This window comes from Lactuca serriola, chromosome 4, assembly GCF_051521515.1.
Source record: "Lactuca serriola cultivar US96UC23 chromosome 4, Lser_US96UC23_V15, whole genome shotgun sequence".
In the NCBI taxonomy this organism is placed as follows: Eukaryota; Viridiplantae; Streptophyta; class Magnoliopsida; order Asterales; family Asteraceae; genus Lactuca; species Lactuca serriola.
Genome location: NC_136411.1, coordinates 10,868,193 through 10,940,281, shown reverse-complemented (window position 1 = coordinate 10,940,281; position 72,089 = coordinate 10,868,193). Strand labels below are relative to the sequence as shown.

The window sequence follows — 72,089 nt, the reverse complement described above, 5'->3', positions numbered from 1 at the left end:
ATTCTACGACTTTCGTTTAGATCACTAAGGCTAAATCTCGCTCTATCGTAAATTCACTATTTACGCTTCCCGGTATCGTATTGGTTCCGTTGCGAAACTTCAACGGGTCATAACTTCTTCGTTATAACTTGGATTTCGGCGTTCTTTATATCTCTGGAATCCTTTTTTCGACCACTACAACTTTATATAAAGATATTAGGCTTATATCACACTTTAATTTTGACGCTTATTTTTATTCTTTATTAGTTATACATTTATAATTAAATAATAAGCACATAAATACACATAATTTCACATAATACTCATATATTTCATCTTTATTACTTCAAAAAGAGTTACAATAGTTGACCTAGACTATTACATTGTCAAAAATACTTAGCCCTAAAACCCGGGCGTTACATAACTAGCACACTAGCTTGATTTAACAACGTAGGAAAAGGGTAACTTAATGTTTATCATAGTATCTTGGAGATGAAGTCACATAATGACAAGACGAGAGAGTTAGGTGTCAGAGTCGTGAGAAAGTTGGTTATTCAATCACTTCCTAAGTCTCATAGTGAGCGTCCTTTGAGACTACTATGTGAAAGACTATGACATGACCCTTAATGATCTTATCTATTTGCTTGGTTCTGCTGAATCAACAACGATTTGGAGCACTGGTAGAGCAAATTTGATTATAAAGATCAACTTCCCAGACTTCCATGGACATTGACAAGGGTAACATTGAATATCTAGAAAATATTTCTCTTCCTAATGGAAGGGGATCGGCCATAATCAACTTGGTTGACCAAATGGTAAAGAGAATGGCTAAGTCTGAAATAGTCTCATGCACCATTACAAAAGATTCTATATGTTTCTATTTCCAAAGGAAGGGGCATTGGTAGCGAAGCTGCCATAACTACCTGAAAGATCTGAGAGAAGGTCTAGTCAAAAAGCTTGACCCTGCTTCAGGTAAGTCCACTATCTAACTCAATTAATTTCCTATTTGGAAATTCTTAATACATTTTGATGTATGGCAGGATCAAGCAAAGGGAAGGAAACTTAAAGAAAGAGTATGCTGAATCTGATCGCGAAGATGGATTTCAATCGCATGGTTCGAAGATCGGATTCTTGAGCTACTACTTAGGAGCTATGATAGATTGCTAGAGAAATATGTAATAGCATAGTTTTCATTTAAAGTTGCATTGTAAGGACAAAGTTTTTCCGCAAGTTAAAAATAAATAAAATTTTGTTTTATTTTATTATATCTCTTTGCAATGGCACTTATGGAAAATTGATGTTGTATGTTTTTAGCAATAATGGAAATATGAATTTGATTCTCTCATTTGTGGTAATGTCTAAATTTACCAAATAAGGAAATTGTAACATTCCAACTGTCAGGTATCATTAGTATTCCTTGTAAATTTCAAGTTTTAAGGTATACTTGACGATTTGGCGCTATGACTCGTCGAGTAGAAGCGGATCAGGACACGTCATTTAAGGAGGGACTCGACAAGTCGGCAAGGGGGACTCGACGAGTAGGAACTGGCAGGGGAAACCCTAAATTTCAGGGTTTTTGCACCCTATATATTGGACCATTAGCACCTCCCACTGTCCTCTATCACCCCTTGAGAGCCAGAAACCCTAATTTCCGTGAGTGTGAGCTTGGAGAGTGTTTTGGAGCTTTGGGAAGTGATTTTTGTGAAGGAAACTTGTAGATCAAGAGGCTTGCATCAAGGATTTCGTGTGGATCCAGAGTCTACTTCAGCTTGGGCATGTTTTGGAGGTAAAAAGTTGTTACCTTGACCTCTTTTCTTCTATAACTTTTCATATGTGAAGATTAGGGCTTTCTTTAGCCATTCATGAAGGGATTATGGTATGGGAGCTAGATCTGAAGTTAAAACTTCAGATCTGAACCTCTTTTGAGTCCTACGTTCATAAAGTTCTTAATAGGGTCATGAAGGAACCCTTGTTTATGAGTAAAGACCCATTTCAAGCTTAGATGTGGATTTTGAGTCATGCAAATACGTAAAGGTAGCAACTTTACGTTGCTAAAGCACTCTACAGACCTAGATCTACTGATTGGAACAAAAGGGTTGTTCTGAATCGCTTGATCATGGGAGTATGCGTATGGACTGGTGAGTCTGGAAAATGACTCGGCGATTCAGGTGGGGTTTTGTCCAGTTTGGTCCCGCATGGACTCGGCGAGGTCTGGGAGATGACCCGGCGAGTCAATTTGGACTTCTAAGCACTGAGTCATGTATCGACTCGGCGAGTCTGCTAGAGACTCGGCGATTCGAGTCAAGAAATTCTGGAATCAGGAAGGACTCGAGGCAGAGAAAGTTATATTCAGCAAATAGGTCAACATGGACTGTTGACCATTTACCAGTGAATTGATTTGACTGTAGGATGTCTTGTACCTCCTAAGGGCATTTTGGTAATTTGAGTGATTATTGAGTGGGCCACTTATGGGTACAAGCGAGGTGGTTGGAGCTACATCTAGAGGTGTAGGATGTATCATTTCGAGCTACTAGCAAGGTGAGTTATCCTCACTATATCAATAGGGTATAAGGCACCAAGGCCAACCCTTTAGTTGTTATCTTGGTTATGGTATGCTATATGTGGTTATGATATGTTAGTTCGGTAGCAGGATAGATAGTATGTTATTATGCTCTTATGATCTGTAAGGATTGGTATGTTAGTGACCTGCTAGGTCGGTGCTCTGGTTATGAGGGATTGCCAGTATTAATGATCAGTGTGATAGTTATGTTTGATACTTGTATATGCCAGTATATGTTAGTTATGCGCACATGATTATTTGCTTGATGTTTTGGTTGAGGCGGTCCTGCTTTGTGTCGAAGGCCAACATACCCTACGAGCGGTCCGGAGAGACTGTAGGCTGAGGAGGGCGGTCCAGCCATGCCGAAGGCTCGGGATAGACTCAGATTGACTGCAGGCCCTGCAGGGCGGTCCAGTCAGGCCGAAGGCCCAGTATGGATGTTGTTGATTATCTGTTACTGATATGGTATTATCAGTGTGGTTTCGGTATTTTGGGGGTAGCTCATTAAGCCCTCGGGCTTACAGTTTTAGTTTATTGTTTCAGGTACTTAAGGAGATCGTGGCAAGGCGAAGGTGTGACCGTACCGCTCCACATCCTTATGATTTTGTTATTGGGACACTCTGATGAATAATATTTTGAAAACATTTTGTAAAGCACTATGTGGTTTTATGGTTGAAAATTTTTAAATTTGCCTTAAAATTTTTGGATGTGACAGAAAGATTCTCATCACCCAAGTTTTCAATTAGACCGAAACTTGGATCGTGCAAGTTGTATAGTATGATGAATGAGAATTTTCATATTTGGAAAATTAAGACTAATTCCTTGTTCACATGTATATGTGAGTCAAGTGAAGGACAAATGGATCGAGTATACAGTCTTGTGTGCACTGGTCAAGTCCACCATAAAAGATTGATAAGACTATTTGTCATGATTTACTAAAGTTTAGTAAATATGGTTATACTTACAAGTTGAAGTATAATTCTAAAACATTGGAAAAGTTTCGATGTATGGTAGAGCGAATGAGAAGAATCAAATTAGGCAGAAAGATAAAGGTTTCTCAAATCTGAAAAGATGGGAGAGTACTTTAGTATCATGTTTTGTGATCATCTTAATGATTTAGAAGACCATATCACAATTCATCCTCTAAGGACATCTTAGTGCATTCTTATGGCTAGGTAGAGGAGTCATGAATTGTTGAAATGGTTAAATCAAGAAGGTGAGTCATACTTCATTCCAAAACAAGTATTAGAGTTATACTCCAAGATTGTAATTTGAGTGACACATCTTGAAGAAGGTTTATTAACACTAGTCAAATGTAAGAGTAAAGTGTAACCTACTCTTATACATTTGAAATTGGTAAGTTGTGATGTTTTGGATAAAACAAAGACCAACTAAGGCCAATTGTGTGAAGTGTTTGTCTTGATAAAGAATCTGCACTATCTCTTAAATATTTGGCAAGTGAGTCCTATATGTCAAGAGGACAGTAGGAGTCTTAAAGATCTTGAAAAAGCTTTAAAATCTAATCAAGAATGAAACCTGTAGTTTCTCTCTAGCTCATGACTTGAGGTTTATAACCTATCGTGTTGACATATTCCTATTTATGTGCCCATTCTAGTTATATTTGGCTTTTCATATGAGTTCTGAGAGTTCTCAATTGGTTGCTTAACAACTTGGAAGCAATGACAGGCCCTTGTGCTGCCAAGTGGCAAGAAGTTAAGACTGCACAAGTTCAATCCATATGAGTTTAGAATTGTCACTAACCTTGTCTTGAGATTATGGTTTTGACAAATTCACATGGATAGGAACACATACACCATAAAATCTAAGTGTCATAAGGTTTCTCTCCGATTCATGAAAATGATGGTGAGGAAACGCTTTCACTAAGTAAATTTTAGGTCGATAACAAGTGTGATATTTGCATTCTCAAAGTCGTTAGTGGAGCATGTGTGGTTAACCAGCACACTAACATGGACTTGTAAGGAATGGCAAAGGTCTAAACAATTAAGACTACGATTACGGCATCCCTTTTCATAGTTCTGGAAATTGTTTAGACACACATGAGAGTTATCTAAGGAAAGTTGTATGATTTTGATAAATTTTTATCAAAGCATCTCGTATCAGAAGTCTGAAATTTGGTAAGAAAGTCAATAAAGTATTGAGTTCTAGAAGTCCAGCTGATTTCTGAGTACATGTCAAAGCTAGTGGGAGCATAAGTGTTATGCTAATAATTCTCATGTTAGTGGGAGCATGATAATTATGATAAGTGTTGCAAGTTAGAAATGTTAATTATAGAAAAACAAAAGCTCAATTGGGAAAATATGTTTTGCTATAATTAAGGGAGAGGAAATTATACTTCATTTCAATTCTAAAGCTTAGATTGAGGTCTTAATCATCTTTAGTCAATGATATATATATATATATATATATATATATATATATATATATATATATATATATATATATATATATATATATATGAATTTTATGTTAGAATGGCTCAGCATAAGGATATTCTATATATGGGTCCATTATTTGCGTTCTAAAATTTGATTATGATTACGGCATCCCTTTTCTTAATCTGAATTTTGAGAACATGGCAAATAGAAATAGAAATATTATAGCAAAAGACTGGTCTAGTCTTTATATGAGACATCATGAATCGTGTCCCATATGCTTCAGATATAGGATCGATTGCATGTGCTATAATATTCATTTGTTCTAAAATTTGCCAAATGCCTAGAGCATTAAGAGGGAAAAAGTACTAGAACTAGATATGACTAATTTAATTAAGCAATTATCGAGGACAATCTAAGGTTTACCAAAGATTGGTTGCTCATGGACAGTTTGAAGTATAGTGTAAATTTTTGTAGAGGACCATTTGACATATTCTAAAAAGAGGCAACTCTTGTTCAGGAGTGATAGTCAAAATGGGAATATGGAAATATTCTCATAGGTGGAAGTTATTCATTAAATCTGTGTAAGATTGGGAAACTTAATACAAGAAGGATGTTCAAATCAATGTACTTTGAATTTGAAACTTCGTTTCCATGGATTGATCTCCATTGGAATACTCTGCAATGTCTGTTGACAAGTCTTTGTGACTTTGTGCATAATCATTACAAGAGGATCAATGCATATAAGTTTAGAATCAAACAGATTTAGGTAAATGGCAAGAATTTGGAATTCTTGCATTTGTGGTAAGGATTTGGGATTGTGAAATGAGAATCATTGGAATTATGTTCAATCGATCTATTTCACAAAGTAAAGATCATAGAAAAACTTAGTGTGCATACTTGGTGTATAGCATAACTAATGTTTGGAAAAACATAGTATGCATACTTCATGTATGGCATGACTAGTGTTTAGAAAAACATAGTGTGCATACTTGGTGTATGGCATGACTAGTGTTTAGAAAAACATAGTGTACATGCTTGGAGCATGGGACAACTATCGTTTTTAATTCAAGTATAAAGTTGATAGTTTGAAACAGTATGCAATAAATAATGTGTAATCAATATGGTGATAAATAAAAGGTGTTCTATTTATATTCATAAGTTCTGAGACCATATTAGATTCGATTATTCTTGTGTTTCACTTTGCATGTTTTGACTTCCAGAATAACTAGGTCGTTCTTCCTGAATGACTAAGTTATTCAAACCATCCACAGTCAGTCATATGTTGGAAGTAGATATGAATCAAGACTGTCATGAAGCTGGTTTGTAGATGTCCAAGGTAGTAGACATAGCAAGAGTTGTTGCAACATTCATGAGTGTTCATAAGTTTTGAGTATTGTATTAAACCCACGCTCATTTAACTCACTTCATGTATTTTATCACGAGTGATCATGAGATGATAATATCTTATATTCTTCAAACCTAGAGATATGAGTTGTTGACTATGAGTTGGTCATATATTGATTTTACGAAAACGCATTGGTAACTCGATGTTATAAAATGTGCCTTTGTGTATGATTCAACAAGTAGTAGAACAAGCATATGATTCGAAGTTTATCCATTCCTTTTACCTTTGAAGGGATAAAAGTGATATCTATAGGCCCCTCGATGATTTAGTGATGACACCCCGAAGTGCTTGGCCAAGCCTGGACTAATCTGATTTGTTCAATTAGTCGGTCGTCATAAATCGGAAATCGGGAAACAACAAATGGACAGAGAGAATGATTATAATCCATGTCTCAGTCTATACGATATCTAGAATGGAGGAATATATGATCCATTATCTAATGTACGCGTCATTGATTTGGTAGTCTTTTGAAGTCATACGCAATAATAGTTTTAGACTTATCCAAGTGGGAGACTGTTGGATTAGTGTCTAAGTCCATAACTATAATTGGTATGTACTTGACCCGATTGGCATGGTCTATTTGGGTTGCTTGGCATCAGAACAATTTGGATAGACTTTTGTGACAAAAGGATAATTATGATTTGTTAATATATTATAAGTTCTAATATATTAATATGAAATCATATTATTTAATTAGTATTGATAACGAATTAATTTGGAATTAATATTGTGATCAAAAGGAGACTAATTAAATATATGGGGATTGATTGTGTAAATCATTCATTCTTATATATGTGGGCTTATGATCCATAGTTCTTCATGTCGGGCTAAACCCATGGATACTCCATGGAGGTTTTAACCCATGGAGCATGAAGAATATGGAAAGACATGAGTTACATGGTGTAACCCTAATAGTCACCATATATAAGGACCCCATGACTCAAGAAATTGGCACTAGTGTGTGTACACATGAGGACTAGCCGATTTGAAGATAGGAACCTTTTCTCTCAAGTTATTCCAAGTTGTTGGTGATGTTGTGTGAACCATTTGAGGTGTCACACTTGAGGCACTAGGCTCTTAAGCTCCATGGAATCAAGCTACATGAAAAGGTATGTCTTCTAACTTGTTTATATAACCCAAGTATCGATGATTGTATGCTAGTTAGGGTAATACCTTGGAAAGTTCAAGTTTGCATCTATAATAGAGAAAACAGAGATCCAAGGTATTTAGGGTTCCATGTACACCATAGGAGTGTTAAAATGCTCAAAACCCTTCAAATATTACCATTTTGTGGTTTGTGAAAAACTAACACTTGGTATCAGAGCGAAAGACCTAGTGTATGCCAAAGTATCAACCACGCAAAGAAATGACAGGAAACAATGGCAATGGCGAAAAAGATGGTATGGTCACTCTACATTACCCGATGCAGTCAAGAAGTAATTACTCTTCATGGGCCATAAAATGAGTGTCTTTATGCTAGCCCAGGGAGTGTGGGATGCAGTGGAACCCAGAACATCAAACACAGTTATAGAAGTCAAGAAGGATAAGATGGCCTTATCAGCCATCTATCAGGGCATACTTGAAGATCTATTACTTTCATTGGTTGAGAAGAAAATAGCCAAAGAAGCATAGGAGGCCTTGAAGACCATGTTCTTGGGAGCAGATAGAGTGAAGACATCAAGAACTTAGACTTTGAAAGATGAGTTTGAAGCCTTGACCATGAAGGAATCAAAGGTTGTAGATGAATTTGCAGTGAAGCTAAGCAACCTAGTGAGTACCATACGAACCTTGGGGGATGCAGTAGAAGAATCTTATGTAGTGAAGAAGCTACTAAGATTTGTACCATCTAAGTTCCTTCATATTACTTCCACTCTAGAGCAATTTGGGGACCTAGAAACAATGACAGTCGAGGAGGTGATTGGAAGACTGAAAGCCCACAAAGAAAGGATGAGAGGTCACAGAGAGAGTGATGAAAGAAAACTTCTCTTAACTCATAAGGAATGGTCAGAGAGGAATAAGAAGAAAACAGATGGAGAAACTAAGCAAAAGCCAAATAGGGGTAGTGTTGGAAACTCACGTGGTCGAGGTAGAGAGGTAGGTCTGGTGGCCATTGAGGTTGTGGTAGAGGGGGTTCATATCATCAAAATTAGGGTAATAACCAAGCATCTGGTATTCAAGACAAGAGTGAAATCCAATGTTATAATTGCCAGGAGTTCGGATACTATGCAGCTGAGTGTAAGAATCCTAGAAGAGAAAGAAATCAAGAAAACAATCTGATACAAGACCACCATGACAATGAACCCGCTTTTATTCTATCAACCTTCGAACATGGTGAAGTGTTTCTCAATGAAGAAAATGTTACCCCACAGTTAAGATCACAAGGTAACACCTTCAACCAGTCAAGTATGTGGTATCTAGACACAGGGGCTAGCAATCACATGACTGGAGACAAGTGCAAGTTTAGGAATCTGAATGAGTCAATTCAAGGATATGTGAAGTTTGGAAATGAAGCAAAAGTTCGTATAGAAGGAAAGGGCTCAATTGTAGTTCAATGCAAGGATGGGAGTCAACGCAAGCATGATGAGTTATATTACATCCCACACTTATGCAGTAATATAATAAGCATGTGACAGTTAGCAGAGGGTAACGATGAAATAAGACTTAAGGATCCATTTATGTGGCTCCATGATGTCACTGGGAGACTATTGATGAAGGTTACAAGGTCCTCAAATCGACTCTGTAAAATAGAGTTGGAAGAAGTCAAAGGATTATGTTTGGTAGCAAAACATAATGATTCATCATGGTTGTGGCACATGAGAATGGGTCATGTTAACTTCAACTCAATGAAGTATATGCAGGAGAAGAAGCTAATAGAAGGAATGCCAAAGATGACCATTCCATTACAGCCCTGTGAAGGGTGCCTAGTGGGAAAGCAAGTAAGAAACCGTTCCCTTCACACTCTAATTATCTAGCAAAGAAGAGACTAGTTCATGGTGATATTTGTGGCCCTGTTTCACCTCCTACACCCTCAAGGAACCACTACTTCATGCTACTTGTTGATGAATATAGCAGAGTGATGTGGGTTTATTTGTTGAAAACAAAAAATAAAGCACTTCAAGTTTTCAAGAAATTTTAGGAGTAAAGTAGAGACGGAAACAGGGGAGAAAGTAAAAGTATTTAGAACAGATCGTGGGGTGAGTTCCTGTCAAATGAATTCACCCAATACTGTAGTGAAACAGGATTGGAGATACATTACACAACACCATTCTCCCCATAGCAAAATGGTTGGTGGAGAGACGAAATCGAATAGTGCTGGAAATGGTTAGATGTAATTTGAAGATCATGAAGATGTCGGATGCTCTGTGGGGGAAGCCATAACTCATTTAGTGTATGTTCTAAATAGGGCACATACGAAAGCCTTGAAAGATACAACTCCCTACGAGATGTGGACCGGAAGAAAGCCGAATGTTGAACACCTTAGGGTGTTTGGTTGTGTCGCTAATATGAGAATTACAAGGAATCATATGAAGAAGCTAGATGAAAGAAGTATTCGACTGGTTCATCTAATACTTGAAAAGGGAACAAAGGCATATAGGTTGTTGGACCCAGATACCGGAAAGATACATGTGAGTCATGATGTAATCTTCGATGAACAGCAAGGTTGGATGTAGGTGAACAGCTTGAAGGTTAAATCAACACCAGGGATAAGGTTTATTGTTGAAGGTTTTGACCTTGATGAGGTTTATGTTGAAGAACACGAGTGGGAGCTGAATACCCCACAACAAGAAATTGGGTCGCCTCCAAGTAATGATGTGTGGGCTGAAGACTCTCAGCCCATTAATTCTAAAGTCAACTCACAGTCAAGCCCACTTAACTCGCCTATTGACACACTGGGTACGCCTGCTTCACCCGGTACTCCAAATGCCCCAATTTCGATCACATCTCCCAGCACCACCTCAGGCTCCACAGGCGGTGGTGCCCCGAAGCGCTACTGGCTGCTCACCGAGTTGTACGAGAACACAGAAGAAATTCAACTCCCTCCTGAAGAACTTATGTTGGTATGCAATAATGAAGAACCAACAACATACGTCGAGGCAAGTAAGAAAAAGGAATGGATAAAAGCAATGAGCGTAGAATTGACGTCGATTGTAAAGAACAAGACCTGGGTTTTTGTTGACCTTCCTAAAAATCGCAAGGCCATCGGGTTAAAGTGGGTGTAAAAGTTGAAGCAAGACCCAAATAGAAGGATCATAAAGCACAAAGCAAGAATTGTGGTAAAAGGGTACGTTCAAAATCACGAAATCGACTTTGATGAAGTTTTCGCTCCAGTGGCCAGAATTGAAACGGTACGCCTCATTCTAGCTTTAGCAGGAACTAATGGATGGTGGGTGAACCATCTTGATGTGAAATCGACGTTCCTTAACATCGAATTAGAGGAGGAGGTGTGCGTCTCACAACCAGAATGTTACTAGAAAGAAGGTGAAACAAACAAGGTGTAAAAATTGACTAAGGCTATGTATGGCTTAAAGCAGTCCCCGAGGGCTTGGAATGCGTGCCTGGATCGATACCTAAAAAAATGGGTTTTGCGCGTTGTGCTCATGAATATTTAGTATACACCAAGAAAAACAATGGTGACATACTGATCATTGGGGTGTATGTAGACGACTTGTAACTAGTAACTGCCACAAGCAGGTTCAAGATTTCAAAAGTGATATGAACACCAAGTTTGAGATGAGTGATCTTGGTCTCCTATCATATTACTTAGGCATTGAAGTAGGTCAACAGGAAGGTGTGATTACACTAAAACAAGAAGCCTATGCTAAGAACTTACTCATCAAGACTCGTATGTTAGACTGTAACCCCACCAAGAGCCCAATGGAACATAAGTTGAAACTTCGTAGAGATGAAGAAATAGAGTTGGTGAATCCCACAGAGTAAAAAAGTATTGTTAGAGGACTCAGGTATCTGACCCATACCCGTCCAAACATAACATTTGCAGTTGGAGTGGTAAGTCGCTACATGGAAAGGCCAACTACAAAACATCTTCAGACTGTTAAGGGAATACTCAGGTATGTGAAAGGCACCCTTGACTATGGTCTGAATTACTCAAAAGGAAGAAAAGAAGTCATGATTGTTGGATACACTGATAGTGATCGAGGGAATGATGTGAATGATAGAAAAAGCAATGGTGGAATAGCATTTTATGTGAATGGGAATTTGATTACACGAGCTTCACAAAAACAGAGATGTGTTGCCTTATCCTCCTGTGAAGCAGAGTTTATGGCAGCCACTCTAGCAGCTTGCCAAGGAATATCGCTTAGAAGGCTTCTCAGGGAAATAACAGGGAAAACTATGCCACCTGTAATTATGTTGGTTGATAATCATTCATCACTTGACCTCATGAAGAACCTAGTCTTTCATGGAAGGAGCAAGCACATAGATATAAGGTTCCATTTTATTCGTGAATGCATAGACAATGGGGAGATAATAGTGAGTCATGTAAGAAGTAAAGAGCAGAAAGCATACATACTCACCAAGACACTAGGAAGAGTCAAACATGAAGAGATACAGAGTCTTATTGGAGTCAAGAAGGTTTAAGTCTCTGAATTAAGGGGGAAAATATTGAGAAATAATTCAGAGGTTGTTGCACGTGTTTTATTTTAATGTGGAATAAATCAAAGTAGTGTTTGAAAGTCCTGGTCATTAGCTTAGTGGAGTTAGTTCCTATTTTTATGCAAGTTTTTTTTATTTAAATAGTCTAGCCATGTACGTGACTTTGGGTGTCACTTTCTCTATTCTCAAATTCAATAACAAAAGCCTCTAAAGTTTTGGCATACTCTGCTCCCTGTTCTTCTTCTTTGTGTAAATATTACCATTTTGTGGTTTGTGAAAAACTAACAATCTTGACGTCTAAGATCCCATTTTTATGAGTCCACTCAACTAGAGACACTTAAAGGGACATGTATTATGCTCTAGAGTTCAACAAACTCATAAAGCTTCAAGCTTTGGGACATAAACCCTAAAATGAACCACAATATGCACAAATCAAAACAATGAGAAATCTTTGAGCTTGATACCTCCAAATGATGAACCAACCACAGGGGAACTCAGATCCAAAGCTTGGACTCCAACTCTACTCTCTTCAAAGCTCCTTCCTCACCCAAAGAATCCACAAAGATCACTCAAAAGCTTCAAATGGCCACTCAAGCTAAGAAAACGAAAATTAGGGTTTTGAGGGGAGTTGATGTGACATCCCAAAAATCACGGCCAGAAAAGACCGGTTTCATTTATGTTTTTAAAATAATTTCAGAGTAAATCCTTTTGATTTAAAAGAGTTGCGGAATTTGTTCCCAAAAACAAAATATGATAAAATAAATTTACCAAAGCATTTCATAAAGAAATGTATTTCATTATATAATCAAAACTCGGGATGTCATGTTCCGATACAGACACAAAAGCATAAACAATATACTATAAGCCTTACAACAGTTATATACAACTACAGGCCTATAAACAAAACAACATGATGATTCATCCATCTTATGCCCTCGCGCCTCTACCTGTAATACAAATAAACTGAGTGGGTCAGGCTTGGGACCCTGGTGAGCATATAGGATTTTAAACCCACAATAAATAATTATATTTGATTTCACCAACCAACAATAACCCAATTACCCATTCCTGTTATCCTCACTTTACGTCCCTAAAACAACATCTATCTCAAGGCACCTAATCTAGGATTTTCATCGGACGGACATTACTGCGAAGGGGTTTCCTCAACAGTAGATGTCCTAAAGGAAACCATGAGGGGTAGAGTACACTGGTGAACACATCGTTCACAACACCTACAGGTTATGAGCCTGCTAGCGTTCCACATGACTGTCTAGAAAGAGTCTGTGGTCATTATCCATACTCCGCTGAATAACTAGATCAACAACAACAACATCGAGGCCTCTCATCTGTTTATCACACATCAACTATCTACCCATGTTCTACCCAGCATATTAGTAGATATATATATATATATATATATATATATATATATATATATATATATATACACACACACACACATAGTTTAAAACTTGTATAGCATTCTCATTCAATACATATTCCAAACGACAGATGAGACACATACACATAATACGTATTTCATAGAGAATAAATCATATCTACGATACAGAAGAATGTGAATATACATTCGCACATATAATAACAAAATATACACATAACACGTATTTCGTATAAAATACTTCATAATTATGCATTAGAAGAAAGTAACTACACACTCACCTGATCAGAAGATGATCGGACAGCACTACGACTTGTAAAAGTAGTATTCTTCGGTAGATCTGGAAGATCTTCACAAAAATTGGCTTCTCGCGGGCAGAGCTTCGGCTCGGGAATTGCACTTCTCGGGATCTTCGGGGCTTTGGGACTTGCTTCGGGGCTCGGGATTAATATCGGGGCTTTGGGATTTTTCTTGCACATAAGACGGGATAAAAACGAGTGAGAGAGAAGAGTTTGAACAAAAGAAATCAGCAGCCATCAACATCTATTTATAGGGTGCTGAAACCTCGATTACGTTGGGTGTAAATCTAGGTACGTTGGGCGTACTCGGTACGTTGGGCGTATTAAGCCTTACGTTGGGCGTACGCGACGTCACTGCATGCATATGGCACTCGAGTTCGGTCAAGTGACGTAGCTGAGGTGGTTTCGGGTACATTGGGCGTAGTTCGGATCAGATCGATGACACCCCCCCCCCTCCCTCGGATAATATCCGAATTAATATTAAAATTAATATATTTTAATTATTTATAAAACTTCCAAAATTCATATCTTCCTCATACGAACTCCGTTTTTGACGTTCTTTATATCCCCGCGTAGGTGAGACTACGCTCTACAACTTTCGTTTAGACTCCGTCGGCTAATTTTGACTTTATTTTTATTGTATTATTTTTAGTAGGCCATGACAGGAAAACTCCATTATAAATTCATAACTTCTTCATCTAACATCCATTTTCGTCTGTCTTTTCACCATTGCACTACTATCAACGAGATCTTCGATTCTCGTTTAGATTATTTCGACCAACAATCACTCGATCTCGAATTCGAGTTTTGGGCTGCATACGGCTAAGCTGAAACTTAGAAAAATCATAACTTCCTCATACGAAGTCAGATTTGGGCATTCTTTTTATGCACGCTCTCGGTTTAACGAACTCTACGACTTTTGTTTAGATCACTAAGGCTAAATATCGCTCTATCGTAAATTCACTTTTTATGTCATTCAGCGTCGTGTTGGTTCTGTCGCGAAACTTCGACAAATCATAACTTCTTCGTTATAACTCGGATTTCGGCGTTCTTTATATCTTTGGAATCCTTGTTTCAACCACTACAACATTAAACTTAGATATCGGTTTTATCTATCATTTCATTTTGACGCTAATTTTTATTCTTAATTCAATTAAGACACACAATTAAGCACAAAACACATAATACTCAAATAATACACTTCTATTATTTCGAAATGGGTTACAAAGGTTAGCCTAGACTATTACATCATCATTAATGACAAGCCCATAAACACAGGCGTTATAGTTGAAGACTAGAAATGGTGGATGGAAATGAGGCCATCATGTTCCTTAAATAGGGACACACCACACAATGATGGTTTTCACCCTGAGCCTAGTACGCCCAACGTACTAGGTGGGCTCCGCGTCCATAATACGCACATGAGTACGCTGAGCGTACACACGCGTACGCCCCACGTACTCATTTGCCACCTTTTGTCAATCAAGGGCTACTTTTTCAACACAATAAAAAGTAAGGGTTATCGATACATAACTTATTTCGGGGTGTTACATCTGGAATGCTAATGAGCCCTCGGTATGAGTTTAGCATGCCCTCACTAGCCCTCAGCTCATATGTGGAATGCTAATGAGTCCTCAGTATGAGTCTGACATGACCTCCATGGCCCTCAAATCATATCTAGTATATTCCAGGTTTTTTTTTGGATACAACACAAAGTAGTACAACCTCAACCCAACCCACACAATATGTCGACATATAACAGATAATATCATATGCATATAAATAGACAGTATCACAGGTAGTCCTACAGATCTACCAGACTAACATATTAAGACCAGCATAACTAGACTAGCATGCATATATATTCCATACTTGGCATACCAACAATATCAGGCTATCAACCAAAGGGCCGACCTTGGTGCCTTCGACCCGAAAGTACAGTGAGGAAAACTCACCTCGAATGTAAAAGCTCCCCGAAAAAAAGTCCTTAGTTGTTGCCCTACCGACTTCCGAGCTATCAAAACCAATAACATACCCAATTAGAAATTGGGTCCCACACTATAATCCATAATCCATACTTGGGGTAAAATGACCATTTTACCCTTGACCCAACATACACTAAAACTGAGGCCTAAAACCAAAAGATCCACAAAGGCTTACTAATGGCCCAATTTTCCAAATTAGGCCCAACCCCATATGGGCCTTATCCTAAGCCCATAATTTTCCTTATTACAGTTCAGATTACTTCAATCACCCCTTGGGACAAACTTTGTCAAAGACATAAATCGAAAGTCAAAGTCAACGGTCCAAGTTGACCCAACTCGTCGAGTTGTCCTTCAACTCGTCGAGTTTCTCCATCAATCTGCACAGATCGAGAAAAACCAAGTCAACTCGCCGAGTTGACCCACTAACTCATCGAGGTCCTTTATAAATCTGAAAATGTTGGGGAAAACTGAGCCAACTCGCCGAGTTATCCAACAACTCGCCAAGTTCGCTAGAAACTCGCCTATTAACACATTTTGCACTTAATTCATTGGGACATGACTCCAGAACATATATCTGACTTTGTTGAGCTGGAAAACCATGTAAAGTTGCCAACTTTTCATTCATGCATGTCTAATGAAGCTCTTAAGCTTGGAATGGACTTAATAGTTGACTTAATGCATTCATGACACCAAAATCCTCATATAGTTTGCACCATTAAGTTCAAGGGTACCAAAACCAACCCAAATATGGAAGAACCACCCCTAAAATGACTTTACTCCATCATCATCCCCAAAAAGAGGCCAAAACACCACAAAACCCAAAATAAGGAGATCTAATCAAATATTAAGCAAGGTTAGGACTTTATACCCAAAATGTGCTGGAAATAGAGCAAAGAACCCAGATCTAAAATCTCCTACTCAAACCACCACTTTACACCTAGCTTTTCTTCCTTTAATGATCTTCAAACACACCAAAACACGCCCACGATGAACTCACAACACTCAAAGAGGCTCTAGGGTTTCGAGATTAGGGTTAGGGGCTATGGAGGCTGGAAATGAGGCTAACACTTGGGACTTAAGGTGTTTAAATAGTGTGCAACACCCTAAAATTAGGGTTTCCTTCTGAGTGGCCAACTCGCCGAGTTGAGGCTCCTCAACTCGTCGAGTTACCTCATTAAACTTCGTGGTCAAGCCAGCTTCTACTCGCCGAGTTGAGGCTCCTCAAATCGTTGAGTAGACCCATTAAATCCCCACGATTCTTCATCTTCAACTCGCCGAGTTGGCTCCTCCAACGTGTCGAGTTCAACTTGAAATTGGCATAATTCCACAATTAACCTTCTAGATTTTGGGTGTTACAACTCTCCCCTACTTAAATTAGATTTCGTCCTCGAAATCACTCCTTATTAATACTCATATCAAAATGACCAACCTGATGATCTCAAACGAAAATTTTGCGCCTAAGACAGTCTTCCCATGGCAACCCGAACCCGAACCGAAACTTCCATTATGAAGACAACAATCAAAACTTCAGCCTATGCATACCACTTCTACCCTTCTAAAGCCTTAAACCTATAATGTTATGACTCCCCACAAGACCGCCCACACTGAAACAACTCCATGCCAAGCTCTCAATGAATAACAGACCAACCATAACACTTCCAACTCTTATCATACAACAGTTTATCCCGATTTACCGAAACCATCCCTAGAATAGTTCTTCAAGCCCGATGTAGAACGAATCCTCAATATTTTGGATAAAAACCAATCTTACCTCCCTTGAGATCTGAAACCTAAAGTCTCAATGGTTTGACTCCCTGTCAGACCTCCCCTACCTCACTGTCACCAAGCCAACCTCATAGAGTCTCATACCAAACAAAATGCTTCCAACCCCTAATCACATTATTGCTTCAAAGGGAAACAAATTCATTGACCATATATAGCGAAAGAACACTTATACTTGATAGAAGGCTCAGATAATCCTTCAAGTAAAAGATTCATCCCTGCATCAGTTAGACTCATACGAGAACTGCACAACAGGGTCAAACCAATTACTCTGAGATTATTTAATCCTGTTGCAAGTGATTTATCATTTCCAAAACTCCCAGATACTCCACACACACGTGGAATCCCACATCACTAAAACAGCCTGAAACACTGATACTGCCCGAAACACTAATGCTAAGAGCCTGAAACCTCCTCATTAGCCCAACCTCCACAATGGTAGAACAGTCCATTTGAATCTACCCCCAGTCCCTAACTGGGGCATTACCAGAACCTTGAAGAATAATCCTCAAAACACTTTGACCGCGAATCTCATCCCAAAACCAAACCATATGAAGAACCCAAAATCTTTACACCATTGACCCTATGTTATGCCATTATCGACCACTGCTTTGATGAGCAACTGCGATCCAACCATGAAATTTTGCGATACATCCAACCCTTACCGACTCTGGTGTAGTCCCACCAGGGAACACACTTGATACAATCATCAAGAATTTTATGACTTATGACTGCATAAGGAATTTCCAACCTGAGAATCACAACTCTAACAACCGCTTGCGAACAACTGGAATTATTGCATACAACCTACTGAGACTTTTTGATACTTTCATGATACTTCACCTAACCCTTACTGCTCCCTTTACTTAACCAACATATTTGTGGCTCGTCCGATTCCCATTAGCGTGTCAACTCCGAAAGCACTACAAGTAGAAGAAATGAATCATCATGATGACTAGGCCCACAACCTATTACTGGAATACCCCTAGAATATCCTTAGCATAGGTCTAGATTGCCCCTGAGCCTACAGCAGGAGTTTGGTATGCCCTCCCTAACCCTCAGGCCATGACTGGAATGCTCCTGATAACCTACCAACACTGTTGTCATCGCATCATTGGCCCAACACTCCGGGCCTGAAGATACCCACCTCATTCCATTACCTTGAAGGGACCTAAACAACTCCCTTACAATGCCAACTAAGCACCACAAAATGGCTACCAAACAAAACCTTACAAAAACAAAGTCGCACATAATCCGCGGATAGGATAAAGGTTGCACTCTTGATCCAAATAGAAAGCTAAAACCCAAAAGAACAATGCACAAAACTCGAACCAAGAGCCCCAAATCCATCTTGCCCGGCTCACATGGAACACCCCCATACACATACTTAACAGACCCAAAATCTCATCCGAAGAGAAAGAAACACCAGATATAATCGAAATGCCACTTTAATAAAAACAGAAAACCATCTTCATGATCAGTCAAAACAAGATCCCTTACTAAACTGAGACTGAACGGATTCCATCACTACACTATTAGCTCGAGAAAACCTCCAAGATGATCCTACAGGATACCAAAACTTGAGCCAAGCTCCCCCTCTACCATTGAGGGTAAGCACACCAGAAGACCGAAGGGACTTAGAATATACCGAACATGAGGGTAGCTGATGCATTCCTTGACCTTTAACTGGTAACACTTAAATCCTTCATAGAATTCCCGCTGAATAACGAACTCAACGACCAATGGTCTCGAATACCTTGACACCCAAACCAAAAAAACCATAACCCACCTAGAAATGGAGCAAAGAACCCAGATCTGAAAGCTCCTACTCGAACCACCACTTTGCACCAAGCTTTTCTTCCTTTAATGATCTTCAAACACACCAAAACACACCCACAATGAACTCACAACACGCAAAGAGGCTCTAGGGTTTCGAGATTAGGGTTAGGGGCTATAGAGGCTGGAAATGAGGCCAACACTTGGGACTTAAGGTGTTTAAATAGGATGCAACACCCTAAAATTAGGGTTTCCTTCTGAGTAGGCAACTCGTTGAGTTGAGGCTCCTCAACTCGTCGAGTTGCCTTATTAAACTTCGTGGTCAAGCCAGCTTCTACTCGCCGAGTTGAGGCTCCCCAACTCGTCGAGTAGACCCATTAAATCCCCATGATTCTTCATCTTCAACTTGCCAAGTTGGCTCCTCCAACTCGTCGAGTTCAACTTGAAATTGGCATAATTCCACAATTAACCTTCTAGATTTCGGATGTTACATTTTGAACATTGGCCACATGTATTTTGTGTGACAAAAAGGTCTTCTTGAAATGAAAGGAAAATTTTACACGGTGGTTGTTAGACTAGCCAATATGTATGTATTTGAACATTAATCGAGTAAAAATAGGATGAGATGAAGATGGAAATAGTATAAATGAGAATGTTATGATGGTCATGTGGTATTACATTAGTAGACAGGATCCCAGATATGAACTTAAGAAATATATTAGGAGAGGCGTTGATCATCGAAAAAATTAAGGAAAGAAAGGTTGATGTGGTTTTTGACATGTCATCAGGAGGTCACCAAAGATGACGCTTAAAAAGGTGGATTCGGCGACGGTTAAGGGTATGCGAATGAGAGTACATCCGATAGGGAAATGTAAAGATAGTGTAAGGTTTGACATGAAGGAGCTTGCATTGTCAAATGACATAACTCAAATAGGAGTGAATGCATGATAAATACCAAGGTAATAGAGCAACATATCTCCCATTCACTTGTCATATATGTTTGTGCCATGTGTATAATTTTTACCACATTACATGTATTGGTTTCTCGAGTGTTTTTGTTGGGATCGGCTTCCTTATGATGTACTCTTTTCTATGTTTTTTCAGTGTATGTTTTGTTTTTTACATATGATTACTTACCCCAATATACCTTATTTGTGTGTTCTTATTGTTGGATTAGTGTCTAAGCCCGTAACTATATTTGGTAAGTACTTGACCCGGTTGTGCATGGTCCTTTTCGGTTGCCTTCACCAAAGCAACATGATAGGATGATTTATTAAGAAAGAGGTTATTATGATTTATTAATATGTTATATGAATAATATATTAATGCAGAAATCATATAATTAAATTAATATTAGACAAGAATTAATTAAGAAATTAATTATGTGGCTAAAAGACATAAATTTAATAACAGAGACTTAAACTGTCAAATGTGTAATATTTGAGTATTGGGCTGAAGAGCCTCTTGGACTAGGCATGGACGAAATTAGGATGTATACATCCTTCATTTCGGCCATAAGGCTCTATTCTAGAAGCTTCCTTGGATAGCTTAAGACCTAAGTTGTCCATTAGGGTTTTGACTAAAACCCTAGCAGCTCCAGTATAAATAGGACCCTTAGGCTCTAGAAATCGGCTACCCTATTCCTAAGAGTGCAAGAGCCGAATTCAAGAGCCTCCAACCTCTCTCCAAGATCATTCTTTTTGCTGTTGGTGTTTGTAAGCCATTAGAGGAGCGACACTTGTGACTCTAAGCTTCAAAGACAAGAAGATTCAAGCAAACAGCAAGAGGTAATCATCTAGATCTGATTTGTCTCAGTAATTTCGAATTATTCTCATTAGATCTAGGGTTTGAAAGTCTTGGATGAATGCATGTACAATTAGAGAAACCTAGATCAAAGCATTAGGGTTTGCATGAGCACATAGGATGTTCTTTTGGCTTAAACCCATCAGTGGTATCAGAGCTTTGTTTGGTTTCTATTGTATTTGATGCCTTGAATGTTCATCATGCTTTAAAATTGTTTTTTGGGCTAACTGTCTAATGAACTCGACGAGTTCCATGAGGAACTCTACGAGTTGGATGAACTCGACGAGTTCCAATGTGAACTCGACGAGTTTAGCTGTCAGACAGAGAGATTTTCGGGATTTCTTGTTGTTTTGCTTAAGGATACTTACCTAAATCGTTTTGGACTAATAAAATTCGAATTTTGTTTTTTTTTGTGAATATCCTTAACAAAACAAGAGATAATTACCAATTGTTTAAATAATAAATTCCTTATTTGATAATATTTGATTATTTGAATTAATTGTTGAATTATCTTGTAAATAAATTGATTAGGTCAAATTTAGATTATCATTAAATTAATTGTTTAATTTAAAATTATTTGCTATTTGATCCTTTGTGTTTTGAAAAGTTCAAAACTTGTCCTCAAGCTTTGAAATATCTAGTGTTTTACATCGTGTTTCATTTACAAATCTTAAAGGTTCAATACATATCAATTGAAGGCAAACGGGCAACAAGCTACGCCGCTAGCCCTTTCTGGATGGCAAAACCAATTCTTTTGAAAACAACATTTGTGGATCTAGGAGATATGACATTAGAATGCATGACTCGTTGGACTTTATTAAGGAGATCCACCGCCTATGGTGCGAGAAAACCGAATATATCGAATGCAAAAGGTACAAACACATGTTGATTTTCTATACATGCATTCTCGTGCTTTACCACTTTGCACGCAGCGACTTTCAAAGCGGCATGCCCAGCTGTGAAACCCCCACTCCCCAAACCAATGAGAGGAGAGACCCCAGTAAGATCCATGCACGCATGCTTCCATCCTATCCATCCAAAGACCAAAATGTCAGTCGCTCTAAGTGTCGACCTTCCATCCTACGGATCCATCAAAAAGTTCACCGACTCTTCTTTCTTCACAGAAATACCAGCACGCCGACAAGAATCAAAGAGAACATCCCGAACCACATCATGTCTGTACTTGAAACCAGGGAGCTCTCTATAATGAACCGCATGTTCCCCAAAGGAATCCAAACATGCCTTACGGCAAACTGGGCATATCTCGTCAATTGGGAATATGGGAATCATGAGATGGTAACGAATGATAGTTCGGTACTCCACAGGAGACATATGTTGGCCAAGACCATCAATAGGGATAGTTAGCAGAAAATCTTGAGCATGAGGTGTCCGCAAACACTCAAAGACTGCTTTCTATCTGACAGTCATGCCGAAGTCGACTTCCATATCTTGGACGATTTTGCTAAAAAGGGCACACGCCAAAGCTTTTTGGGATTTAGGGGGGCGGTGTCCTTATTAGTGAAACCGCTACAGTCAAATCCCGGAATTGTATCGCGAAGACGAGTCATAGCACATAGGTAATCCGATTCCATACCACATACGCCACTATTACGTAAGATGTGGTTTTGTAATGCCCAAGATTGGGCCCTCAAGGCTAGGAATGCATAGGAGGAAACCTCGTAAGCCGAGTACAAACCCAAACCACCGAAACAAATAGGTAAGGAAGCCAGACGCCACTAAATTTCTCCAAAGAAGGGGCCTCCACATACACCATATGATGGGTTTTGGTCATAAGAACATCCTATGTGCTCATACAAACCCTAATGCTTGGATCTAGGTTTCTCTATTGTACATGCAAGTTATCCAAGACTATAAACCCTAGATCTAGCATATGATAATGAATATAACATATAATTAGGGTTTAGATCATACCTTGATTGTTATGTAGCAATAACAATCCCAATTCCTCCTTGTATTGACTTTAGAAAGCTTAGAGTCACAAATGTCACTCCTCTAATGGTTCACAAACACCAAGAGCAAGAGGATGAGGAGGAGAGAGGATGGAGGCTGCCCAAAACGTGTTCTAACCCTAGAAGGATGCTTAGCCACGTTTTTGGGTCATAAGGGATCTATATATATAGGAGGCTATTAGGGTTATCTAACAAGGAAACCCTAATTTGGATGCTTAAGCCCTAAGCAACCCATGGATCCCTTTCCTTAAGGCCTTGGACGATTTCCTCATGAGTTTCCCCATAGAATTTGTCCACTCCTTAATATAAGGCAATCCATGGCCCAAATTACAATTATCTTATAATTACAATTCCAGTCCCTTAAGTTTAATTAATCTCTTTTAGTCACAAAACTAATTACCAATTAATTATTGACTAATATTAATTAAACAATATGATTTCTCCTTTAATATATTATTCTCATAATATATTAATAAATCATATTTAATCCTTTCTCTCCATAATTCATCCTATCTAGTTGCTTTGGTGAAGGCAACCCAAAAGGACCATGCACCATCAGGTCAAGTACATACCAAAATAGTTATGGACTTAAACACTAATCCAACACCATATCCTCGAAAGACCTGCGCAATCATTTGTCAAAGAACAAAGCTGCCTCTTCTATGTATACCGGCTGGCATGTCCTTAAACCAAAGAAAAGTTTTGCAATGCCCATACATGATTGAAGCAAAAGGAGCTCACTATGCGGGTCACATAATTGTGGAAGAAGGCCCATCAAATCAACAACATTGACCGCTCTCTTCATGGCCAGCCCGCTAATAAACCCTGCGTCTCTGCTAACACCCCCCCCCCCCAAGGAGCTTCACCCCCAAAGAAGGTCTCCCTATATCCATTGGGAATAAATCGGCACAAAGCTTCCTACTATCATAGGAGGGCCAAAAAATCTCTGTTTTCTTGATGTTCAACTTAAGACCCAAACCTGAACCATGCAACCGAATAATGTTCAACACTCTAGGCACCTCCTCTGAAACCCCAATGACTGTCCCATCATCTAGATACCAAGCATGGAGAACGAGCTTACAATTGTCTCTAATCTTGTGCACAAACGGGTGCAAAACGAGGGCAAAAAGAAGAGGGCCCAAGGGGTCACCTTGTTGCACCCCCAGTGGCAGACCATATATGTTGGTCTCCGATATAAAGTCTCTCTGCTTGCCCGTACAATTCACCCACAAATAAATGGAAGGGCACATCTTCTTAACCTCATGGAGGAATGTTGATCGATCTACCAGGTTAAAGGCATTCGAGAAATCCACAGTCACCATTACAAGAGACCCATCAGTATGGTGTTCACTCAACACCTTATTGGCACTGTGTAACACAGCCTCGACACCGCCGGATACACCAACCGTGAACTGAAAATCATTAAGATACTTGGCCATTTCTTTATCCACACCTTTCATGGCAACATTGGAAACCAGACGTCTCCATATAGCGCCTACTACAATCGGATGGATCCCGTTGTCAAGTTTAAGTAGAGGCGTGAGAGGAGCGGACGCAACAAACTCTGCCAAAATGGTTGGACATCTTCCCGCTAACCATATATTAACCACTGAAGTGATAGCATGTATGAGATCGGTGGCAATAGCAGACCCTTCTCCACAAAGGGCATCTAGTAAGTGTTGAGCCCTCAATCCATCTCTCCTGCAAGAAGTTCCTTTAGGGAAGGATTTGATGCAACCAAATACACAGTCAAAGTCTACTACAAGGGGAGGTTCAGAAATTATGGGGCTCGGCATGGATGGGGGTGGCCTGAAAGGGTGTTTGTCCTCCAAAGCTTTAACAGTATCACCATTATATGGTGCAACACCCGATGAGCATAAAACTTTCACTGCTGCGGTAAAATGACCATCTACGACCTTACGGAGACATTGTCTGATGTTGGTGTTACTTGATGTAGACTCCTTCTGAAGGATTCCTCTACCCTGTCTCATAGATCCAACCTCGGGATTGTATAACATATTTTGAACTAACTTTGTGATACCACCCTCTTTCCCCCATGTATCCAAGGACTTCAGGATAGAGCTTTGTTGTAAGGATTTTCTATTCCCAGAATTACATTCTTGTCTATTTTTGGGTCTAAACACCTGCAGTGTGCAGTGAGGAAGAAGTAACAAACACCTACATGCCTCAACCGAGCCAGGTTGGGCAATCACCTTGTAAAGAGCAGTCTTCAAAGCCTGAGAGAAAGCAAGGCGACAACTATGGGGGATACTCTTAACAGTAGTGATAGGCTCTTTAAAAACACAATCAAGGAGCACAACATCAAAAACCAACCCTCCAAGAGCATTTTTCACCGACTCTTTAGTTGAAGGCTTTAAAATACCGACAATGTAACGACTCGAGCCGTCATCCCCTGTAACAAACCTCGCACGACCATCCGGGTGAGGACAGTAACGGCTAAGAGCCTGCAAAGTCATACACTTCCCACACATCCATTGACTAAAGGCCTTCAAAGTTTCTTCCACTGCCATAATAAACCTACATCACTAGAAAGAGTTTCACATAACACACATTTACGGTCTTCGGTAGGTAAATGATGCCTTTTGATGTGTGAAATCATACGGATAATGCCTTTGAAATTTAAATTTTATGATTACAATGTTTAATTTGAACTATTTAAATTTCAAACCCTAGAATTTTACAAGTTTAAAATTCAACCTTATACTTTATAATATTATAAGATTAATATATATATATATATATATATATATATATATATATATATATATATGTGTGTGTGTGTGTGTGTGTGTGTGTGTAACTTAAAATGCTAGTCTTACCGTCAGTAGGCCTCATTCACGAATCCAATCTCTAAGGGGGGTATAAGGTTATAACCTATAAAATGGCAATTTAATGGGTGTCCACTCTCACCCACCGCTTCCTTGATTGGTGGAGGGTCGTTAGCCAAACAGGTAGGATAGGGCAACACTTTCCTCATTAAAAGTATAATGAATCTATGTAAAGTAACTAAATGATTTTACAAAATTCCCAATCTTATTTATTTTAGGCAAAAGTGAATTGATGCAATTCCATGAAATTACACTTTGTACCCTTGCTAAGACATTAGTGGAGCGTGTGTGGTTAACCGGCACATTAATTGGGTTCTAAGCAAAGGTGGAAAAGGGTGACTCATTGTTTGTCATAGTTCGATGAAGTGTGTGTGGTTAACCGGCACATCGAATAGGTGACTGTAACAATGAGGACATCATGTATATTTGCATGGTTATTCACACCCGCTTTGTGATCCTCGGCATCCCAGTCATAAACTAGAGGGTCATATAGAGATTTAAACATGCTATTGAAAAGTTCAATGAAACTCAAAAGATCTAGAGGTTTTCAATACATTTAAAACTTAATCTCTTTTTAGTTTTCCATGGTGGAAAATTAGTGAATCGACATTCACTTACCTTCAAATTATTTGCATGTTAGATTAAGACATCCCTTTTCTAACATATAAATAATGTTGTTTGATCCTTGCCCTAATTTCTCATTTGGGTGTTTACTTGGGGATTCGTTTCTAATCAAACTTTGTTCTTTTTCCTTTTCAGATGTCAAACATGAACAACAACAACGCTTCCGGCTCGAATTCCTCCAACTTGTTCTCACTCATGAACTTGTGTGGGATGGTGATATTTAACGGAAACAATTTCAATGATTGGATCCGTAACATAAGAATGGTCACCCACTACGAGGACAAAGAGTATGTCCTTGATAAGGAGCTAAAGGAGATTGACATGAGCACTGCCACCCCCGAATAGATCGCTGCCTTTGAGGCCCACGAGCATGATGCCATGAAATTCCATTGCGTCATGCTAGCGACAATGACTTCCAAACTCCAAAAGTCCCATGAGGACATGTATCCCTATGATATGCATCAATACTTGTTGGACCGGTACCACCAAAGCGCGAGGCAAGAAAGGTATGAGATCATCACTTCGATGATCACTACTAGAATGGGTAATGGAGAGTCCCTTACTGCCCATCTTCAAAGGATGCAGAGATATGTTGATCGCCTGCTAAAGTTGAATGTTAAATTTGATGAAGAGCTGGCGATTGACATCATCCTTCACTCCTTGCCTCCCTTCTACAACCAGTTTCGCATGACCTACCACATGAACAAGGAAAAGGTCACTTTGAGCAAGCTTCAAGGCTTCCTAAGGACTGTTGGGAGCAATCTCAAGGATAAGTCTGTTGCATCAACTCCCACTCCAACTGTTGCCCCTGTTTTTGCTATTGGGCAAGGGAAGGGTAAGAAGAGGAAGGCTACCTCAAAGAGCCATCACAAGGGAAAGTCCCAAGATGGTACCTCTTCTAGTGGAACCAAAGTTGGTTCTGTTAAACCCAACTCAAACCCCAAGGAGGAAGAGTACCACCACTGCAACAAGATAGGGCATTGGAAGAGAAGTTGCCCAGAACATCTGCAAGCAATCAAGGATGGGAAGATCAAGCCATCCTACGTAGGTATTTACACTATTAAATCTTATGATTCATCACATTCCATTTCTTGGGTTCTTGATACAGGATGTGGTTTTCACATCTGTTCTGATTTCAGGGCCTAAGAAGAGATAGGAACGTGGAGCATGGGAAGATAAATTTGATCATGGGGAACAGAAGATTTTCGCCTGTTACCAAGTTCGGAGTTTACTCTTTAATGCTCAGTAGTGGATTAGGATTAGATTTAAACAATTGTTGCTATTCGCCAGATATGGCAAGAAACATCATTTCATTTCATGGTTTATATAGACAAGGTTTTATATACTCATTTGATAATGAAAAGGGTTCTATTAATTCTTATCTTAATAGTGTCTTTTATTTTGAAGCATTGTCTTGTAATGTAATATATGAAATTGTGATGGTTGTAGATAACTTAGGAAATGATGTGTTGTGTATTGATTCATCCAATGGTTTGGATAAAGCATGCTTGTGGCATTGTCGTCTTGGACATGTCAACAAGAAACGCATAGCCTAACTCCAAAAGGATGGAGTGTTGGAGTCATTCGACCTTAGGGACGATGACGTGTGCGAGTCTTGTTTACTTGGAAAGATGACCAAGTCACCCTTTACTGGCACTTGTGAAAGGGGTGAGGGTTTATTGGATCTCATACATACCGATGTATGTGGTCACTTTAGATCTACCATAAACGATGTGAGCCGCTTCTACGTGACTTTTACCAATGATTATAGAAGATATGGGTATATCTATTTAATCAAGCACAAGTCAGAAACCTTTGAAAAGTTCAAAGAGTTTAAACAAGAAGTGGAGAATCAGTTGGGCAGGAAAATCAAGATGCTTCGATCCGATCGAAGAGGAGAGTACCTAAGTCTTGAATTCCACGACTACCTCAAGGAATGCGAAATCATTTCGCAATTGACGCCACTTAGAACACCACATTTAAACGGTGTGGCTGAGAGGTGTAATCGAACCTTGCTAGACATGATTCGTTCCATGATGAGTTGTGCTTCACTACCTATCTCATTCTGTGGGTATGCCTTAGAGACTGGTGCCCATGTCCTTAACTTAGTACCTATAAAGAAGGTTGCCAAAACACCTCACAATATGTGAACAGGGAAAGCTCCCTCGTTAGCACATATCAAGGTTTGGGGTTGCGAGGCTTTCGTAAGACGAGAGACTCACGGCAAGCTCGAACCTCGTAGTGAGCGGTTTATTTTCATCAGCTACCCATAGAAGTCCTTTGGATATCTCTTCTATAGACCGAATAACAATGTTGTCTTCGTTACGAGGAGAGGGGTTTTCTGAGAGCGAGAACTCATAAGCCAAGGGGACAATGGGAGGCAAATCGATCTTGAAGAAATTCAAGAGTCGAGCGATGAAGGAACCTCTAACATTGGCGCTTAACCTAAGGAGGAAACTCCAGTTGAACCGATTGACGAGTCCTTACCTCTTAGACATTCCGATAGAGTTAGGGTTCAACCCCAGTTTTATGGTTTTCATATTACTACCGAAGGGGATACGTTCATTAGTGATAGTACACTAGTGAATTTGGACGAACCTAACAGCTATAAGGAAGCCATGGCAGACTCAGAGTCTGCGAAGTGGAAAGAGGCGATGGACAGCGAGATTCAGTCTATGTATGACAACCAAGTTTGGAATTTGGTTGACCATGTACCAGGTCGTAAGACAGTCGGGGGCAAGTAGATCTTCAAGAAAAAGACTGACATGGATGGGAATGTGCACACTTATAAGGCACGATTGGTCGCGAAGGGTTTCACTCAAACTCCCGGAGTTAACTATGATGAAACCTTCTCACCAGTTGCGAAGATAAAGTCTATTAGGGTGATGCTAGCCATTGCCGCATTTCATGACTATGAAATATGGCAGATGGATGTCAAAACCGCTTTCCTTAATGGGAAGTTGGCTGAGGATGTTTACATGGCTCAGCCAGAGGGTTTTGTTAATGCGAAGCATCCCAATAGAGTGTGCAAGCTTGAGAAGTCCATTTATGGACTTAAGCAAGCGTCTTGTAGATGGAATCTTTGTTTTGATGAGAAAGTCAAAAAGTTTGGTTTTCTACGAAGCGAGGATGAATCATGTATATATGTCAAAGTCGGTGAGAGTATAGTAAGCTTCCTAGTATTGTATGTCGATGGCATACTACTCATAGGAAACGACATCCTGACACTGCAGGAGGTTAAGTCCTGGCTCGAGAAGTGCTTCGCTATGAAGGACCTCGGAGAGACTTCCTATATTTTAGGAATAAGGATAGTGAGAGACAGGAGTAAGAGACTAATAGAACTTAGTCAGAATACTTACCTGGACAAGGTACTAAAACGTTTTAGTATGGAGAATTCAAAGAAGGGGGAGTTACCAATCCAAAGTAATGTCAAATTGAGTAAGACTCAAAGTCCGAGTACCGAAGTCGAGATAGCAGAAATGAGTCGAGTACCATACGCTTCCGCAGTTGGCTCGATTATGTACGCTATGACTTGTACTCACCCTGATGTGGCCTTCACTTTGAGCTTGGTCAGCAGATATCAAGGGAACCCTAGAAAAGCGCATTGGACCGCAGTCAAGAATATTCTTAAGTACCTTCGGAGGACCAAGGAATGGTTTCTAGTCCTCGGTGGGAGTGATGACTTAAAGGTGTGAGGGTACAGTGACGCCAGTTTTCAGACCGACAGGGACAACTACCGTTCGCAGTCGAGCTGGGTCTTTACCCTTAATGGAGGAGCAGTTGTCACACCCCAAAACCATGAACGACGGAAACTTTATGGGGCGGAGGACGTCATGTACAGTATCACAACAATGAATAGTAGTAAACAACCAACAACATCATCCATTGCATTAATAATATAATTTTAATACAAGTGTTCTGATATGTCTAATAGACACTAAAGTATAAATCAAAGTGAAAGATGAGTCTTGAACGAGCTCCATCTTCTCTAAACCTTGAATCGGTACCTGTCTACTGTTGACCTAAGGATACAAGTTATTTTGAAAGAGAGTATCAGCTTTAAAGCTGGTGAGATCATAAGTATTTTAGTGTCTTAATTTGTAAGAATGTATTTGTACGTATGAAATGTAAGTATTTGTACGTATATGAAATGTAAGTATGAAAACGTTTTGAACATCCTAGAAAGCCCTATGCTTCCTATTGAGAGTAGCCTTCTACCAAGGCATCTAGTATCTATGTGTGTCTCCTGTAAGAGTGTGTATTTTCCCAAATCTGACTATCATTAACCAAAAATATAGCTTCTACATTACTGTGCATCGTGTGAATGTTCACGAAGTGAATGTAATGGGAAAATGAAATAGTACTATGGTGCAGTATCAAATAACTACGACCATACTAACTACTTTAAATCTATTGTAATTTAAAGTAACATGTGATCGACCTGTATCCTGATACCGAATCTAGTAAAATGACGATGTAAGACGCCGTAAGAAATGACATTTGGCACCCGTAGACTTGCAAGTCCCACTGTAGTGAGTAGCAAGGTGTAGGATAGTCAATCCAGTATAGATCTATACGCAAACTCATACGCTCCCCAATTAAGGAGATTCGGGATACAAAAACGGTCATGGCAGGAAGTGCCATGACCCGTTTAATGGTTCACATAACTGCATGAATGTACATGTAATGAATGTGCTAACCGTAAAGTGTACTCTTTCTCTGTCTAGCCTGTATGTAATGTAATGTTCTGCGTGTGCTAGCTGTAATGTGTGTTCTCTCTCTATCTAGCATGTATAGTAATGTACTGTAATGTTCTGTGTGTGCTAGTTGTAATGTGTGTTCTCTCCCTATCTAGTATGTATAGACTCATGAATGAACTGACTCTTGGTATGATTCCGCATTCTAGTAATAGTATTAATATCTTCCTAAACTACCCATATGGTAGCTTACTAGTAATGTAACTGGTACGCATGCACATGGAAGTATACCCTTGCTACCCAAGGGTATTGAACTGACTGGAAGAACCTTTATGACTATCTATGTATACATGATATATAACTAATATTTAAACAACCTTCGGACGGATACCCGATACCTTACCAGACCACATCCCAACGGGGAAAAGGAAATAAAGCGAGCTAACCTTCCTAAGTCCTTCAAACATTACTTATGTAACTATACATATATAGGCATGAAATTGACAATATAAAAGCATAAAAGAAGTTTTGTAAAACCATTGAAAAGTTTAGTATCTAAGAAAGGATGAGTTGATGTCAAATTGTAAAACGATTTGAAAGCAGTTTGTTTGATAAGAACAGTGTAAAGTATAAGGAAAACATTTGTTTTGAATCACAACTGTAACAGGGTTTGAAAATATATACTCAGTATGCAAGACAATTTAACAAAGAGTTTTAACTGAGTAAAAATGTTTTGGAAAGCCATTTGAAGTAAACTGTTTGGTAAAACAGCTAAAAGAGTAGTAAATCCTTTTGTATGCTACTTATTAATCACATGTGATTAATATAATAACTAGCATGATTCAACTTGTATCCCCCCCATAAAAGCATTTAAAAATATTTAAATCATTGATTAAGGGGGTATGAACTCACCTGTAGCAAGTGGTTGGGATGAATGGACGGTATAGGATGCTAGGTTTCAAGTGAAGACTTGTACACACTCTATGATCCTAGATAACATATAATATCACATATATGTAACCAATTAGCCTTTAAAAAACTAATAAACAAAGCTAAGACACTCTAGGACATGCTAAACACCTTATATAAGTGTTATAGGTCCCAAGGAGTGCATCTAAGTGTTGTAGGACAAAGCTATTGAGCTTAGGGTTCAAGGGAACCCTCTTTGTGAGTTTACGGTTTTGGAGACCATAACTCATTGGGTTTACGGCCGTAAACTCTTGAGTTTACGGCCGTAAACTCATACTTCTTTGACCATTTTGTGATTTGAAGTCTTCTAAGTCATTCCAAGTATTCCTACATTGAAGTATAAGCCTATGGAAGTGGTTGTGGCATCAAAACACCCCTAAATGGAGTTTACGGCCCATGGACCATTTCTCCATGAGTTTGCTTCCATAAACTCCTATGGAACTAGGTTTTATGATGTTTTCAAGTCCTAAACACTTCAAGGTAAAGGTCTAGGCTTGATTCAAGGCATAAGGAAAGAATTTGGGCCATTTATAATCACTTTGGGGTGTTTACGGTTTTGGGAGATCCCCAAACCGTAAACACATATAAATGAAGGATTTTGGTACTTTTTATGTGCTAAACACATCAAGGAAGGATTCTAAGATAATACCCAAGGCCTAGGAAAGGATAAAGCACACTTTGGCACCTTTATTTGGGGTTCACGGTCCAAGAACTCCTTGGACCGTAAACACCATGATCTTGGTGTTCTTGGGACTATTTTTTGATGTGTAGAAGTGTAACAAAGCTTGTAAGACTCTAGGATAGAAGCACTTACAAGTTAGAAGCTCGAAAAGGTCCAAAAGGCCAAGAACACAAGTGTGTGTTCTTGGTGTAAATTGAAGATTGACCCTTTTGGAATGATTTCACGGTTAGAAGTGTGTTAAAACACTAGATTAAGTCATACAACAACTTAAGAAAGCTAGAAACACTTACTAGATCGAAGATCTCGAAAAACTTTTGGATGATACTTGAGAGAGAAAGGGGACTTGGATCTTGAGATTTGGAAAAAGTGTAAATAATGACCAATTCTCATATATATATATATATATATATATATATATATATATATATACCCCCAAATACAAGGTTTTTGGCCGAAAATATTATTCTGGCTATAAACTCAAATTTCTTGGAGTTTTGGAATAACAGTGTTGCACAATAATTATTAGGGCATCCTCTCTCTTGATATCACCCGAAGTGTAAATCCTACAATATTCAAACTCGTTCCAAAAAGTTTGAAACTTAACAGCAACTGTTCTGACTTGAATCGAAGGGTTTGTAAAGAATAGAAATTTCGGGTTGTCACAGCAGTGACATGGAAAAGTTCCAAGTTGGAGACCGTAGCTTATTCAACATGCGAATCAGAGTACATTGCAGCGAGCGAAGCGTCAAAGGAGGCAATATGGTTGAAGAACTTCATTGGATACCTTGGAGTTGTGCCAGCCATAAAGGAGCCCATGTAAATTTTTTATGATAATGAAGGAGCAGTTGCCTTGACCGAGGAACCGAGGGATCACGGCAAATCTCGACATATCAACAGAAAATATCACTTTATTCGACATCGGGTGGAAGAAAGACTCATCGTAGTAAAGAGGATATCATCAGAGGATAACCCAGCAGATCCGCTTACAAAGGGACTGAGCAGGGTTAAGCACTTGCAGCATGCTAGGAGCATCGGGCTGAAGGACTATATTAGTTTAGATTAGATAGATTAGAAACGTGTAATAGATAAATTGTAATTAACATTTGATGATTAAATAAAAGAGTATTATTTATTAGTAATGTTACCGTCTTATGTTAAATGTTTACCTATTGTTTCACTTTGCAAGTTTTGACTTCCTGAATAGTGAGATTATTCGAGCCGTCCACAGTGGTTCATATGTTGGAAGTAGGTATGAATGAAGACTGTCATGAATTGGTGTGTAGATTGTCTAAAGTGTATTAGACATAGAAAAAGTTTGCTACAACGTTCATGAGTGCTTATGAGTTTGATTTGAGCATTGGAATAAACCCTCGCTTGCTGGAATCACTTCATGGAATTTATCTCGAGTGATCGTAAGACGATAATATCATATGGTCTTAAAACCTAGATAGGTCTATTGTTTGCTAATTGGTTGTGCATTGATAATGCGTAAACACATCAGTAACTTGATGTTATAAAACGCATTGTTGTGTATGATTTGATTAGTTGATAGTAAATGCATATAAGTCGAAGTTTATCTATTCCTTTTATCCTAAGAGGGTAAAAGCGATATCAGGGCCCCTCTATTATTTGGTTTGACTTATGTGTCGGGCCCGGTCAGGACTGAATTGATGTGTTCAATTAAGTTCTATGTCAAATGAATCAGAGATCGAGAAACAAACTGCTGGACAATAAGTATAACTATGTTCCCTGTAATTGTCTGCACGATGTCTAGAATAGAGGACTATCCGATCCCTTATCTAAAGGACAGGTTACTGATAAGATCAGAGTTTGACAGCGTCTTTGAGAGCTACGATTGCTAATCGAATTATGCTTACATTTGTAGTTACTAGACTTATCCAAGTGGGAGACTGTTGGATTAGTGTTTAAGCATGTAACTATATTTGGTAAGTACTTGACCCGGTTGTGCATGGTCCTTTTGGGTTGCCTTCACCAAATCAATATGATAGGATGAATTATTAAGAAAGAGGTTATTATGATTTATTAATATGTTATATGAATAGTATATTAATGGAGAAATCATATAATTAAAATAATATTAGACAAGAATTAATTAAGAAATTAATTTTGTGGCTAAAAGACATTAATTTAATAACATGGACTTAAACTGTCAAATGTGCGATAGTTGAGTATTGGGCTGAGGAGCCTCTTGGACTAGGCCTGGACGAAATTAGGATGTGTCCATCCTTAATTTCGGCCATAAGGCCCTATTCTAGAAGCTTCCTTGGATAGCTTAAGGCCTATGTTGTCCATTAGGGTTCTGACTGAAACCCTAGCAGCTCCAGTATAAATAGGACCCTTAGGCTCCAAAAATCGGCTACCCTATTCCTAAGAGTGCAAGAGCCGAATTCAAGAGCCTCCAACCTCTCTCCAAGATCATTCTTTTTGTTGTTAGTGTTTGTAAGCCATTAGAGGAGTGACACTTGTGACTCTAAGCTTCAAAGACAAGAAGATTCAAGCAAACAACAAGTGGTAATCATCTAGATCTGATTTGTCTCATTAATTTCGAATTATTCTCATTAGATCTAGGGTTTGAAACTCTTGGATGAATGCATGTATAATTAGAGAAACCTAGATCCAAGCATTAGGGTTTGCATGAGCACATAAGATGTTCTTTTGGCTCAAACCCATCACTTATGTCATATATCAGAGGTCATTTATGTAAAGTGAACACTCTATCAATTGGTGAAGTCATGATTGTTGACATATACATCCCTTTACCTCATTCTAATGAGATTATGGGGTTTGTTGTTGTTGTTATTGTTATCTATACTCTATATTGTCGATAATTCCACTCTTAAAAAATTATAAGAAATTTCTACATTTTTATTAATAAGAGAATAAATTACAAAAATGGTCCTAATAATTGATATTGTTTTATTTAGTCATATATTTTGGGATAATTATCTTAATATTTAGAGATTAATTGATATTTTTAAAGATAAAAATATACTTAAAAATGATTTGAATTGGATAATTACAATAAATTTGTGGCTTGGAGCAAAAAGAAAGGATTTGGGCTTATCTGAAGTTGACAAGGACCGGAAACGAAGATCGACCAAAAGAAGAAAAAAAGTGCACCGTGCTCTCTGGGAACCAACTAAAAAACAGATAATGACGTCGAAAAGATTGAGACCGACTCAAACGTGGATTCCTCCTACTTTGCGACATGATTTCTCAACCCTACGTTTTTTAATATATAAATATACGATTTCTCAACCCTAATTCTATGCGCAACCCTTAGGAACCTTCCCAAGAGGTTAGAAGGTATTCTTAATGTCAAGAAACCCTTTTGGGTCGATTTTGAAATCGGAGAAGCAATTTGGAGCAAAGATTCGAAGAATAAAAGCTAAAAGCATTAGAATGACAAATCGGTTTGCTTAATGATCATGTTTAGTGAATTGTTCTTATGTTTTTTGTTTTTTTTATCGATTATGAGATAAAACTCTAATACTTTCACTAGTTTATATGTAGCTCAATTATTTGATGTGATTAAAATTTTCGAATATTTGGTTTGTTTAATATATTATGTTTGTTTGATCAAATACCTTATGTGTTAAATTTTTTATTTTTTATTATATATTGTTGAGTTATATATGATTTAGACAGCCAATCTATTTGTATTACTTTAAATCTGAATTAGTTTATGAACAATAAACTGTTGGGACTGGTGTTTTGACAAAAACCTAGCGCTAGTTGATAAAATCTTAAACTTAACTGTGTAAGGGAGCGATTGTGAACCACTTACTCTAATAATTGATTTTTATGACCATTGAAGTTAATTCATAAATTAAATCTCTGGTAATATGAATTAAATTATAATTGATTATATAGTTAATGACATGATTATTATGTTAATTATTTTTATAATTATACAATTTAGTTAATCAAACCAACATAACTAATACATTATGTGAAAACATTTTTATATTTTTTGTTTCTAAATTCATTCTCTAGTTTTGTTAGTTTTAATTGATTTTAAAAACATTTTTTTTTAATTTATTGCTTATAATTTAATTAGCACTTAAATTTATCTAAAATGAATTCTCATTCTCCGTGTGATCAACACCCGATCTTATCAAATTTATATCGGTGTACAAGTCTATTGAATGTAATGTGTACTAATTTAGGCGCAATAGATTATGATTTTATAAATTTAGTACTTGATAGTTTTCATATATAAAAATACACAACCAATAATAGTGGTTCGTGTCCTTTCGTCCTCAACACCACGAATAGACCTGACAATCCGTGTATTTGTGTCGTTTTCATGTGTCAGACACAAATTTAACAAACATGAATACACAAAGAGAAATAAGTCTTATATCCCTTTTCAAGATGTATTCATGTCGTGTCGTTTCACACACGAATTCGTGTCTCGAATTGTCAGTTCTAACCACGACAGACCATGGTCGTGGCACCAAGGGTGGTCTGCACGACCATGCTCTTTGCTCCATGCCATCCACGAGATCAACCATGGCAAGCATATTGATCAACCTTACAAATTCATCTTCACAAATAATTTTGATAGACCTTACACTCCACCAACTGTAAATTCAAGTCATATTTCCCAATATACCACGTGATATAGAGATGCCTACTCTCATCATCCAAGTCTTTAAAACCCCAAGAAACACACTCTACAACGATCTCGGGTTCAACTACTTTTACCAATTCCTTTAATACCATGAATATTCAAAGTTAAAACATTTATTGATAACATTTTTAACACGCACCCCAATAACAACCTTCTCCATTTAGCTTCATGAATTACTGAAGTCGAAACTAAAGATGGCAACGAGGGCAGGGAATATAGGGGACCTAAATCCCTATCCTCATCCCTGAATCCTCATCTTAATCCCTATCTCCATTAGAGAATATAAGTGAATCACCATCCCCACCCCCAACGGGGATTGGGGATCCCAGCAGGGAATCGGGAATTTCTTTTTATCCTTTAATATGAAAATTTTTACTTAATGAGAAACTTTAAATTTCAATTTTACCAACACAATTTTAAAGATTTTAAAAACATAAAAATATTCATATATTGCATAAAAACAATAAACAAATTTTCTATCAAATTTAAATACATACATGAAAAATCAAGTAGAAAAAAGTTACCAGAGCAATATTTGAGGTAAAATAGATAAACCAAGAAGAAAAATAAAATTATATACGATGTTAAATTAAATAAAAGAAGAAAGAAAAATAGAATTTCAACCAAGTAATGACTAATGAGTTTGATTACTTGAATAAACTTTTAGATATTGTAAATTATATACATATTATATGGAAAATAAATAATTAGGGCAACACATGTTGGAACCATTGAAAGCATGACAACACATCACTTTGGTGTAACTACATAAATAACTTCCATAGTACATTGCTTATGAATAAAGAAATGGACACGTGCCACTTGATCATTGGTTCCGGCATATGTTGCCCTAATTATTCATTTTCCACTGAACCTACTTCTATATATATATATATATATATATATATATATATATATATATATATATATATATATATATATATATATATATATATATATATATATATATATGGGATAGAGAATATACATTACATCCCCATCTAAACTTAGATACTAAACCTCTAAAATATTTTGTTTTAACTTAGTAATTAAACTCGGTTTGGTTGTCATTTGGTAAATATATTGTCCCCAATAACATTTATTCCCTCCATTGTCGTTTATCATCCTTGTTTTCATTCTTCCATTATCGTTTATTAGTTCACCCTAGTGAACATTATTGTTTTCCACAGTCACGGTCGAAGATAATCAATGTTCTTGCTTCATTATCAAAACTATTGTGTACATCATGAATCTACAACTTCAAGTGTTAATCGTGAATCCCCTAATCGCAATCTTTATATAATAAAACAACTTATTTTCATGAGGTTTAGTACATACACTTAGATAGAGCTGTAATCGCAATCTTTATATAATAAAACAACTTATTTCCACAGTCACGAGGGTCCAAGGTCTAGATCTAGGATATCCCCATCCTCATCCCCACTTTTTTATTCGGGGATTCTTCATCCCCGTCAACATCACCGGTCAACTTGGAGATTCTCCGGTCAAAATGGGTGCGGTTTTGGGTTCCCCATCCGATATGAGGTTTTTATGCCATCCCTAGTCGAAACCACAACTCTATCCCATACCCAAAGTAATTTGAATCTCATCCGCTATCATTTCCAAAATCGCATTATTCTTGGAAGAACTTTGAAAAAATTCAAATATCATGATACTACAATTCAAAATATTCAAATCCGAATTAGAAAAAGAACCCAATGATAAGAAAGCATGTCACCGTGCAATAATACACTCGTCCACCCCTTGGAGGTGGTGTTAAACCCAACAACGATTTACAATTCTTACTTTTCAACACCTCCATACTTGAAATAGGTACCTCCTTCTCCCTTTCATTTCATGAGAACTAATGTTTTGCAACCATTTTTTTTAGAACGGCAGCAATATATAAAACTAGCAAAAGCTAGAAAAAAAAATACATTAAGTGATTGTTTTGCAACCACTCTTCTTTGCCCAATTCATCTCTCACTTCTAGATTATCAATAATTTGAACACCCACCTCGTTAATACCTACAATACTCAAATTGACCAGACCACCACGTCCATATGGATGATTGGGCTAACACGAATAATTGTCTGGAATAGTCCCTGGGTCAACTCGTAATAATAAGGAGAACTAACTGGGCTGTTGGCCGATGCCACGGCCCACTTAACCATAGCAACTGAGCTTACTATAGTTAGCATTAAGAAACCCTTTGTTTTGGGCTAGAATCAACTTCACTGGTCCGATTTAGAAAAGTAGGAACATTAACATTGTCTTCACTCAAACACCCCAATTATAAGTTTTATGAAACAAAAGGTTTTTTTTTTGGTGTGTGTATTTCATGGACAATAGTTAATGGTCTAGTTGACTAGGAAAATAGAGGAGTATCAAAATATCAAACGTCAATTCCAAAAGGGTAATTAAGGAGGGGCGTCTCTATCTCTGACAAGGTATCAAACCAACCTCCTTTTTATGTTACTTAAATTTAAAGTAAATATTACCTCATTAAAGTAATTGTTGACGTGGATTTAATTATTTCATTCGGTGAAACATAGTATGAGTTAAATATTGAAATGAAAGTGGACAAAAATTTATTTTTTAAAGTAATTGTTGACGTGTATTTAATTATTTCATGGTTAGAATTATTCTCAATTTAATACTATATTAATATATGGGTCCGGTTGATTTAGCTAAACTATGTGAAGAAGATGATAGTGTCACAAGAAAAGGGACATTATTAGAGTCAACCCTTGGTTATTTATGGACGATGTGAATAGGCAGAAAAAATAGTGGGTGAGTGGGTTTTTTATTAATTTTTTATTATTAAATATTGTAAATGGGTAAAAGCAAAAGGAAAATAAATAAAAAAGAGTAAAATTGTTTTTTATCCGGATCAGAGACCACGGCTGAAGTTTTTCTAAACAAGAGGGGTGATTTCTATCAACACTATAAAGGTTGGACCAAAGGTAAGTTTATGATCAAATTATAGGGACCAAAACTGTAATTTACTCTTTTAAAAATTAAAACCAAATCTGAAAAGAAGTATATATAGCATATGCACCAAAAGTGTAACTTACTCTACTAATAATTAAGTGAGACATTGTTATTATGGCATATTTTTCATAATGGGACACTCGATTGAATAATGATATGATATCATGACCTACCCCATATTTCTATAATGCCAATAATTATGTTTTATTGTTTATTTTATTTATTTATAATTTGCTTTGTCATTTTAACCCCTAATGTATTTAGAGAATTCTATTTTATTTATTTATAATTTGCTTTGTCATATTAACCATAAATTTGGATCGCAGAAATTATAAACTTATTTCTATCTTAACTTTTAATTTAATAAGTACAAAAAAAAGTTCATAGGTATATGATAGGGTATTTGTAACTTTGATGAGTATATTCTTATTTTTCAAAAAGGTGAAGTGTATAAAATTGATATTTTTTTGTATTTTAAATAATTTTATTTATTTGCAAATAATAACAATATACTCCCAATTTATTTCATTTAAGGACTTTACAGTAGTAGAATTATTATTTTATAATAAATAACAATAATATATCATTGAGATGAAAAAATAATAAAAAGATTGTTTTCTTTCTTTATGGAAGGTATATTGCTTTAAAAAATGGACAAAAATAAATTAGTAAATTCGATCTTCTCAATATACAAGTTTATGTATGCATGAAATCCATATATATTTAATTTTCTAACGATTTTAACAAGTACAAAAATAGTTCATAAGTATATGATACGTTATTTGTAACTTGTTGTTGATGAGTGTATTTTTATTTTTCAAAAATGTAAAGTGTATAAAATTGATATTTTTATGTATTTTAAATAATTTTATTTTATTTGCAAATAATAACAATATACTTCCTACTTATTTCATTTTAGTAGACATGTTATTACTTTTGTCAGTAGTGAAATATATAGTACATTATTATTTTGTAAAAAATAATAATAATATATTATTGAGATGAAAGAATAATAAAAATATTGTTTTCTTTCTATATGAAAGATATATTGCTTTAAAAAAACGGACAAAATAAATTGGTATATTCCATCTTTTCAATATACAAGTTTATGTATGTATGAAAACCTTATAAGACATTGTTTCTTTTAATTTCAACTTTTAACGATTTTAACAAGTACAAAAAAGTTCATAAATATATGAGAGGTTATTTGTAACCTATGGTTGATGAGTATATTCTTATTTTTCAAAAAAGTAAAGCGTATAAAATTGATATTTTTATGTTTTTTAAATAATTTTATTTTATTTACTAATAATAATAATAATATACTTCCTACTTATTTCATTTTAGGAGACATTATTACTTTTTCAGTAGTGGAATATATAGTACATTGTTATTTTATAAAAAGTTTAATAACAATATATCATTGAGATTAAGAATAATAAAAATATTGTTTTCTTTCTTTATAAAAAGTTTAAAGTCAAAAGATGGCTCAATCCATCCGGCACGCATTTTACCTAATTACATTTTCCTTTCTTACAACCTATCCTTCATCATTGCTCCCTTTATTTATCGATCCGAACCGCATATGAGGATGACCTCCCACCCATGTCTCTGATAACAGTCATGCCTAATTGTCTGTCACATCTTCCCCAACCTATTAGCTCTAACGAAAAAAACAAAACAATTTTTTCATAGGCGGGTCGTAGGATGCATCTCAAGCAATGACGATGCATGTTGCATCCTCCTTGTCATTGTATGTTGCATTCCCTCCGCCGTGTTTATCATTATCCATCATTGCTCTTGTCTTGTTGTTGCTCTTCCTTGATCAATCTCAAACGCTTTTTCCACGTAGCAACACCGCAACACATTGTTTATTATAGTAATTCTATAATTTCATCATGTTCGTTTAAAATATCTCTAATGCTCCATAATATACCCTCACTTGATGAGTCTTGAGATGGTACAACTTGGATCATTGTGATTACCTATTTTTGTATGTGAAAAATGTTTGGTGAGAATGTTATTGTTTTTATGTTAAAGTTGATTATTATTGTAGAATTTGTTTGTTCATTTATTCATATTAAGATGATATATTAGTAAAAGAACGAAATAGTCTATGTGGATGTATCAATGAGCTTTATTCCACACTAAAAAAATCTTTCAAAACCATAGCCAAGGATTCAAAATACACATGGAAGAATGTGTAATAATCAAAAACCATGAGGGGTTATCTGTAACATTTCATACGATGACAAAACTTTTATCGACAACACTCTTTCTCCCCCAGTGAGGGAGGCCAGCCACCAAACCAAACGGAGCTGAGATTGTCTACAACGCAAAAGGGTTTCTTTGTTGGTCCAACTGTTCATCGTTTCTTCTGCTTCTCCGTCACAACAAGAATCTCGCGTTCAAATTTACAAGAATTTGATCTCGTCTCCAATTTCAATTTTCAGATTTCACATAAAAAAAAAACCTTCCTATTTTTGGTAGACATTTTTAGGTTTTTTCAGCGCCTAGTTTTCAATAGTTCAAAATTATTGAAAATGCCGGCTCATAAGTCGAAATCGGAGAAGAACGATTCAGAAAAACAGTCGCTGAGAGACCCCTACGATGTTCTGGGTGTGTCTCGCAACTCCACAGATCAAGAAATCAAAAGTGCTTATCGTAAATTGGCTTTAAAGTATGTTATCTTACAATTCCTCTCAATTTTTTCAAATTTTTTCAGAATTAGTTGCTAAAATTTCATTTTCCTGTATGTGATTCGAAGTAGTTTTTCGTTAGCCATCTATGTCGCGTTTAGATATAAAGATGAATTATGTGTTTACGACTCTGGTAAAACCGATAAAAAAAATTATCTCGTAAAGTTCATCCGCATTTCTGGCGTTGTAGTAGTAATTCATTTGAATCATTACACATGGATTTGGTATTTGCGTGATGTGGTCGTGTAGATTTTTTTCAGTTGCCCTAACCAAAATGATTTACATAATTGCGACAGATGATTCGTTGTGTTGGAGTAACTTCAGGAAGGATTAGGTGATTATGTTGTCTAAAAAAGTTCTTAATATGTTTCTTTGTCCATTTTAACATATATATATGTCAATTTTAAACAAATCTGGATCTTATATCTTCATCTTTTGAGTGTCAACATTTGTTAGATCAAAACTTTTGAAGCTATTCATGAACTAATTCTTTTATTCTGATGGATTTATGTCGATACTGTATCTTAGGTATCATCCTGACAAGAATGCAAATGACCCTAAAACAACTGATATGTTCAATGAGATAACCTTTTCCTACAACATATTATCTGATCCCGATAAACGTCATCAATATGACACTGCTGGTTTTGAGGTCAATTTGTCTTTGATATTTTCAGCCATTTTTTTAATACCATGTTTAATATTCTTACTAACACAGTAATCATCATGGTTGCAGGCTGTTGATAGCAAAAACCAAGATTTGGAGCTAGATCTTTCAAGTTTAGGTGCTGTGAATACCATGTTTGCTGCAATTTTCAGGTGTTTTTAACATTTATTCCTTCTGTTTATTCTCATCTGTATGCTTGCAAGTTGCAACTCTCTTGAAACTATGTTTTATAAAACAATGCAGCAAACTTGGAGTCCCCATAAAAACTACTGTATCTGCTACTTTGTTAGAGGAGGCACTACATGGTACAGTTACTATTGAGCCAATTGAGTTAGGGCAACCAATTGTTAGAAAGGTAAAAGCTGCTTCTTTCTTTCTTTCTTTCTTTTTCAAGTTTTATTTATTGTGATTGTTCATTTTATTTATATTTGTGTACAGGTTGAGAAGCAATGTGCTCATTTCTATTCTGTTACGATAACAGAGAAACAAGCACAAGCTGGATTGGTTTGCAGAGTTCAATCAGCAGACAAGAGCAAGTTCAAGGTTTGTAACAATTATTTTCTATTTTTTTATGCCTTTATTTTTCCTAAAAAGTTTCATTTTTTTTTTTGCAGCTTTTGTATTTTGATCAAGAAGAAAATGGGGGATTGAATCTTGCACTACAGGAAGATAGTGCAAAAACAGGGAAAGTGACATCAGCTGGAATGTATTTTCTTGGTTTCCCAGTCTACCGATTAGATCCACCATCTAATTCAGTACGTTATATGCAATTATGATTAAAAAAAAATTGTGCTTAATTTTACATAATCTTAATTCTTGTTGAGTTGGCTTCAGATGGGATCTGTAAAGGATCCGGATGCTGTTTTCTTCAAAAAACTTGATGGGTTTCAGCCATGTGAAATACACGAAATAAAAGCTGGAATGCATACATTTGCTGTTTATGGTTAGACTTGTTATCTAGTTAATGTTTTGGCTATTAATCATCAAATATCTCAATATCATCATGTTTGTAGGTGATAATTTCTTTAAAAGTGTGAGCTACACAATAGAAGTTCTTTGCACGGAGGCTTTTGTGGAAGAAAAGGAGAGCTTGAGAACAGTTGAAGCTCAGATTTTGTCGAAAAGATTGGAGCTTTCAAAGTTTGAATCCGAGTATAAACAGGTTGGTTAATTTTATAAATTGATATATATGATTTTTCTTTTTCTGTATTTAATGTTTGTATATTGACAGGTTCTTGCACAATTCACAGAGATGACTGGTAGATATGCTCAAGAAATGCAAGCAGTAAGCTCAAAAAATGCCATACATGGATGTTTTTTTTTTTTTTTTTTATTTTATATCGAGAAACACGTAATAAGAAAATAAAACATTGCGAAGGGTATATAAGTAATTTTACTATGTACTTGTTATGTAGATTGATGAGCTTCTTATGCAACGAAATGAGATACATGCATCGTACACAATGGCTTCACCAATGAAGCGCAGTAGTAGTAGTAGCAGTGGTCGTCGTAGAAGTAAGAGCCGAGGGGGTGGGGGTGGATCAAAGGAATCGAAAGAAGATGGCCAACAAAAAACAACATCAAGGGAAAGAATAAAGAAGAAGAAATGGTTCAATATTCATGTAAAGGTTGACAAAAAGAAGCCTTGTGGGAGTTGGTAAGCAGCATCATCTTCTACTGTTGCAATTTTGTCCCATTAGAGAGACTCACTCTCAATCCTTGTCATCCTCAACATCAAAAGTAACACTAAAAAGTCGGTTTGTTTTGTTATATGATGATGATCTATCTAATCTGACATTTAAAAAAATTATGTGATCAGAACCAAAGATGTGAAAAAGGAAGATGGGATGGGACCCACAGAACTGAAGGAGGAATCAGGCAGGAATCTCGCTGGTAAGTCAGAAAAAGCTTATATTTGACTACATATATGATATGATGATGATATGGGGGAAAACAATCAATGTGTTGTAAATTTTTTCACCATTTGAAAATTTTACAAGTGATTTATGCACAAGAATTTCCAGCACCAATGCTTTTGAACGTGTAATATTGTTATGGTTTTATGTAGATCATGCATGGAAAACTCATCTTATCTGTAAATTTGCTATCGTCATGTTATTTAGAGTTTTACTTTTTGCTTCTTGCAATTCAAAGAATATGTAGTTTGTAAATTTCATTAGTTATTTACTTATCAACTTCATTTTTGTTTCATTGCATGTTGTAAATTTCATTAGTTATTAATGAAACGATTAGTTTTATAATTTTTTTTTTTTTGGAATTTTGTAATGAGAGCAATCTGACAAAATATGATCGGAATCATCGGATCAAAATGTAATATTTGAAGCATCTTAATACATGAACAATAATAATAATAATAAACATATAAGAGAAATCACTTAGAATTTATTTATTTTTGTTAATTATAATTATATAAAAAATTAAATTAATTATAAAAACACGTTTGTTCATTTGTGCAATATAGTGTTTTATCGAACTAGTTTATAACTTATGAGAACTATAGTTATAAAATTAATTAAACTTTCATAATGTTTTATAGAAGGAATATAGTGTTTTATAGAAAGAACTAGTTTATAACTTGTAGAAACTATGTTTATAAAAGTAATTAAGAGATATTTTCATAATTAAACTTTTATAATTTAAAAAAAAAAATATTAATTAAGAAATATTTTTTAGTTAAAATTATTATCGTTGATTTAAATAGATACATGACCTTATAACTTGTATTAATTTTATTTTAATTTTTATTCTAATGTTATTAATTTAATGTAATTAGAGTAAAATTTAAATTTTAAAATGAAAAATCAATAGGTTGAAAAGTGATATGATATTAATTAGGAAACCTAATAGAATAACACATGATACAATGAGAATAAACATATTCTTTCGTTAGAATAGAAAGATACAACGCGTTCATTTTGGGCAAATACATAAACGTCATTATATTTTGACTATCGACTATATAAACAATTCTTTCCACTAAAGCCACTAAACTTTGATAAATTTTCTTTTGTAAACCACTTTAAACTGCTATATAAATAGGAGGTCATTGCACGTCAAAATGGTCGATATCAAACTTTGGTGACTTTACTGATAAAACTTAAATATAACGGTTAAACCCAAAAAATGACCAAAATATAATGGCTTTTATGTATTTTTTCCCTTTCATTTAGGCCAAAATATGATGCATCAATGTTTCATCAATATACCAACTAATGAGCCAATGTTTTTCATCTTTTTACCAATCTATGCAACAAACATGAATCACACAGCTTTTCAATCAGTTAACCAGAGGACATGGCAAGTTTTGGTCCTAAAACGAAACCCATTGCATACCTTGTATAATAAAAAAAAGGTAAAACATAGTTGCATAAATGCACACCTTTAACCCTAATCTATTAATAAAAGGGCATGAACAATGGGAATATAGATTGTGTAAATGCTCCAACACCCGAAACTCTGTGACTATAAATTAGGGACTCAAAAGACAGTAAAAAGTTCACAGAACCAAACATCATATTTGGAACTTCAACTACGCATTTACATCTTAAAAATAATGTAAGCTTCTATCTGAAATATGGTAAACAGGGATGAGAGAGAACTTACCTAAAACATGAAGAATTACTAGTCTGACCATTTCTTGTGAATCATTTCATCTCTATCAATAAACCTTTCAAGCAATTCTTTCTCTTTCAAGACTAAACAATTTGTGTCCTTACCAAACCAGTCGTATCTTTTCTTAGCAATATAGTCATATGCAGCATCTCTTATTGGAATCGGAACAACCATGAGAGAGCTCAATGCTGAGTATGGCAATGGCAAGTAAGAAAGCACCTTCAGCGCAGCTGCAAAAACAAGATATCAAAGACTCAAATATCAGTGTGTATATTCTTTTTAGCTCTTTAATGGGGGAAGAGGTTGAGCATATGAATTAACAATTTAACATGTAATTATGAGTAAAGAGAAGAATTGTAACCAGTTGACCCTTGGTGGTATGCTTCTGGTCCTTCAATGAACAAAAATCGACGAAGAACATCCTCACGATCCACACCACATATTCTCATGTATGGTTCAGCAGCTTTGGATTGCAGACAACAGAACTTGATTTTCCTATCTTTGTCTGCGTTGATCACTAATTTCACACCTGTGTAAACAAGATAAACGATCATATAAGGTTTCTTGAGAAAAGATGAAAATTTATTGCGAATATGATTGTGAATATGATTGTATGAATCCTTCGCTGTTCTTCAAGTTTTTTAGGGTAGAGGAACAAAAATTCTATCCACCTTTTCAAAAGCATAAATAGAGGAACAAAAATAGCTATGATCAGAAAACTGGAACTATAACATCTCTCTAAACGTCAATCGGCCCTAAATTTGAGCATTGTTGGATCAAAGGCACAATCAGTGAGTTCAATCACAAAGTTTTCCAGATTCGAACAATGTGAAGCAATTGCAATCGCTAAACTACAAATTAAGCACAAACAAAAGCTTGATTCATGGAAGGAATCGAGAAGAAACCTCGATGACAGAGATGACAAACGCCATCATATATCACGACGCGCGGCTGGAGAAGCGTAGGTATTGTATCAGACTTCACAGAGGTAACCGGAGCGGATACAGGTACATCGTCCAAAACCAGATCATCCGCCGCTAAATCACCGGCAACACCACCAGAATGCAACGATGATGAGAAGAAACGCGAAGCATTTAACCTACTAGCTCCTGCTACACCTCTCCTTAACGTTGTCATCATCATCATTAATTTTTCTTCACATACATTTACAAATCGTTCATATTTCAGGCAATTTCTTAAAATTCGTGAGCATGAACTCTCCAGTGTGTTCGAATTAGTTCCTTGGTCTCCAAGCAGGAGTAGCGATCAAGTGTTTTGGTGTTCTTGGCCTAACGAAAAGATTTAAACCGTCCGATTTCAGTGATTGAGGATCAAACCGTCGATTTTATTTGTTATTAAACGGTACATGTTCCCGATACGAACAGACGTCCATATCCGTTACTTGTTAAAAGGAATTTTATACTTTAAAAAAAACGTTATTAAATTTATATTGTCAAAAAAATATTATTGAAACTAATCATAAAAATAAAATAAAATAAATGTTAGTGTCCATTTAAAACTCTTCATATTTTTATCCTTACGAGTTACGAGACTATCTTTTCTTTTTGTAATATAAATACCGCAAATTGCAAAATTGGTTTATGAAATAGTCATCACTCATCACCATATGAAACTTATAAAGAATAGAAAAAATTGCATTTTGTTACAAAATAATCATTTCATAAAATATGTTGTTCCTCAAAATATCATATTATCTAGGAAAAGTTTTTTGTATTATCTTTTTAAGGGTTAGTTGTGGTGGGACAATTTATACAATAATTTTGTAATTCACAATAAATTATAGTACAAAATGAATGATCCTTTTGTTATAAAAGTTTAAAAAAAATAATAATAATTAAAAATGATCATTTATCTAAATAGGATATCAATTGTTGTCTGAGATTGGAAGTTCAAATCCTGTCTAAAACATATATGAAATTAGAGTTTATATCAGATTACCTTTTCAAAAAATGAAGGTAAATAATGGAATTTTGTGATAACGTAATAGTCTTATTAAATATCACAAATTACTATTAAGATTATTTTATCTCGTCAACAATTTACAAACATTTTTGGTTCAACTTACTCAAAATGATCATTTGTTAAAAATACGTTATTTTTGCCAACAATTTCTAAAATTTTCTAACCAAATTAGACATAGTGAAATGATGTTACAACTACTTATAAAATTATACTGTTTTAATTCATAGCCATTAGCCAACTTTATATTTTTTCTGTACTAACAATATACACACAAATTATAAATTACCAACAAAAAAACCAGAAAAACCATCGCAAAATCAGTCTTCAAAGTCAACATCTCTAATGCGAGCGGTCAACACAACATCTTTTTTCATGAAGAAGATTCTTGTTTTGATTTAGGAACAAATCGCCATAAGTCAACAGCAATGTCAACTTCTTTTTTCTTGTGAAATTTGTATAGTTTTGGCAGATCATATCGAAGCTGGCAAATTTACAAGATATGTTAAGAAACTTATAATAGCAACATACTTTCATCAATTTTTTTATAACATTTTACCTTCATCTTTTTTTATTACAATTCTATAAATGGAAATATTTTTCAAAGTAAAATGCCTTGATAAGAAAAATATATATATAAAAATACAATGTTATTTGATGTACCTCACATATAACCTCAGCACTGCTAGCATTGTAATCACGCAATGCTGCTCTTTTGATATGCTACAATCACAAAAACAAGAAAAATATTCATTTTTTTGTGGGATTTTAATATAAAGATTTTTAGGAATTTGGTTTATTGTAAAACACTTTTTTTTTTAAATGTAATTTTCATGAGTGAAAAAGAAGACATACTTCTCTTGTTGTTGTCTTGTGCAATGAATATACAGCTTCAGAAGCAACCTGATACATTCATATTTCATACACATTATTATGAAACTAAAACAAATGGATTAATATAAATTTTATAAGATTTTATTTTGATATTCGTTAGGAAATATTTTATTTTTTTTACCTTCAATGCGACAGATAGAAACTCCATGTCAACTCCTTTTTTCCGTGTTCCAAATGGAGGGTTCATTACAACAGTATCAACAATTTGACCTGCAAAAATAATAGAAATTATCAAATAGCAGTAATTATTAAGTTTTTTTAGCATACAATAAAATGGAATTAAGAAAAAGGTTAAATAAGATAAGTGACCTCGCCAATTTAAATTCTTGATTTCGCATTGAATTAAACCCATTTCAACCTAGTAAATAAATCACCATAAAAGAACCTTAAATCAGATAAATAATAATTAACAAATCTTGAATGATAAAGGATAAAGGGTGTCTGCTGATGTCATAATTACCTCCAGATCATCAGCGTTGATTGATGCAATTTCAAGGGATTCATCATCAACATCTATGCCAATGACATGTCTATTAAACACCAATTTAGAGTCAAATTGCAGATACATAAAACACTTTCTGCTATGCTCACTACAAACTCAAAGATTAAACACAAAATCTGACAGAAAAATAAGCCAAGAACAAGAAATTTGTTAAAAAAAAAAAAAAAAAAAAAAAAAAAAAAAAAAAAAAAAACTCACTCTGCATCAAGGAGAGTGGCAGCAAGACCTAATGTGCCACACCCACATCCAAAGTCTGCTACTACTTTGTTGCTTACATCCCCATATGAATTCTCTGCCTACATCAGTAAAATTGGAAAACTCAAAGAAATGATAACAATTAGGGCTTTTATCAACAAGCTTCCATTGCCGCTGTTTCATATTATAGCAGAACTAACAAAAACAGCTCTGAACAAACATAACACATTTGAATTCGTGACATGAATCGAACTATTATAATGAACGCATTTGTAATCAAGGTGGATGTAGTTGGTTGATCAGTTTCCCCCCCCCCCCCCCCAAAACTGAGGGAATTCATATGAATATTGAAGTCGAGTATGAGGAACATGAGCTTAGTTTCAATTATTAGACCTAGAATACCATATCAACACAAACATAAAAGAACAATCGGAAAATAGAAGCGAAGGGAGACGGAGGAAGTACCGTGTATAGCATACGAGAAGCAATGTGAGCTCCAGTTGGATATTGTTCCAGCTCAATCTGCAAGTCATAGATAAACCAAACGCTTGTTCATGTGTAAATCTGAAATTAGCCCTTTTTTTTCCAAATCAAAAAGAAAAAAAAAAGTTCATGAAGAACAATCAGCTTACAGATACGTGCAAAGTATATGATTGTGTATGAATCTACCTTGGGATTTTCGAACTGTTGAAGATTACCGAGTAGACTTTCTAGTTGCTTGAGCTTCATCACTTTCAGGTGTATGGATGATTCTGGGCGTCAACACTCAACAGTTCCTTTTGGGAAAGAACGTATCAGCAAGAACCCTAATCAAATTAAATTTCGTAAATTACAAAAAGACAAAATTACATAAATGGTCCCTATATTTTATAAAAAGTCACAAATTTACTCGTATTTTTTTTTGTGATGAAAATGGTCTTATGGTTTCAATTTCTTGTATGTTGGTTCCCAACCCATATAAAATGGTATTTTTAAGTTTTTTTTAATTTTTTTTCTTTTATTTATTCTAATATCGAAAAGGGATAATGAAAATAGTCCCCACCACCCCTTCCACACCCTGTCCTTTTATTTTGTTTTCTCTTCTTAACCACACCTCTTCAACCTGAAAGAACTACATCCTTTTGCTTAAAGAACTATTTGTTGGAAAAACTTCCAATTAACAAGAATGTTGCACCCCAACTTACAACTTCAATCTCCTTCCTTTATTAGAAAAATCTCAATCAGAACAAACATTGCACAAAGACCCATACACGCCCCTATATTAGGAATTAAAACCCAGAAGGTTTGAACGACACTTTCCTCATCCCTTCGTCACTGTTTTGCATATGATTCGATTTTGATGTGGATATGAACATCCATACTTGATGTTGCTTGATTCTAATTTTGCATATTGTTTTAATTTGGTTGACACTGACTTCTGAGTTCCTTTAAATGTGGGTTCTATTTGTTTAGCACAAAATTATATGTTTGAATATGTTGTTGTTGTGGGAAAAATGAGTTATTGAGTTCTTGATGTGGTTTAATTTGTATATCATATTTGAGGTGGCTTGATGTTGACTAAACTTCTATGTTGTTGTGACCCGCAAAACCCTAACCGCCTATAAAATGGAATTAAATGTGCATAACATAGTTCTTAGTATAAAAAAATCGATTATCAAATCTGGGTTCAGTGAGAAATCATTTTCAAACCACTTTTCAAATGGTATGAAGTCGTCTTCAAACCTCTACTTTTACATGTTTTAGTAAATCAAGTTTTTTTTTAAGATAATATGTTTAGTAGTTTTAATATATGTAGGTTTGGGTTCGTTAATTTTGAAAATGTAGATTTGAAATATGTGCATGTTTGAGTTCCTAAAGTGTTAGTTTAGTGTGTTGTTCATACCAGAGAAGGGTTTGGGGGTTTTAAACGGTGGTGGTAGTTACTAGAGAGTGGTTGTTGTGATGACGATTGGCTATCTATCCTCAATCTTTATAGTATATTATTAATCCCTCCTCCCTCATTTTTTTTACTGATACTTTGTGTTGAATTTTTTTCCTTTACAAATACAACCATCCACATAAAATTTTTACCTTGTCAAACAGTTTATCATATACTCCCGATTTAATTTTTCTACTACAAAAATGTCTTATCCAAGCAACTAAAAGATACTAATTAGAAACAACTCAAATCCTTCATCACTCTACCCATAAATGGACCAACCTATTTTTTCTCATCCTGCATTTTATTATGGCGGTATGGGATCGTACAGTCACTATCCAATGAAAACTAGAATCTCGATCACCCTAATTGAATTCAACATCTTCGAATGTGGTCCGGAAACCCAACCCCAAAAAGCTCAAAATGTTCCGATTAGAATATGAGAGAAGTTTCAAACATGTTGAATTTTGGAATGTTGTCATAGATTGTCCAAAATGTCGTTTATTTCAAACAGTTGAAGCACATATAGGTGATTCTAAAATTAAAAAATAAAAAATAAAAAATAAAAAAATAAAAAAATCTGACTTTGACCACACTACGTCATCGAATGCTCGTGTCAGATTTGACCTCAATAATGTTGACACAATTGATATTTCACCATCTACCTACCGAATGAAAAGATACGAAACCAAACAAAGAGACATAGGTAAATCATCAACTCCAGATGCAAACAGTTTTAATGAGCTACACGAAGTCAAAGTGGAGATGGAAAACCTAACTAAAACTTTGAACAAATATTTAGAGTTCGCACAAAAAAATGAACTTAAGGAAAAAAAAGCTCATAACATGAAACTTTGTATGCAAGACGTGAGTAATTTCGGGGAAAAACATGAAGTGGCTTTGAAGGTAAAAAAAAAATATAACCTTGTTTTTTTGTCTTTCTTATTATGTGTCTTAGTTTTTAATTTCATGTTATTTTAAATTAATAAAAGTATTAGTATTTATTTAAATTAAATTGTTCAAATAAAATAACAATAAAATATAGCATGACAAACATAGGAGTAAAATATTTATGGAAAAAATAAAATGGCAATAACAATTATACAATGGTCATACGTGAACACTTCTAAAAAGTTATAGTTAGTCAAATGTGAACAAACTGAAAATGTGAGAGTAAATTACACGAAAGGTCCATGCGGTTTGGGGTAATTTGCACGTTTAGTTCCTAACTTATTTTTTTAACTCGAATGGTCCATACTGTTTATTTTTGTTGTGTATTTGGTCCCTGTCTTACCTAAAAAGACTATTGCGCCATTATTAATTTATTTTTTAATTAATTTTCTTATTTATGTATTTACTTTTTATACATTTGAAAAAATAATAAACCTCGCATATTTGTATATCCTCACTTTAAACCTGAAACCACATTTGAAAATTTTAGTCTGGATCCCATCAGTCACCATCTCATCTCATCCTCCTCAACTTTTATTTCCTTTCCATGTTTAGTGACATCGACGCCTTCACCCTCCTTTGTTTTTCCAGTCCTTCAACTTCGGCGAACCAACACCACAACACAGTGTCTCTTCATCAAAATTTCCATCACCACAACCCAATGTATCACAATCTTTGCAAGAAAAGAAAATTGATATCAGAAAGAAAAATCGGAGAACCAGATTAATTTGAAAACCATAACTTGAAATGCAAATCATAACATTAAACTTTATAACAACATTCTAAGCTTTAACTCTTCAAACGATGTGTTTTTTTATATATTATTGGTCTCCATTTCTAATACTTTTAGTCTTTAGTACATTTAAATTTTTATATTTAATATCTTAAACAATAAAATTCTATAAAACCACAATGTGTTTTTTTACCATGTCAAATCTAGAGTTTTTTTTTTTTTTTTTTTTTTTTTTTTTTTTTTTTTTGTTAATAAAGTAGTGTATTTTAAAAAGATATTTACCAAAATAGTGTGGTTTTAAAAATATTTACAATCTAAGTAAAATTTTAATACCAAACAAAAATTAGAAGGTAAAATAAAAAGAAAAGAAATTAACTTATGAAGGTAATTAATTTTTCGGTTTGTTCACATCTAGGTAACTTTTTTTTTGTACACATCTAGGTAACGAACTTTTTTGGAAATATTTACATATAATCATTATGACCGGATGTAACCTTCTACAGCCGTCATAATGGTCATATGTAAACACTTTCAAAAAGTCTGTTACTTAGATGTGTATAAAAAAATAATTACCCAGTTGTAAACAAACTAAACAGTTAATTACCTTAATAAATCTATTTTTCTTTGTTTTTCCTATCATCGTTTTCTCTTCCAAACCGATCAACATTGAAGCTTCATATTCTTCTATTTCATATATCATTCTTTTCATCATAGTTTGTGTTATTGAAATTGTATAATTCTCTTATTTCATTAATTTCATTGTAAATTTTTATTCGGACATCATACAATGTGCATTTTGACTCTTTGTTTTATGATTTTGAAATCATGTGTTTCATGTAAATTTGCTTCAATGAAGTTTACAAAATTATTACCGTTTTATGGTTTCAATGTAACTTGGTTTTATGGTTGTATTGCTTCATTTGCTTCAATGAGGTCATCCGTTATACCCACCACAGACTACATATGTGGTGGGTGTCACATCAGCACCACATTCCCCTGCCACTAACATATGATACCTATCACTAACACACCACTCCACATCATTATTTTTATTTTTTTTAATTCAAAAATACAATAAAATTACATTTTTTATAATTAAAAAACATTCATTTTTTTAAACTAGTTTTTCATTAATTATAAAAATAAAATTACAACTTCAAACTACATTACATAGTTAATCTAGAAAAAAAAACATTACATTAATTAAAAAAACAAACAAACATACATATAAAAAACCTAATCGTCGTTCATGCTACGTTGGTACAAATGTTCTGCGACATCTTCTCGAAGATTGAAAAACGTTTCACTGTTATGAATTTCAACAACTCTCTCTAAAAATGTATTCGTTCCGGGTACGAACTCCTCAATTAGAACAACAACGTCGTTCGGATCATACGTGCAAATAGCTCGACCTTCATCTTCAATAATCATATAATGCATTATAATACATGTTAGGACCATTCCTTTAATTCTTTTTTTTTTTATCCCAAAGTCATGTAGCATATTTCACTACATGTCATATTTGCTTAAAGACTCCAAATGCCCTCTCGATATCCTTTCTCGCTGATTCCTGTTTTTTGTAAACAACTTTGCCTTTTCACTTCGAGGAACCGAGTATGCCTTCATCAATGTAGAATAATTCGGGTATATCCCATCATCAATGTAGTAACCGTATTTGTACGCGTGCCCGTTCACCGTGAACGTCATATCAGGTGCTTTGTTGGTTCAAATATCGTTGAAAAGTGGAGACTGACCAAGAACATTAAGGTCGTTGTTAGACCTCGCTACTCCAAAAAAGGCATGCCATATCCACAATGCCAAACATACCCGGAAATCCATGCCTCTCTTCGTGAGTCGAATATAATCTCTTAATATCACGTTGAGTAGGTTTGCACAAATATTGTTCGTGAAAAACCTCATACACACATGCAGAAAACCAATCTACACATCCAACTGCGGTCCTCTCGGATACTTTCAAGTATTAATCAGATGCATCAAATGATATACCGTATCCCTAATACTTAAGAGCAGCCGCACATTTTTGTATACTACTAAAACTCATTCTTCCTCTAGCGTCGGGTTTTTGTTTGAAAAAATCATAACGAGATTCTAAAATATTACTAATACGTAAAAATATAGCTTTATTCAGACGGAAACGACGTTCAAACAAATCGTCATTATAAAGACAATTATCGGCAAAATAATCACGTACCAATAAGTCGTGTGCGGCTTGGCGATCACGATTGACGACCGCCCTTATACGAGCAACATTCGAACTTTCTTCGTCGTGAATGTGTTGCGCAACGTTGAAGAATGTCTCGACGAATTCTACGTCGTCATCCGAGTCAAAAGTTTTTAAGAATTCCATGTGTTTTGTGGAATCCATGTGTTTGTGTTTTGTGGTTTTAGAGAATGAAAGTTTTGTGAGAGAATGAATGTGTGTTTTGGTGAAAATAGAAGGTTTATTTATTTATGTATTGAATTGAGTTTGAAAAAAAAAAACAAATGCAGTGGTCAAAAAATAAGCATCCAATCGTCGATTCCGTTTACATTCGTCGTCGGGAACACGAAGAACAACGACCACGCCCGACCATGAAATATCGGGGTGGTGTGCACGAAGTTTTCTCGTGGCCACCTGGACCACAAACCGTATCGTAATTAATTTTATGGTTTCACTATACCACAAGGCCTCAAGTTTCGCAATTAATTTTATGGTTTCACTATAATCATTTTATGGTTTCACAGTAAAAAAAAACTTTTGAACGGCTACTGTAACTGGTATGGTTATATCAAAGAATTAAAAATTGCATTTAATCATGTTTCCGTAATTTTTTTTTCAGTTGATCAGTTCATATTTGGTGTTAACTAACTCGGTGTCAATATTTCATGGTTTGCAATAGGTGGATTGTATTGATTTGGTTGTGGTAAATACACGTGATTTGTATTGAATAACAATTATTTGGATTTATTTTTATTAATTGAACTTATTTTAAAACTAAATAGTAAATTTAAGTTATTTATTATTTTATTTTAATTTTTTTAATTATTTAATTTGACTCAATGTGGGGTTTATCCAATATGTGAGAGTTAGAAATTTTTTCCTTCAATGCCTTTTCTAGATATTGTAAATATCCAGATTTAAAACCATTATCGGCTTTAAATCCTTCCATGTTCACCATATTTACCAATGCTTCCACGAGCTTCACATCTTCAGTTATTGTCCAGTTGCGATAGTTTATGCTTTTTTTCATCACACCTACTGTTGTAAAAATAAAAATTAGATTAACCAATGCATACATAAAAAATACTCAACAATATATATAACAAATATAATTGGAAAAAAACAAATTAAAACTTCATTATTGAAAATAACAAACATAACACATATTCATTCATAGTAAATGATAAAGGATAGACGCAATGTCCACAATACCTGGATTTAATCAGATACAATTTGAAGGATTTTGTAGGTTCATTGATCAGGGTTTGACAGAAGAACTTTCTAAGTTTCCAAAAATTGAAGATACAAATCAAGAAATTGACTTTGAATTATTTTTGGAAAGATATCAATTGGTAGAACCCTCGATAAAGGAAAGAGATGTTGTGTATGAATCACTCACATATTCTTCTGAATTATATGTATCTGCGAGACTAATTTGGAAAAACGATAGGCATAAGTATATCCAGAACAAACAATTTTGATAGGAAAGATCCCTCTAATGACTTCTCTGGGAGCTTTTATAGTAAATGGAATATATAGAATTTTAACAAAATAAGAAAGGATCAATGTGTAGTATTTCAAGAATCAAACATAGTTTGCGCTAAGTTGTTTCTAAATGTAGTCCACTCGGTTGATACACCAATAGAAGTGATATTATCATCGTCTCCACCTCCGACATCTCCGGTTCCCTCGTCTAGTTCAAAGCGGTTTTCAAATGGATCAATTGTCATTTCATGCCTTATATAATTATGAAGAAGACAACACGCCCTTATGATCTTATTTTTTAGATCAATAGGATAGTATGAGTTATCCCTTAAAATTCCCCATCTTGCCTTCAAAATACCAAAACATCTTTCTATAACATTTCTCGCAGATGAATGTCTCATGTTGAATAATGAAAAACTTTAAAAATGGTCCCTGTGGTTTCCGAAAATATCAAGTTTAGTCCCTAAGTTCAAAAAACCTCACAGATGGTCTCTGTGGTTTCAAAACTTTTAACAAATTGTCATTTTTGCTAACTCCGTTAGCTTTTGACCGTTAAGTGAAGGGCATTTCTGTCTTTTCACTACTATAGGGACTATTTTTGAAGTTTTGCCCTTATTTTAAAAAAAAAGAAAAAAATTATTATTTAATTTACAAGTCGTATACTTGAATAGACAAATTTGACAATTTTTCCAAAGAAACCATAAATGAAGTACAATAACATAGATATAAATATATTATGTTAATTTTCTATCAAGCAAAGATGAAAAAACAAACGAAAAATGTATAAATCAATAGTAAGACACAATTGATTGTAGAAAAATAGAAGGATTCGGGAGGCTTACTTGTAAATGGAGACGATACAACAAAGAACAAGAACAATGATGAACCACAGAAAATACGAGAGCACAGCAACACTGATCGATAGATGTAATCTCTTGAAAAATGTCGAATGAAGAAATATATAATAGATGAGGATGTAATCGTAGAGAAGATATGAAAATCAAAGATATGATTTGTTTTTTTTTTATTTCATGCATAAATAATAGGAGGATAGTTGTTTAATTTAAAACAAAAGATAAGGAATTGAATTTAAAATCTTCTTGGTCGATGGAAGAATTGGAAATCTTTCAAATAAGGAATGAAATTGTTATTAAGGAAATCTAATTCCATTCATTTGATCAGCCAAACACGTTTTGCTCTTGATTTTTGTTTCCAATTCTTTTTAATTCCTTAGGAATCATGTGAAACAAACACGCCCTCAGTACATTCACGACTTAATAGAAAAGAAAATTGCCTTAGTCCCATAATCAAAATACGAAAACTAATTAACGGTACTTAAAAAAAATCTTCCAAAAATTGAGGAATTCAAAATTCAAACAACATAACGGTAGGTGACATAACGTCCAGCCGTCTCACTTGGCCTAATAATTTTCATAACTTGACCACGTTTTAACCCGTAATACCGTGCTATTGGATCCGATACTTGAATTCGTGGCAGCTGCATTCCCATCAAAACCAAAACCACTCATCACTTTTCATAACATCTAGTATTTTTCTCACTATTTTAGACATAAGCTAAGTAATAATTTAGTTATTGATTAAAAATTACTATGTATTTGGACTATCTTTTTTTTTTTGGTCTTACGGAGCAGATTGTCATTTTATGATAGAAACTAAAAATATGGTTATATTCTAAATATGGAAGTTTAGCGAATAGCTCTTTGGATATTTGTTGTATATAATATGTTGAGAAAATGTGAGGAACCACCTGTGTTTCTTTGACAGTGTATCTTGCTAACAAAGTCTTCTTTTCTTCATTTGTAAGCACCTGGTGCTCAGGAACTAAAATATGATCTTTAACATTCACCAACAACTCTGCTTCCTAAACTTGCAAAATTAAAAACCATATCTCAAGATTCAAAATATCACTGTGCACTATAATAATTAATTTCTAATCGTGAAATCACTAAATTAATCACCTGGAAAACTTCCAGTTGAAACTTTGTAGCGATCTCACTCATGCAGTTTCTGGCAATTGGTGTAAGATTTTCAACCACAACCAATATTGCTCGGATTACGTTTTCTGATTTCATGCGTTCAATGTAGGTCTTCAAGGTCTTAACACCAACCTTTGGTTCATCGGGGAAGAAGACATAGATCTGATTTGAAAGAATCTGATAGTTAATGTATGTAAACAAGAAGATGTGAATAGAAACGATGATTAGAAGGTATCTGGAATTAAACCTGATCGGAGGAATCATTGGCATTGGCTTTACTGATTATGAGATCTTCTCTTTTCATGTTTTCACCGAATTTCCTGACGAATTCGTTTAATCCAATATTGATCTCGAATTCTCCAACCAGATAACCTCTGTCTCTCAGCATTTGCATAACAGTTCTGCGGATCCGACACAAACGCTTCATTTCTTCTTCCGATAGCGTCATCTTCGTACCTTTTCTCTGTCTAATTAGGGTTTACACACACACAAAAAAAAAAGGATCATCCATGTCGATTCAATCTATCTAGGTTTACAGGAGATATCAACGATGAAACAACGAACAGACTTAAAAATTCGAAATATCATACACACCATACACGTAATTTTTACGTGTATGGATCGATTAAAAGAAAAACCATCAATATCTCCGGGACATAGCTAGGGTTTACAATTACAACAGAGATCAACGAAAAAACTCTCAAACACGATCACGTAGATAAAAAGATGAAACATATACGTGGTGATGAATTTGATATTTTATGTAAGTACGGGAATCAAATCTAAAGTATATAAATCAACATCGCCTTTTCGTATACGTGATCATGCAATGATCAAAATATAATGACATTGTTGAAACCAAAAGAAGCAACGGAAGAGAAAAGTGTACCCGGCGGTGGTGGAGGTGGAGATGATCGTGAAAGGCGCGGGAAGAAATGACGAATTGCCGATCAGCTGCCCGTCTGCCCGTACCAGTACAATGATGTGTGTTCTAGAGGATGTAAATGGACTAGCGAGCAATTTTAGGCCACTGCAAACAGGACTACTTAAAAGCCCAATTTAGCCCATTGTTATATTCGGATTGACATATTAAGTTAAATATATTAATTTAAAAACAACCTAACCCATTAGATTAATAAGTTGATCTTATATTATATTTAATCAATTTATTTCTTTGTATAATAAATTTGTTAACAGACCAAAGTCTACCCATTTAAATTACAATGTTCTGTATAAAAAATTTAAAGTTTAGGCTTATTTACTAAATTAACCATTCTTTTATTTTTTATTTTTAATTATAAAATGATCAATCAAATCGCTAAAAAAAAGCTGTGAATTCACGAGTTACTTCTTCATAAAAATGCTCACTAATTTTAGCTGCGAATTAATGAGTATGTCAAATTTGCATATGAGAAAGAGTGAAGCTTTCACTAATTTTAGTTGCGAATTAGCGTGTATGCTTCATTTTTGTTGTTGATATTTGATGTAACCTCTTTTGTGGGCTAAATGTACAAAATGTTTTTACCGTAAATGATGTCTCATTTTAATGTTTTTAAATGTGTAAAGTATTGGGTGTTACACCCATATCAACTGGGAAAGGGGATGAAACGTTCTTTTTAAGGATTGGGATAAATCTTCTTCCAATAAGTGTTTTAAATCTGTATAAGAAGGGTATCACATGAGAACATTGCAGTTAAAGCATGCCCATATAAGAACACAATTTAAAGATGGATGAACCCTTATATGTACCCATGTCGGTTGGTCTAAATCAGACAATATCTTGGCAAATGCATTTGAGGTGTTTAAAATGGTATTATGAATACGTTTATGTGAACTAGATACTCGGATTGGTATGTGATTATATGCTAAAAACGATGACTACGAGTGATGAGTGATAATATGCCTTAAGGTGTTGAGTTTAACATTTATTGTTTATATGCTTTATGCTTAAATGTAATATAACTTTATCTAATTTGGGATTCCGGATTAGGAATCTTGAGGTGACGTGTAGTGACATAATAAAAGGAAACATTAGGAGATTTGTATAGCTCTTGGAAACTTTGAGAATTTTGGTGTTAATAACCGTTTGTAAGGATGTTTGATCTAAAATAAGAATGTTTGAGTGGTCATTTTTTTTTAAATTGGAATGTCTATGTTATGATGTAGTATTTTATTGAGTTTATTACAACACTTAGATTCGTAGTTTTGAATTAAAGATAATATAATATCTTAGATATTCTAAAGGCAGAATCTTTCTAATAAAAGAAGAATTGTAACACATGTAATTTAGGGTGAATTTGTAACTCCCCGATTTGCAGGTATTGCTTAAATAAGATTTATTGGGTTAAGCCCTACTCAACGAGTTGGTTGACCTACTCGTCGAGTAGCAACGGGATGGGATCGCGTGTTAAGTGACCTACTCGACGAGTCCATATTGGGACTCGGCGAGTAGGAGCTGGCAGAGGAAACCCTAAATCCCGGGGTTTGCACCCCTATTTAAAGGGACCTCAGCCTCCCTTGGGCCTCTTTACAGATCTAGAGAGTCCTGAGAGTCCTTATGCGTGTGTGGGTGCCTTTGTGTGGTTTTTGAAGCTTAGAAAGAGAATCTTGGAGGAAGAAAGCTACGAGTGCAAATGAATTGAAGCAAGGAAGGCGTGTGAAGCGGGATTTACCTCAGCTAGTATCCTTTGGAGGTATCAAAGGGCCATCCTTACTTCCTTTTTTCCTTTTTGTTGAGTTGCTAGGGCTTTTTATGGATTTTCAAGTTGGTATGATGAGCTATGGGCTAGATCTGAAGTTGTAACTTCAGATCTGGACCCTCCTTGGATTCTAGAAGCATAAAGTTACAATTTTGGTCGTGATTGAGGTCCCTCTTGGGCATGAAGCCCCATTAAGAGCTTAGATTTGGCATTTAGAGCCTTTAAAGCCATGCATGCACGTAAAGTTTGCAACTTTACGTGATAAGCATGCCCTAGGAGCTTGGATCTGTGATTTGGAGCCACTGCATGACTCAAAACAAGTTTGTATGGAAAGAGGACTAAATGGACTCGGCGATTCACATGAAGATGACCGTGAAATCGACGAGTTGGATGATCAAATTGGCGAGTCCGATGAAGATTACCATAAGACTCGACGAGTTGAAGAACAACTTGGCGAGTCGGATGAGTTTTCTCTAGAAAATGTATGCGTGTGTATCCGTCGAGTTGCAAGGAAGGAACTCGACGAGTGGCCTTAAAGTTTGAATGAGCATCGAAGGGACTCGACGAGTCACCCCGATGACTCGACGAGTTGGATTGTGTTTCAAGGAACTCGGCGAGTAGCCAAGGGTACTTGGCGAATTGGGGTCAACATGGATTGTTGACCTTGACTGAGGATTTTGACTTTGACCAGGGGTTGACTGGTGGGTTATGGAGTACCTTATAAGACTAAGGACTTATGATTATATTGTACTATGATCATAGGTGGTGGAGCCTGTGTTGGGTGATCCGAGAGTTGGAGTGTATCTTCTGAGTCAACATTTGCAGGGTGAGTTATCCTCACTATATCAATAGGTTCTACGGCACCAAGGCTGGCCCTTTAGTTATTGATGTTATGATATGCTACATGTGATTATGATCTGTTAGATCGAAATCAGGATAGACAGTATGTTATGCTCTATGATCCGCAAGGATTAGTATGTTAGTGACCTGCTAGGTCGGTACTCTAGTTATGAGAGAATTCTATGATTGATGATCAATGTGATAGATATGTTTGATGTTTGTATATGCTAATATATGATAGTTATGCGCACATGGTTATTTGCTTGTTGATTGGGTTGAGGCGGTCCTGCTTTGTGCTGAAGGCCAACATACCCTATGAGCGGTCCGGGGAGACTGCAGGCCCACGAGGTGGACCATTCATGCCGAAGGCTCGGGATAGATTCAGAGAGACTGTAGGCCTAGTAGGGCGGTCCAGTCAGGCCGATGGCCAGTATACATGTTGATTGATTGATAGATTGTTACTGATATGGCTTTGTCAGTGTGGTATTGGTATTTTGGGGGTAGCTCAGTAAGCCCTCGGGCTTACAGTTTCAGTTTATTGTTTTAGCTACTTCAGGAGATCATGGCAAGGCTCCATTTTTTAAGATTTTTCAATAGTTTTTTTTATATAAATTTAATTTATTGATGCTCATCTATCTAAAATGTTCATAAAACATCTCCTTTAATTAGTCGTCTTAAAACATGTTATACTTTAATATGAAATATTTTAAATTATGGTTAATAAAAAATTAGTATATACACATTGATAGAAGACAAAATTATAAAAATGGTCCCTGTGATTTGGCAAAAGTCACAAGCCCAGTCCATGTTAATTTTTTTTGATGCAAATGGTCCTTGTGGTTTGCAAAACTTGCAAATATGACCCTTTTTACTAACACCGTTAGTATACATTTGTTACACCCCCATACCAGACGGCGTAAACGTCTGGCGGCTTGAGTGACTTCATTCTTATAGTATCATCACAGTGTATATAATTGAAACAAAACATCATCATCATCACACATGCAATATTACAACTATCATTGTTTACATCAAGTATTGTATCAATATTACATGCCAAAATATCCAAAGTATGGTGATAACAAAATACAACAAAATATTCAGGTATTCATTCTGACCAACCTGCTCAACGATTTCCTGAGAATACAAGTTAATTTGAAAATGTCAACATATATAATGCTGGTGAGTTCATAAGTATGTTTGAGTAAAATGTGTTGTATTACTTTGTAAATGTCAGAAAATTCGATATTTTCTGAAAAACGGTTTGAAATGTTTGTGTCCGATCTTGTATTAATGCATGCGTGTTAATGTTTGTAAGTATATGAAGCGAATGATCCCAGACAACCCGATGTTGTCTGTTTATAAAATGTTGTGATCTCAACACCCTATAGTTGAGTACCAGTGCGTGTATATTATCGGGTTATCAAAAAAAATTGTATTCCGTAAATTTTTATAATGGAGTTAATTCCTCTAAGTGAGTCGTTATAACCATACTTGATAATGACTAATCCGTCTGTCATGACGTTTTTCGGACGCCGACTTGTTTAAGGTAAGGTTTGTCACCCTAGACTGACCTAGTCTAACTGTAGCGAACAGCTCAAGTGTGGGGTGTCACCCCCGTATAGATATATACACAAACTTCCGCTCTCCCTCCAAGAGATTCTGGTTATAACTACAGGCTACGGTTGTACACTCGATAGGTGCCAAACAAAACATTTCACAATATCCTTAACTGAATTTACGCGAATATGAAATTACATAGTGTATATTGTTTTTGTGTATGTATTTAGTTTTCAAAGTCCAACGAGTATGTATGTGAATGTGGGAAGTCAACAAGCATGTAGATGGACCACGAAGGCCCAATAAACATGTAAGGTATATTCCATACCCAATAAACATGTAAGAGGACAACTAAGGGCCCACTAAACATGTAAATTATATTTCAGACCCAATAAGCGTGTTAATGGACAACTAAGGCCCAATAAACATGTAAGGTATATTCCAAACCCAATAAACATGTAAGAGGACAACTAAGGCCCACTAAACATGTAAATTATATTTCAGGCCCAATAAGCATGTAAATGGACAACTAAGGTCCAATAAACATGTAAAGTATATTTCAGGCCCAATAAACATGTGAGAGGACAACTAAGTCCCACTAAACATGTAAATTATATTCTAGGCCCAATAAGCATGTAAATGACGTAATTGATCCGTTTGTTGTTACGTTGGTTGCTAAGCTTAGTTGTTTACCAAAATGACATAAAAGGCCACTTTTTGTAAAAAGACATTTTTGGTCCTTAAAACCGAAAATTTACAATTAAGGCACATTTTTAGTAAAAATGACACTTTAGGTCCTTTAAAACCAAAAGTTTACATTTAAGGGCTTGATTCACGTGAAATAACATTTTTAACCCCACTTTTGTCAAAAAGAGCATTTCGGCCCAAAAGCATATTCCTTATTGGCCCAAGTTTGGTAAAATTGTCATTTTCAACCCTTATAACCGAAAAATAAGATTTTTGGCTCAACTTTGTCTAAAATGACACTTAAGCCCACGAAAGTCCAAAAATTTACAAATTTAGCCCAAATAACGTGAAAGCCTAAAATGAGGCCCATTTGTGAAAGTTTACACTTTTAGCCCTTATAAAATCATAAATACTATAAGGATACATATTTATTTAAATAAATCCTTTCAAAGTCGCGAGTTATGCATACTAACTTCACTTTTTGATTATTTTGTCATTTTGGCCCTCTTATGTAATTTTCTTAGTTTTAAACAACTTTGTAATGTTTTAAACCTTTTCATCACGTGTTATGTCCACAAATATCATCATATTTTAGTATATTTTCGAGTTCATGAAGTTTATATCACATATACTTTTTTGGGTTAAAAAGTATATATATATATATATATATATATATATATATATATATATATATATATATATATATATATATATATATATAAGTTTGAAAGCACATATATATACAGTAAAACACATGTTTTTGGTTTAAAATTACATTTTTAACGAAGATACTTTCGGTCAAGAAAACACATTTTTATCAAACACACTTTCGGTTGAGAAAGTACATTTCTATGAAACATACTTTTTTATATAAAATTATATTTGTATATAAATTGGGAAACCACTTATATACAACAAAAACATACATTTTAAAAAAGTAAATATCTTATGGTTTTAAAGTACATTTGAAAACATACTTTTTTGGAATAAGTACATTTGATGCAAACATTTCAAACATGTGAACTCACTAACATTATGTTGATGAACTTTCAAAACACATGTATTCTCAGGGAATTATGAAGTTGAAAGTTTATACACATGGAATAAAGTCGTGGAGCCACGATCACTTATGGTTTAGTGGCGTCGTTTATTAAGCAACCTACTGTTTGAGGTATCAAAGTATTGTAACTTTAAACAAGTATCAATCTAATTTATTTTTAGTAATAATATTTCTATAGTTATGTAATTGTTGTATTTTTTCTATGCATGCAAATGACTGTAATCCATGATGTCGTCTCACTACATGTCGTTTCTGCCATCGACTGGAGGTATGGCACCATCTCGAAGTGCAACGTGTAATTAAACTGCAAATAAGTAATACCACTAGTTGATTACCTACATATTGAGACATGAAATTCACAAAACCGAGAGTTGGGTCAATTAAAGAATGAAAAAAAGATAATTATAGATCAAAAAAAATATGCTTAAACAGTTATGATTGCGACATCCCCAAATTTTACGGCTTGAAAAAGACATTTTCTTTATGCTTATTTAAAGCATAATATTCTTTATAAATAAGGAATTTATCCCATAACAATTATAATGTGAGATAAAAGCATTTACAAAGAAAAGTTTTTCAATTATTATTAAAAACATGGGTGTCATAACTGATATAGAAAAGATAAACATAAACATAGTCATTACATGCCTTACTGCAACTTATTACACTAATATCCTAAACTCCTCGAATCTCTTAATAAATTCAAATATCACTATCCATGTACATTCATGCTGCTACCTGTAATACAAAGAAATTAAGTGAGTTAGGCCGGGAAGTCTGGTGAGTACATAGGGTTTTCAAATCACAATATTATAATTATATTGTTTTACATATACATCAAAACAATTAACCTGATTACCCATTCTCGTTATTTTTACTCTCCGATCCTAACATGATGATCTCAAGGGATCTTCCTTAAATGATCACTATAAACAATGAGTAGACAGTAATGCTTTGGGGATTCCGTAAGCAATATATGTCAATGAGGATGGAGTACATGTATGAACATTCTTTCGGTTTCCCTGAAAAACATGATCATTAACACCTATAGGTGGTGAGCCAGCTAATGTTCCACCATATTGTCTAGAATAGTCAGTGGTTGTCATCTATGCTCTCATAGATGACTGGTCCCAATAGTACAATAGTACAATGCATGACCTCTCACCATTATTTTATTCTCCCACAACCCATCACTACCCAATACAATTTAAATATATTAAAATAAATATACAAGTAAAATCATATCATATTATTGCATCTAGCACATATATCAAGAACATAGATAATAAACACATATAACATTTAATTATCTAAATAATTTATATATGTGTGTAAAATGAAAGTAACTATGTACCCCTCTATTAAGATGGATGACTTGCGATTAGGGCAGCGCTTTACCTAACACCTTAATTGTTCCTTTCAAAAGACCTAGATATAAATATCACCAAGCCTTAAGCTTACATCTCGCGACTATAATAACGATCATCTAGATTCCTCAATAATCCCAATGAATATTGATCTAGAGTTGATAAGGAATAACCATGTACGATTATATCGGAGGTAGGGTCCGTTTGGTATACAAAGTATATTGTTTGGAAATCACACTTTACACACCTTACTATATCTAGTTTAGACATTACCCCCGTAAGTAGATCAATCAATATTATCACATGGAATCACTGATAAATATGATTTTATATGTCCATAAAGATTATAAACATAAATATAAGTTACACTTAAAGCATAATAAGTACAACATAAGTTATAGAGTTTTCTAGAAAAAAAGTCCAGAAAATTCGCAGGCAGAACTCCGACCTAACAACTTCTTTTTTCCGGGCTCTCTAATGCTCGGGCTTCGATAAAGACTTTTAAATACTAGAGAAATTTGGACTTAAGAGTAGGAAATTTTTAGAGAAACATTGGAAGGTGTGAGGAGTGAAATGTCGCTGAGCTGCTATTTATAGGCAAAATTAATCAAACCATATCGCGCCTAGACCAGGGACGTGCCACGCTCTGGCTTGGCCGGCAAGTACTCCATTTTATATATTGATTTCAGTTTTAATTATTTTCTTTTTTAATATATATATATATATATATATATATATACACACACACACACAACGCCTTATATTTCCGTCATGGTTACATTTGCGTCTACCTATACATACAAACTATATATATATATATATATATATATATATATATATATATATATATATACACACACACACGAATGTAATTTTTTCAGTTTACACCCTTTTCTATTTTAAAAGATAATAATATTCCCACCTTTCCATTTCGTATTAGACAAAATTAATAATTATATTTATATTTATGGTTCTTTAACTTACCCTACATTTACAATAAATATCTTATCTTTATTTTAGTGTGGTGTAGATGAATACCACTACAATCCAATCAAAATAATATAACTATATTTACATTTATGGTTCTTTAACTTACCATATATTTAAAATAAATATCATATCTTTATTTTAGTGTTGTTTAAGTGAATATCACTACCATCAAATCAAAATAATATAACTATATTTATATTTATGATCCTTTAACTTATAATGTGTTTACATTAGATACCATATCTTTATTTTAGTGCGGTGTAAATGATTTGATCAATTCAAAATAATATAACTATATTTATATTTATGGTCCTTTAACTTGCCATATATTTACAATAAATACACTATCTTTATTTTAGTGCGGTGTAAATGAATACCAGTACGATCAAATCAAAATAATATAACTATATTTACATTTATGGTCCTTTAATTTGTCATACATTTACAATAAATACCCTATCTTTATTTTAGTGCGGTGTAACCACTTCGATCAAATCAAAATAATATAACTATATTTAAATTTATGGTCCTTTAACTTGCCATACATTTACAATAAATACCCTATCTTTATTTTAGTGCGGTGTAAATGAATACCACTACGATCAAATCAAAATAATATAACTATATTTACATTTATGGTCCTTTAACTTACCCTATAATTTATATAGTACTCTTTTTCATGCCTAAAGTTTCACTATAAATGAATGTGTCCCAAACTTCATTTTCATTGTACGATAGTTTGAAAAACGATAGGCTAAGTAAAAGAAAATGAGTTGGCCAGAATATTTGTCATCGTTTGATGAGTTAAATTACGAGGTATATCCGTGTATTATTACTCATATAGTTATGTTTTTATATATCACATATTTATATTTGTATGTATTGATTAGGCTAATGATATTCATACAAACAATGCATCTCAAGATGACGATAATGAAAATACTTACTTCATCAATGACATCAGAATTTGAAACTAGCATGGTATAAAGTTTTAGATTTATTAATATTGTTATTAATCAATAAGTTTACTTGTATCTAATATTTTTTTTAGGTATTTAATTCTCGTTAGCAACTAATAGACTGGGTGTAAAATACGGGGCGTGGACTTGGTTACGTTATTGTAATAAAAAGATCCACTGCTAACTCAAATATTTTTTTTCATTGTGATCGCAGCGGTACATACAAAAGTAAGAAAACATCCACAAAAAATACCGGTACCAGAAAAATTAATTGTCCATTCGCACTAAAAGGCAAATATTCATCAAAAGATAATTGTTGGTCATTAAAAGTCATATGTGAAATGCATAATCACGAGCCCGCCTTATATTTAGAAGGCCACCCATATCCAAGGCGTCTTTCTATAGATGAAACCCAATTAGTGGAAGATTTGATAAGAAAAAATGTGAAACCAAAAGATATATTATCTACATTAAAGAAGGAAAATGTAGAAAATTTATCTATTCTTCCAACTATATATAATGCACGCCAGAAATTCAGGATGAAGGAGAATAGTGGCAAAACTCAAATGCAAGTTGTTATGTCTTTCTTGGCTGAGAATGGCTATATCTACTACAGTCGTGCCGATAAGTCAACTAACGAGCTTTAAGATTTGTTTTTTGCTCACCAAAGATCATTGGAGATGTGGCGCACATTCCCACATGTCATGTTGATGGATGCGACATACAAAACAAACAGGTACGAGATTCCCCTCCTTGAAATAGTTGGTGTAACTCCAACTAATCAAACCTTTTTGCGTAGCATTTGTCTACATGCATAAGGAAACAGAATCCAACTACACTTGGGCACTAGAGTGTTTAAAATCAACAATAGATAGTGGCATGTTTCCACGTGTAATTGTCACGGATAAAGACTTGGCTTGCATGAACGCATGCAATAATGTATTTCCAGAAGCTAAAGGATTACTTTGCAGATGACATATCAATACAAGCATTAAGAGAAAATACAAAACGTTTTTAGTGCATCGTTGTTGTTGGACCTCCTTTTATAAAGGATGGAAAAAATTAATTGAATCTGAAACTGAGGAAGCATACAATTCCAATCTCTTACAAGTCGAAAACATTTTGGTGGACTATAAAGGTAAATTTAACATATCTTTTAGATTTGTTAGTTATATATATATATATATATATATATATATATATATATATATATATATATATATATATATATTCAAAATTGATGTAAGTGTATTATGTTTCAGAAGTTATTACTTACTTGAAGTAAACGTGGTTGACACAATATAAAGAAAAGTTTGTATCTGTTTGGACCGATGTATTTCTCCATTTTGGGAATTACACAACCAATAGAGTGGAGAGTCAGCATGCCAAAGTAAAATTATACTTGGACTCATCACAATCAGATTTAGCGACGGTATTACCAAGAATTCATGATGCTGTTGAGTCTCAAGACTATGCAATCAAAGCAAGTTTAGGACAGAGCATGATTGTTGCACGACATCGTTTCGTCCATCCAATTTTCAGATATTTGGTTGGTAATGTTTCAATTTATGAACTTGAAATAATTTTCAAGTAATTTGAACAAATAAAATTT

The 72,089-nt window shown here is 35.2% G+C and overlaps 4 protein-coding genes across 6 annotated transcripts; 1 reads left to right on the top strand and 3 right to left on the bottom strand.

Annotated features, from left to right (window-relative positions):
• The first annotated feature begins 42,713 nt into the window (after positions 1 to 42,713).
• Positions 42,714 to 46,017, top strand: ARL1 (ARG1-like 1). 2 transcript variants are annotated; one of them, XM_079038197.1, is made up of 12 exons: positions 42,981 to 43,120; positions 43,436 to 43,473; positions 43,668 to 43,791; positions 43,876 to 43,958; positions 44,050 to 44,161; positions 44,245 to 44,349; positions 44,421 to 44,561; positions 44,641 to 44,749; positions 44,820 to 44,968; positions 45,038 to 45,091; positions 45,222 to 45,463; positions 45,626 to 46,017. In XM_079038197.1, coding segments are annotated over exons 2-12 (1,158 nt in total). In that variant the 5' UTR covers positions 42,981 to 43,120; the 3' UTR covers positions 45,627 to 46,017. The 2 variants fall into 2 exon arrangements, with proteins under 2 accessions (XP_078894322.1, XP_078894323.1); XM_079038196.1 differs by lacking the exon at positions 43,436 to 43,473 and having other exon boundaries at positions 42,714 to 43,120.
• Positions 46,018 to 47,203: 1,186 nt separating this feature from the next.
• Positions 47,204 to 48,727, bottom strand: LOC145101025 (Putative thiol-disulfide oxidoreductase DCC). Its single transcript, XM_079038195.1, has 3 exons — positions 48,345 to 48,727; positions 47,801 to 47,968; positions 47,204 to 47,669 (listed from the first exon to the last, which is right to left on the bottom strand). The coding sequence occupies exons 1-3, from the start codon at positions 48,583 to 48,585 to the stop codon at positions 47,449 to 47,451; spliced, it is 630 nt and encodes a 209-aa protein (XP_078894321.1). The 5' UTR covers positions 48,586 to 48,727; the 3' UTR covers positions 47,204 to 47,448.
• Positions 48,728 to 49,605: 878 nt separating this feature from the next.
• LOC145099936 (S-adenosyl-L-methionine-dependent methyltransferases superfamily protein) lies at positions 49,606 to 51,833 on the bottom strand. 2 transcript variants are annotated; one of them, XM_079037415.1, is made up of 9 exons: positions 51,680 to 51,833; positions 51,476 to 51,532; positions 51,014 to 51,111; positions 50,774 to 50,843; positions 50,623 to 50,671; positions 50,435 to 50,523; positions 50,275 to 50,322; positions 50,083 to 50,142; positions 49,606 to 49,903 (listed from the first exon to the last, which is right to left on the bottom strand). In XM_079037415.1, the coding sequence occupies exons 1-9, from the start codon at positions 51,737 to 51,739 to the stop codon at positions 49,793 to 49,795; spliced, it is 642 nt and encodes a 213-aa protein (XP_078893541.1). In that variant the 5' UTR covers positions 51,740 to 51,833; the 3' UTR covers positions 49,606 to 49,792. The 2 variants fall into 2 exon arrangements, with proteins under 2 accessions (XP_078893541.1, XP_078893542.1); XM_079037416.1 differs by having other exon boundaries at positions 51,643 to 51,769.
• Positions 51,834 to 59,578: 7,745 nt separating this feature from the next.
• Positions 59,579 to 61,277, bottom strand: LOC145099935 (DNA-directed RNA polymerases II and IV subunit 5A-like). The gene is made up of 5 exons (XM_079037414.1): positions 61,205 to 61,277; positions 60,563 to 60,782; positions 60,298 to 60,477; positions 60,087 to 60,200; positions 59,579 to 59,816 (listed from the first exon to the last, which is right to left on the bottom strand). Exons 2-5 carry the CDS (start codon positions 60,761 to 60,763, stop codon positions 59,691 to 59,693), a joined length of 621 nt encoding a protein of 206 aa, XP_078893540.1. The 5' UTR covers positions 60,764 to 60,782; positions 61,205 to 61,277; the 3' UTR covers positions 59,579 to 59,690.
• Between the last annotated feature and the right edge of the window lie 10,812 nt (positions 61,278 to 72,089).

Excerpts from the sequence above, each read along its gene's own strand:
- LOC145099936 (XM_079037415.1), bottom strand. The coding sequence starts at position 51,739 with ATGAAGCTCAAGCAACTAGAAAGTCTACTCGGTAATCTTCAACAGTTC. Across the intron at positions 50,524-50,622 it reads CAAGAATTTAAATTGGCGAG|GTCAAATTGTTGATACTGTT; the intron begins GTCACTTATCTT and ends TTATTTTTGCAG. Across the intron at positions 50,143-50,274 it reads ACAAGACAACAACAAGAGAA|CATATCAAAAGAGCAGCATT; the intron begins GTATGTCTTCTT and ends TTGTGATTGTAG.
- ARL1 (XM_079038196.1), top strand. The coding sequence starts at position 42,984 with ATGCCGGCTCATAAGTCGAAATCGGAGAAGAACGATTCAGAAAAACAG. Across the intron at positions 44,162-44,244 it reads GGCAACCAATTGTTAGAAAG|GTTGAGAAGCAATGTGCTCA; the intron begins GTAAAAGCTGCT and ends ATTTGTGTACAG. Across the intron at positions 44,750-44,819 it reads GCATACATTTGCTGTTTATG|GTGATAATTTCTTTAAAAGT; the intron begins GTTAGACTTGTT and ends TCATGTTTGTAG.
- LOC145101025 (XM_079038195.1), bottom strand. The coding sequence starts at position 48,585 with ATGATGATGATGACAACGTTAAGGAGAGGTGTAGCAGGAGCTAGTAGG. Across the intron at positions 47,969-48,344 it reads TTGTCATCTCTGTCATCGAG|GTGTGAAATTAGTGATCAAC; the intron begins GTTTCTTCTCGA and ends TTGTTTACACAG. Across the intron at positions 47,670-47,800 it reads ATACCACCAAGGGTCAACTG|CTGCGCTGAAGGTGCTTTCT; the intron begins GTTACAATTCTT and ends TTGTTTTTGCAG.
- LOC145099935 (XM_079037414.1), bottom strand. The coding sequence starts at position 60,763 with ATGACGCTATCGGAAGAAGAAATGAAGCGTTTGTGTCGGATCCGCAGA. Across the intron at positions 60,478-60,562 it reads CCAATGATTCCTCCGATCAG|ATCTATGTCTTCTTCCCCGA; the intron begins GTTTAATTCCAG and ends CTTTCAAATCAG. Across the intron at positions 59,817-60,086 it reads ACACTGTCAAAGAAACACAG|CTGCCACGAATTCAAGTATC; the intron begins GTGGTTCCTCAC and ends ATGGGAATGCAG.